The 71,582-nt window shown below is 38.2% G+C and overlaps 3 protein-coding genes across 4 annotated transcripts; all 3 read left to right on the top strand.

The window, feature by feature from the left end:
* Window positions 1–2,933: 2,933 nt before the first annotated feature.
* On the top strand, window positions 2,934–6,300 carry LOC308317423 (uncharacterized protein). The gene is made up of 3 exons (XM_080766406.1): window positions 2,934–3,121; window positions 4,117–4,863; window positions 5,875–6,300. The coding sequence occupies exons 1-3, from the start codon at window positions 2,953–2,955 to the stop codon at window positions 6,162–6,164; spliced, it is 1,206 nt and encodes a 401-aa protein (XP_080622532.1). The 5' UTR covers window positions 2,934–2,952; the 3' UTR covers window positions 6,165–6,300.
* A 2,507-nt stretch (window positions 6,301–8,807) lies between these two features.
* Window positions 8,808–25,302, top strand: ppm1g (protein phosphatase, Mg2+/Mn2+ dependent, 1G). Of its 2 annotated transcripts, none has more exons than XM_080781018.1 (14): window positions 8,808–8,921; window positions 9,448–9,590; window positions 10,332–10,401; window positions 10,852–10,937; window positions 11,686–11,815; window positions 13,220–13,331; window positions 13,659–13,858; window positions 15,299–15,480; window positions 16,171–16,290; window positions 17,716–17,818; window positions 20,673–20,804; window positions 21,804–21,933; window positions 22,258–22,357; window positions 22,932–25,302. In XM_080781018.1, exons 2-14 carry the CDS (start codon window positions 9,480–9,482, stop codon window positions 23,130–23,132), a joined length of 1,677 nt encoding a protein of 558 aa, XP_080637144.1. In that variant the 5' UTR covers window positions 8,808–8,921; window positions 9,448–9,479; the 3' UTR covers window positions 23,133–25,302. The 2 variants fall into 2 exon arrangements, with proteins under 2 accessions (XP_080637144.1, XP_080637145.1); XM_080781019.1 differs by lacking the exon at window positions 8,808–8,921 and adding an exon at window positions 9,040–9,279.
* A 1,878-nt stretch (window positions 25,303–27,180) lies between these two features.
* mis12 (MIS12 kinetochore complex component) lies at window positions 27,181–30,674 on the top strand. Its single transcript, XM_080772770.1, has 2 exons — window positions 27,181–27,641; window positions 30,295–30,674. Exons 1-2 carry the CDS (start codon window positions 27,207–27,209, stop codon window positions 30,583–30,585), a joined length of 726 nt encoding a protein of 241 aa, XP_080628896.1. The 5' UTR covers window positions 27,181–27,206; the 3' UTR covers window positions 30,586–30,674.
* The last annotated feature ends 40,908 nt before the right edge of the window (window positions 30,675–71,582 follow it).

Below are 71,582 nucleotides of genomic sequence, written 5' to 3' on the forward strand. Positions count from 1 at the left end.
TTTGTCAATCTAGCTCAGTTTGTTGATATGATCAACAAACATACAAATAAGATCAACATATGGAATGGCAGAACAGGTCAGCTCCATATACGGATATCTAAGGGTATCAGCGGGGGCAGTGTCTTGAGTGTACAGGGTTTGATGAGGGCCCAGGTAGGGCCGGGCCTTAATCTTCTGGCCTGTTGAGAACTCTAGTTTTCGCCGGCTGCCGGTCACGGCTGCACAAATAACTCTAGAGTCTAGAGTTTGAATGGACAGTCAAAAGGGAAACAACAAAGAGGAAGTACGGGTGGGGGGGGATCACTATATGAATTGAAATGTCAGAACAGGTCAGCTCCATCCATATATGGGGTTCTAAGGGTTTGAGGTTTGAGGCCAGATCTAGTGTTGCTGGCCGGCTCCATATATGCAGTTGAAAGTACAAATATTTAGGACGACCGTCGAGCCGATTCTACTCTATGGCTCCGAGACATGGACACTTTCAAAGAAATTAGAGAAACGGCTGGATGGCACTTACACCCACCTTCTAATGACTGAGAGCACAAAATCTCTCTTGGAAGAGCCACCCACCGACTTCTCTAATATACAGAAACCTTCCCTGTGTTTCTTCACTGACTAGTCCGATCTAGAAGAACACAGTTTGCCGGCCACTGCTACAGAGCTGATCAAGAGGTTATATCTTCCCTTCTTCTCTGGAATCCTGCCTCAAAGCAGACCAGAGGTAGACAACTGTCGTTCCCTGATGTCATCGCTAGGGAGTCGGGACACATCGATCAGTATGCAGGAACTGGGGATGGCAATGAAGGACCGGAAAGTCTGGTGTCAGTGGTGTGGCATTGCGAAATCCATGATCTCAAAATGATGATGATGCAGATCTAGGTGATGATCGATGTCTTCTCCATGTATGGTTATCCAGGGTTAGATGAGGTCAGTGTCGATCTTCATATATGGAGACAGCCATATATGGTGGCGTGACGTGTCACGAGGTGTGATGTCACGAGGTGTGACCATATATGGAGTGATGTCACAAGGCGTGACCATATATGGAGGTGTGACCGACGAACCGACTGACAGGTTTTGCAGGTTGTCATAGTAACCTTCGGTCGCAATAAACAGAACAGTGTCATCCAACACCTTTATAACTTTCAACAAATTATACACTGTATTGTTTTAATAACCTTTATTTACAATGGCAGCAGCCTGGTAAAAAGGAAAAGCCTCTAGACTGGGCCTTAAATAAATCAAACATCTGCTGCCATCTTCTGGCCAAGAAGTGTCAGACTCATAACACCAGATTAGTATATGCCCAAGCCAAAAAACACTCACTCACTCACTCACTCACTCACTCACTCACTCACTCACTCACTCACTCACTCAATTCAATTCAACAGGCTTTATTGGCATGAGAAAACATATGTAAAAAACATATGAAAATGTGCACATTGTTGTACTTCACCCAACAGATATGGGAGTTTTTTGTCATTAGTCATGTTTTCAAGCTCTCCTTGGGTGATTGTAATTTGTGGGAAGTATGTGCCTCTGATGTCTTGGTACAGTGGACACAGGCGTTTAGGAAATGTAGCTCAGTTTCCTCTTCATTGTGTGTGCAGTGGGTGCATAGTCTGTCTTCTCTAGGGAGACAGGTCTGCCTGACGGCCTTTCTCAATCGCAAGACTGTGCCTCACTGAGTCTGTACCGTTTACCTAGTCAAGATTTGTCTTTGTTTTGGGTCGGTCATGGTGCTTAGGTATTCTCCTACAGACAGTGTATTCTCTGTTAAGGGCCAGCTATCATTCTAGTTTACTCAGGTTGATCTTTCCAATGTAATGTGTCAGATAGCTTTCGTTTTGCTGTTTTATAATTTGGTGTAGTCCAATTTTTTGGAGTTTTCCATCTGGTGTTCCAGGAGCAGCTGGCTGAGGGGGCATATCTCTCTAGTTTCGCTGTGTGTGAATGCCTTGTTATGGAATGCATCTGGGCCACTTTCTTTTTGGTGGTTGTAGAATTTATTGAATTTAAGTGCTCTCTTTTTTATTTCGATTATGAGTGGGTTATTTTGATGTTTGCATTAGTCCGGAGAATGGATTTGCAGAATTTAATATAGGGTCTCGGTTTTGTGTTTATCCCTGATTTTTCGAGGTCTTGCTTTGCTAATGGTCCCCAGATCTAAGTCAAGATTTAATTGGGATATCTATATTTTTATGTTTCTTTACTTTTGATGGCATAGAAGACCCTTCTTGCCTTCTCTGTGCTGCTGATGTTTAGTCCGAGAGGTCATAGGCGGATCTAGAAATGATGGGCCCCTGGGCCACCGCCATGCAAAAGGGCCCCCACCACCCCGGAGCTTTTTTCCCCTTCTTCCCGACGTGGCGCATTCTGTCTGTACACGTGTACGCATAACAATTATGACATATAGGCCTGCGATATTCAGATTTACAGCAAGGGATTGCTTAAAAATAATAAACAGCCAAAAACTAAGGCAAATAAATGCAAACTGAGGGTGCACCTGCAGTAATGTATCATGATGGTTTAGGACTTTTGGTGTTTTATTGACACAAATGAATAAGCCCATTGTTAATAACAGTGACAAGGACTGTGTGTGTCACTGTTACCCCTTTTTGGGGGCCCCTGAGCTTGAGCCTCTTCGGAGCCTGGGCCCAACAAGCTTGTTGGATAATCCTCCCCTGCAAGAGGTAGGTATCGTTTTTTTGTTTTGTTTGTTCTAATGGGATTGTATTTAGGCTACTATACTCACTCACTCACTCACTCACTCACAAACCAGACCAGAAGATGGCAGCAAAACCCCTCTAGCCCGTTAATAGAGTTTGAGAAGAAGTCCTCCCCCGTGCATTATTATTGTTTTATTCTTTATTTCCCCATGGCTGACGGTCCTACTGTGGAGTGTGGACATCTTATTTTACCTACTGTATACTAGTACAGTACAGTACAGTGATGATGATGTCCATGTCCAAAATGGACCTCAAAGCGTTGGTCAACGAGCGGTTGATGGTGGCTGCTGAGGAGATATTTGGTCTCTTTGAAAGAGTGCTAGTCGACTATGAGGAAGAACGGGAGATTGAACGCCAACACAATAAGCTGCTGCTGGCTGCTGGAGGGAGAGGTACAAGAAAAGTGTATTCTGTAGTTTTAAAGTTTTTGTGTCATCACTTAAATTTGGATGTGTTCTGATTCTGAACGATAGCGTCGACGTACTAAACTACTAAAGCATAGCGTTATGTTTAGCTTCAAAGTCAATGGTCACTTTGTTCCATGTCATTCGACAGTCAGCATCCCTTAAAATGCGCCATTTTGCATCCCTCAAAATAACTGTACAGTTATTAAATAGGCCTACGTAGGCCTATCTATTTGGGAGGGTCAACCCTAACCCTAATTATCTATTTGGGAGGGTCAAGGTCAATGTCAACCTTAACCCTAATTATCTATTTGGGATTTGGGAGAGTCAGTTACCCTAACCCTAATGATCTGGGAGGGTCAAGGTCAACCCTAACCCTAATTATCTATTTGGGATTTGGGAGAGTCAATTACCCTTACCCTAATGATCTATTTGGGAGGGTCAAGGTCAACCCTAACCCTAATGATCTATTTGGGAGGGTCACGGTCAACCCTAACCCTAATGATCTATTTGGGAGGGTCAAGCGGCTCAAGCCTGATATCAAGCCTGAGCTTGATCTACAGATCTACATGCTCATTTGAAGCATAGCCTAATAAGCTTCAAAGCTGTTGTTTGGAGCACTGGGCTAGACCATAATGACAGGCAATCACCAGGGATGCCAAATGAATGGCTGCACAGCAATGTAGCTGTAGCGTAATCTCTCTAACCATACATGTGAACCTCTAAATATAATAATATAATAATAATAGTATATTTGATTCACAATCAAAATCTGATCTCCTTTAAAAAAAAATATATATATATAGTTTAGATAGATAGATACACATACTTTATTAATCCAGATGGAAATATCTTCTGTCTCTTGAATAACTGCAGCGTAATAACTGCTTTCTAGCCTACCTGTTGTGTATTTGGCCAGTAAATTATATTGTGTATAATTTAAGGCTACATTTCTGTTTTGGTTTGTTATACTTTCCTTCCAGCCCCTCCTCTGCTTCCTGTTAGTGATGAGGATGTTGTCCCCGAGCAGCAGCTTTGCATGCAGGAGAGGACATCCTGTGTGTACCAGAAGGATCCAGGACCTCCACAGATCAAAGAGGAACAGGAGGAACTTTGGACCAGTCGGGCAGCAGAGCAGCTTCAAGAGTCAGGGAATGTTGATGCCCAAGACTCCATGTTCAATATAATTTATGCTCAAAGTCTAAAAAGTGACCTTGATGAAGATGGAAGACAGTGCCCACCTCTATGTCAAAGTGAAGAAAATGCAGAATGTGACCCTGCACCTAGCACTTCAACTGACAAGATCAAAACAGAGCCTGATGAAGAAGGCTGCAAAGAAACAGAACCAATCAGTGACTGTTCGTCCTTTTCTTCACGTCGTTCTGTTGTAGAGAGTGAAGACAGTGGCAGTGATGAAGATTGGAGCAATAATAAGACATGTTTGAAAACAAAGAAACCACAGCAACTGGGAGATTTGGTAGAGAAACTATACAGTTGTAGTGTCTGCAACAAAGACTTTGGGCATAAATACATACTGTCACGTCACATGAAGACTCACACTGGAGAGAAACCATACAGTTGCAACATTTGTGGGAAACATTTTATTCAGCAGTCCTATTTGCAGACTCATATTATTTCGCACTCAGATCATAAACCCTATACATGTAGTTTGTGTGGCAGAGGATTCACACAAGTTGGAAATCTGAATGCCCATATGAGGATCCACACAGGTGAAAAACCACACAGTTGCACTGATTGTGGTAAAGGTTTCAGGCTGAAGTCAGATCTCTTCAAGCACACTATTATTCACACTGGAGAGAAACCATACGGTTGCACTGTTTGTTGTATGAAATTCAGTGCTCAGTCTAATCTGTCACGCCACATGAAAACTCACTCGGGAGAGAGACCATACAGTTGCAGTGTTTGTCATAAGAAATTCACTCGACGTTCACATCTAAATATTCACATGAAGACCCATGCTGCCATGCTGGAGAGAAACTTTAGTGTTGCTTGATTTAAAAATCACACCTGTGTGAACTGATCGGTGCAACACTATACTTTTATTGTGATAGTTACTGTACTGTACGGTTTTGTTAGTTATATTTTTATTGTTATTGCGACCACAGGTTGCAGTTAACTATGAAATCGTGCATTTCACGCCCCATATATGGTCATGCCTCGTGACATCACGTGATTAATCCCATATATGGAGATCCCTGATGTCATCAATATTGGCCAGATACTCTACATCTCGCATACCGGCAGCAGAAGAACCCTGCCTCTCATAAGATGCAATGGAAAAGTTCTAGCTGCACTGATGTGTAAAAAATGCCCCATCAAACTTTCAGATTTCACCCAGCGGTATTGCAGATGTTCATATGTCAAACAGACACGTAGTGTGTACATAGACACACTCAAAGCCAGTCATTGGAGTGGTGTGCACCGCTAAAAAATCGGAACATATTGAATGATACATTTTTGATCAGTGGACATACAGTACCATTGTGCATCGTGATTTTCACAGGAAGAGTGTAATTGCAATATACAACACAAAGACTTGCTTCTTGTATGGTCATTGGTCAATGTATGTATTATGAAAATAGAAGTCATAAGAGTGTTGATAAACGGATAAGGAGTTTTGATAAGAGTAGTAGTATCAACAAAATCCTAATGATACCCATCCCAATTTCTGTTAAATTATGAAGAGGCACTAGGTCATTTGTTTTGTTTTTTGCTTTAAGGTATGCAATATCTGCAGAAGAACGCTGACACAGCTGTCCTGGAACGTGGCCTAAAGAACAAGTGGAGGTGGCAGTGGCTAGAAGAGACCGATTCACAAGGGCAGAGATATGATGTGTGGTTAGCAAAGGTAGACATCCCAGGTATGGCCTGGTGTAAGATTTGTAATAAGAACATTGTGTATGCACAGAACGGCAAGAAGGTCTTTGCCAGGCATACTGCAGACCACCACCACAAAGGGATGCTCCACCAAACACTACAGCACACAGAAACTCTGCCAAATGTTCAATAACTAAATGGATTCTGCTATAGCCTGGGTTCCAGCCTGAATCGCTGCATTCTATGAGTCTTTTTTTGTCACTCACTACTCACAAAACAGATTGACGGAACGATTCAGGCTGGAACCAACCCAGGCTATGATTCTGCATCCAAAGCAACAGAAACCTTGTACACCAATAAAAGTTTGGTCAAAGATTGATATTTGGAGGTGTGTATAATATACCTGCTGCATAGACACCTGACTATGTGAAATCTCAAATTATTGCACCAATCTTTTATTTCAAACTGATCTCAGGTTCATTTGGTTGCATTTTCACACACACACACACACACACACACACACACACACACACACACACACTAGAGTTACAATTACAAATGTATAAATTAATAATTGAGCAATGAGGATTTTACTATCGTTTTACTGACGACCTTGATACATTCTTTAGATTGTAGGTAAGTCAAACAAACATTATTCATGCAATGTTTTCAGAAGTAGCACATAGACTGTGTCAAAGGCTTTGGAAAGATCCACAAACAGGGCAGCACAATGTTTTTCTCATGTAAGGCGGAGATGATATTGTTGGTTACGAGAGTGACAGCGGTAACTACTGTGATCAGCCAGACTGATTTAAATTTCAACAGAGAAACTGGAAAGAAATGCTTTTAATTGTGAGTTTATGAGTGTTTCCAGGATTTTAGCAAGACATGTATCCAGACATGGACTGGATTTACAGTAGTAGGGGCCCCCGGGCTAGACTAATTTTTCAGGGCCCCTGTGTATTTTGGTTTAATTTTGGGGTACCCAGCCCCCCAAAAGAGGGAGAGAGAGACAGACAGTGACAGAAACTATAGCCGCTGTGCATGGCGGGCTTTAGATTTGATAAGGCTTTCCACAGCTACCCCACAACAGAGCTTTAAAAACAAACAAGAATTTCTGTCCCATCGAACAGAGTTGGATGCATCATGACAGAAGGCCATGTGATGATAAAAAGAAAAAGGGCCAAGGCCTACAGTTAGAGGTCAGGTCAAACATATTTGCAGAGAGTGAGAGAGACGCGGTTTATGGTGCACTAACAGGCAGGCTGAGCCACCAGGTGTAACACTTATGCAATATAATTTATTTTATATGAGCACACAAAATGTATCACTACATGGTTATTACTCGACTACAGGGTATACACTAGCGTTAAAGGGTATAATATATGGGCATTATAGGCTACAACTCCTTGATCCCATGCAACTTCATCTGTCCTTAAAATTCACAAACCACCTCTTCCTTTTGTACTTACTCAGAGGAGAGTAACAAAAATCACATTGTCAATCACAAATCATTGTCAATGCGTTTACAAAAACAAACTTTGAACTAAAGACAAACATTAAACCTGTGTATAGGAGGGACTAGTGCCCCTTTACAGAAGGCTCATGGGTATCTCCTACACCCAGCCCATGTCACAAACGAGGAAGTATGGCAAAAGATCAGCCAAGCCATCGGCCCACATGACATACTCTCATAAAGCGTAAACTGAGATGGTATGGACACATCACCAGATCCTCAGGCCTTGCAAAGACCATCCTGCAAGGCACCGTACGAGATGGCAGGAGAAGAGGGAGACAAAAGAAAAGATGGGAAGATCAGAGAATGGACACACTTGAAACTCTGCAGTGAGGCAATGAGAGCTGCCGAGGACAGAGAGGGATGGAGAGAGCTGGTCAACAGATCGTCTGTGGTGCCCCAACAACCCTCCGGGGTTACGGGATAGGTGAGGTGAGCGCCCCTCAAAAATAAAGGGAGCTGACATCATGGACCCTATCTTGCCTTTACCAATACCGCTAAACTTTTTAGGTATTTTACTACTATTTAGATTTTCTTTTATAGAGTTCATAGAGCCGGTTGCTTGATTCACACAATCTGGCAACACTGGGCTTAAGTTCACACTTCCTCCTCTAGGGGCTCCTGTCCAGTGCTCTCCTCTGTGCTGCGTGTAGGCGTATATTCTTTCGTCCGAGCATTCTACGTCCGAGCATAGACATGGTAACGCCCCGGCTGCCTCTGATTGGTCTACCGACACAGCCACACCGGGAAGATACATGCTGGATAGTCTGCTGCGCGAGGTTACTTCGTGGTGGGAAATAAATAAATAATACAAGTCAAGTACGATATGTAATAGCTACAAGAGAATGACAGCTTGGCACGCGCGACAGCAACTTTTATTTTTGTAGAAGAGGTAAACTAATATTGTTTATGCCGTTGGCCTGTTTTTTGTATAGGTAAACTTTAAACTTTAAACATTATTGTACTGTAAAAAAAAAAGTCTCTTTTCCCTTGATCTTTATTAGTAGAGAGTAGTATTAGTTTAGTGTTTAGTTTAGATTAATACACAATAATCAACACTAACACTTTAATTTAGAACACAGTCAAATCAAATCATACTAGGCCTACATAGGCACAAACAATATTAGTTTGCCTCTTCTACTTTCTACAAAAATTAAAGTTACAAATTACTGTCGCGTGTTGCCATTCTCTTGTAGGCCTACTTGTATTATTTCCCACCACGGAGTAGCATTGCATCTCGGAGGACAGGCAAGAGCGGCAATGTCGGTAGGCCAATCAGAGGCAGGCGGGGCGTTACCATGTCTATGCTCGGACGTAGAAAGAATATACGCTGCGTGCGTGCGTACGTTGCGTGCAGGGTTGTCTCTTGAGTCTTTAGTGGAAGCTCTGTGTTGATCGCTGCTGCTGCTTTCACACGTGCACAATCGTTTCTAGGTAATAATAACCCACTCAGGAACTAGGAACTATATATGAACTGCGGGGCTGGGTTCGCAACGGCCTGGGTTATCGACATATTTTTGTTGTATTTATTTATTTAATAATAACATTGTGATCCATTGTGATATGAGCGGAGGGAGGGAGGCAGGCATACAAGGAACGACTTGGAACTTTAGCCTTGCCGGGTTAGCTTTTTCAAGCTAGCTTGGTAGTTAGCTAGTGACTGTCTGCCTGCTGCTGCCTGCTTCCACTTTGTTGATGTATCGCTAACGCCATTTAGCAGCAGCAACACTGCTAAAGCAAGCGGGGCTAACGAAACGCAGTCCATTGTCAAACAATACTGAGCTTATAAAAGGTGATTTTTGTACTTCGTCCGGTGTCGCGCAAACTAAGTATATACCGGGGTTTTTTTTTATAGCGTGGAAGAAAGAAATGTGCTGCTGGTGTTGTTGTGCCTCTGTTGAAATACGAGTAAAAGTCCAGCGGTTTTCCCCCCCTTTCTTGTCGCCTCCCTCCTCGCCAGGTTGAAAGCCATAGAAGCCGACCACCACCACCATGGGGGCATATCTGTCGCAACCCAACACGGCCAAAACATCTGCCGATGGCGGCAGCAGCATCATGAGTTACGGCTTCTCTGCTATGCAGGGCTGGAGGGTCTCCATGGAGGTGAATGAATGAGCTGTGGTTTTCAACCAGTAGTCCTTGAGGGGGTTCCAGGTGGTCCCCTTGTGAGCTAAATGGTGGAGAGTTGGTAACCAAATGAACCCTTAAGCCCAAACCACACCAAAGGGTCGGGTTGGGTAGACCACACCAATGCAACTCATTGTGTTTTACCCTAAAACGGTTTTGTCCTAATCCGACCCTTTGGTGTGGTTTGTTATATATCTTTAACTCTTGAGAACGTAAGATTAAACCATTTGATTGATTTATTTTATGTTCTCTAGAGTAAAATTATGAATGTACAAGTGTACACAATTAGAGAATGTTAAATAATTGTTATTTTGTTCAACATTTGCCTGTCTCTCCTAATGGTAGATGATGTTGGCATCAATACAGCATGGAATTATGGAGAAAATCTTATCCAACGATAACAAGTTTTGGGTCTGAGATCTAGGTACTTAAATGTCATCAAATGGTGGTCTGTGGCTCAAATGCAGAATAAATAATGAAAAGGGTAACTCATGAACATGGCTGCAGTTGACATGTGTTTGTTCATTTAATACTCTTAACGGTTTAACAACCGTTTGGTTACAGCAGGTGATTTCCGAAAATGCAAAGGCATTTTTTAGTCTGTAGTAACACAATTGAGGTTCATGAACAGTTATTTAACATAATACTGTTATACAACATGTTTACAGCTAACTTGACTGTATGTTAAAGTCAACAGATTTGTTTGTGTCCCAACAGGATGCTCATAACTGTATCCCAGAGCTTGACGAGGAGACGGCCATGTTTTCTGTCTATGATGGCCATGGAGGTAAAATAGCCACACATGCACTCGTTTTCTGTACTGTACTTCAAAAATGTCCCATAAACTGCATTCTAAAAGTTGTTCAAATGGTATCTGGAATACTCTCCTTAAACCACGGTCCGCTGACCTCACACCGAAATTTGTTTTACTGAGAATAAGGGTAGAAATAAGTTTAGCGTTGGGCATAGCATTACTCAGGTTAAGTTTGTTATAGCATTAGGTTTTGGCACCATTTTACTTGGCTTAAGGTTAGGAATAAGGTTAGCTAGGTTTAACCTTTTAAGTATAGTTACGTTTAGGAATACCAGGCTGAGCAGTTCCACCGGTTGTATGATGGTGACTGTGTTTTGAGGCGAGCTTTCCAGTATGTGTTCAACTAAACCTAACGGGTCCACACACATCAGAGAAATACAAGTTCAGTTGACTCCTACTACTTTGTTTCTCTGTCCTCTAAAGGCGAGGAGGTGGCTTTGTACTGTTCTAAGTACCTTCCTGATGTCATCAAGGAGCAGAAGACCTACAAGGATGGCAAATTGCAAAAGGTGAAAAAAATGTGGCCATAGCCACATGGGCTGACCCCATTACATTTGTGATGACAGCTATGACTGTTTTTAGCCCAAGGAGTGTTATTTTGTGCAAAACAAATGGTAAATGGTGCATTTATATAGCGCCTTTATCCAAGGCGCTTTACATAGATTGTGCATTACATTCACCCATTCACACACTCATTCATACACCGATGGCGGCAGAAACCATGCAAGGTACCATCCAGCACATCAGGAGCAATTAGGGGTTCAGTGTCTTGCTCAAGGACACTTCGACACTAACTCTGGGGGAGCCCGGGTTCGAACTGGCAACCTTGCGGTTACCATCCAGCCACTCTACCCCTGAGCAGCTGCCCCCAAATGCTTGGAATGGGTTCAGAATCATGAAAACCCCCTAGTTTGGCTATAGACTCCCTAGTTTGAACACAGCCACTTGCCAAAATGTGCCTAAATGTGCACATTTGTGATGACGGCTATGGCCGTTTTTAGCCCAAGGAGTATTTTTCGTGCAAAACTAATGCTTGGAATGGATTCAGAATCATGAAACCCCCTTAGTTTGACATGTCACATGCTACTTGAAGCATAATGAAATTTAGAACATTTTGCCAAACTTTCAGCAGCTGTCAAAAGGTGAATTGAGCATGCCATGGTGCCATGCCATGTGTCTGTATTTCTGAATGGTTGTGTGGTCCCTGGTCTGCTGTCTGTATATATGTATGTTTATCTCCGTTTATTTTATTTTCAGGCTCTGGAGGAAGCCTTCCTTGCCATCGATAAAATAATTACAACCGAGGAAGTGATCAAAGAGCTGGTCTTGATTGCTGGACGACCCACTGAAGAGCCAGCCAATGAGAAGGTGGCAGAGGAGGACGACGGTGAGTGGACCCATACAGTTGGCCTGACATGGCCAGACTAATAGCACTGTGATATCAGTCTGGAACCTGCATCTCCAAGGGGCGAAGTAAAGATTTCTATGGTTTCCAGTCAGGACGAAGAAAGGCGCAACAGTTTTCTCAGTGCTTCTATGGTTACCAGTCTACCATACTGTGTCGCTGAGTGTAGACAATGATGATGGTCTTATTGGTCCGTTGTTTATAAGGTGACAGAAAACGTTGAAATGCTCATCTCATCCAGTGAGAGAGGAAACGCTTGTACATTCAAAACTTCTGCATTTTAGTAGTGATCAACTACTGGTAGTCAGGGTAATTGCAGGATATATCATATTTTCATCATTGATCAAGAACATGTTCACATGGTATTGAGTACAGATTCATATACAGACGTCAGACGGTATACAATAAGTTGGTCGTAAATAACGTGCGTAATGTCTAAGCTATAACAGACATGCAATTCAACTAAATCCCTTACCGATGATATTAATTAAGGCTCTCTTCCATAGTGTTTGTTTGTCATGTTTATTTCGAATATGCCAATAAAACAGTATACATATAAACATATATGTACACCCTAATACTATCCCATATACTTACACACATACATCCATATTATACATATAAAAATGTGTCTATTTTAATTTATAGACAATTAAATACCAATATAACATAACATTATACATAAATATAATATATTTTGAGTACTCGTGAATTAATGATTTGTGTACAGTGGTTCTCAAACTTTTTGAGTGGTGCAACCTCTCCCTTACGAAGCTAAGGGAGTGATCTCATTGGACTAAACTCCCAACTAGCTTGTCTCGAGCTGGTGATGTGGTTTGACTGAGCGACTGCTTTCGTGCAGTGATGGCGGGATTCTTTCTTTCTGCATTTCTTGCTTCACCGTCAGCGCTCCACACTGTTAACATTGCGCATGATAACTATAACTCAAATGTCAACAACTTCCCCAGCTGCAAATCTGCTGTATATGCAAGGCCACTGCTTTAGTACTGCACTGTGCTGATGAAACCACAGGAAACCATTACTTGGGTTTGTCAACACTGATGTGTCACCTTGTGGATGTGACAGTCGACAATTATGTGACACCTCTACCACCAACAGCCATACGATATCAAGTTGGGACAGAAGCAATCATTCATTAGGACTTTGGCACACCTTTTTGTTTGTTGGCAACAGGAGAACAGACAGCCTAAACACATTATCTTGTGATTCAATTAAAAAAAAAGATTAATGAGGCTTAAACTTTCATTGTTTGTTCATCTTCAGGAGTAACTAAAATAGTAATAATCATACAACCCTAACATGTCTAAGTTCTAACATTCCATGTTTCTGACTCAACCCTCCTTCCCCTCTTCTTTCCCTGTGCAGTGGACACGGAGGAGGCGGCTTTGCTTCACGAGGAGGCCACCATGTCAATCGAGGATCTGTTGGTGCGCTACGGCCAGAACCTCAACGCTGTCAAACACGCTGCTGCAGCCAGGTAATTCAGAGCCTGTCTCAATAAAACTGCTGTGACGAGTGATGGTTATTTTTGGCAAACGTAACATGTAGTCTGTCCCTGTACTGTTCTATATTTACAGTGGGGTGTCATCTGTTGGAAAACTGTTGCCTCGTTACTGCCTTTGTTTACAGGATTTATGGGATCTAATAGTTAAAGGTTTATGTCTATCTGGAGGGCAGACATTTTGAGAATTTGTAATATGGTTATTATGTTTAATCCAAGAAGGTTTTGGACACTAATCACATCCCTGCTGCTGTTGACCAGGCTCTGTTAGTTCTGCTAAGTCTCATTGCTTTCTGCTCCTAGTGCGGCTGCCAAGAAGGCCTCCTGCCCTCACCCGGAAGCCACAGGGGAAGGAGGAGGAGCGAAGAAGCCAGGTCTGAATGGGGAAGTGGAGGAAGAGAGCAACGGGAAGGTGAAGGAAGGAGAGAAAGCATTCTCAAAGTTGCGAGCCTGCCGCAGAGCTGCGCTTGGAGGGGGTTCTGGCAGTGCAGACTCCTCCTCAGGTAGGCTGTCCAAAGGAAACCTTGAGTCTGTAAAACCGAAAGACAGCCCTGCTTTCGTCTTCATACAAGCTGCTTTCTTATTTGAACACTGGGAAATGTCTGTGGGATCAGTTCGGGACATTGTCCGGTGTTTGCCTTTTCACACATGGAGAATGTCTGTTTAACTCCTCCCCCCGACGTTAGGTGGCATAATTTCCCATCATTTCCCAAGTCTTGAAAGGAGGATTTTCAAACCGCCATAAGTCCTTGGTGGATTTTCTGCCATCCACATTTAGGATTTAATTTGTACAGAGACGCTGCCGCCATCTAAACGCTTCTGAGGAGAGGTAAAGAGTGTGTGCGTGTTCCAATGATACTAGAGTGTGTGTGGGGGGCGGAGGGGCGGGCAAACTCCGACTTTTTAAAGTGAACGTGTATGCTGGCACCTGGAACTGATGCATTCACACATGAAGGTAAATGGTGTGTTAAGGTGAGTGGTGGGGTCTCGGTAGTAGACACGCACATTAGCTACTACCACTTAAATGTAACGGCCTTAGCGAGATGCGCGAGGATCAAATGCAATCTTTTTGATTTCCACAGTCCATGACGGATACATTGAATTGCCTAGAAAAGTCTAAAGTTTGGACCTTAGTCGTCTGGAGACATGGAACTCCAATGAACGGGCTACACCAGTGTGTTTTGGGACGGTCTGAATGTAGATTTCCCCAGACATATCGGTAGGCTTTGATATTTTACATTCATGTGTGTGTTTTTTTATTTTTTGTGCTGTTTTTCAGACGGGTATATACAAGTGCTCCGATCGATCTGCCACCGATTGGTGATATTTTCATTCCAAATGACTAGATCGGTGATCAGCAATTTACCTGATCTAGAGAAACTGATCTTACCAATGGTACCAAATACCATTTTTAAGTGGTATAAAAGTCATTGAATCAAATGTATAGCATATTGTTTTGCATCTTTGTGCAGGCCTAAACATTCTTACCTTCCTGCCCACACACAGGAACAGTTTTGATGTGGGTTTTGACATATAATTATATTCGAAATATTCAAAATTTCCCCTTACGCACAAGATCGGTCAATCGTGAGAAAAACATGATCGGTCCCAAAAACCTTAGCCTGGCCCAGTCAGCCTGCTTTCTGGTATAGTGGGGCAGGTAGCGCATGGAGCAAGAGCTGTATGAAATTGATTCACCAATCTGAGCCCCTACCCATCTCCCTGGTAGAAGGCAGCAGAGAAAACTGATGTCACCGTTTTGAGCGACGCCCCCTCTGCACAGTTGTTCACTCCCACTCCTAGACCAGGAAATGTGTCTTGTTCCCCCAGGTTTTTTGGCCGAAATGAAAATAGATTTCTGTGTACAGAGGCTACAAATTCCCTGATCGGAGCACCTCTAGTTGTATAGTGTTAACAACACCTTTCCCTCTCATGTTCTCTAGGTGGAGCCGCTGGTCCAGAGAGCAGCAGCAGTGCAGGAGGGGCGAAGGCCGGCAAGGCGGGGGGGGACGCAGGTCCCTCCTGCTCATCTTCCTCCAAGGCTCCAGCAGACGACAAGTCTGTGTTCTTTGATGATAGTGATGAGTCAGAGGAAGGAGAGGAGGAGGGCAGTGATGATGAAGAGGTGAGGGGTAGCAGTACTACTTAAAACTAGGATAAAAAGGTACGTCGACCGATACCGCCCTCATGTACTCTTACTCTGTACTCTGAACCGGCTCCCGGTACTTTGACCTGAGTAACAACACATCCAATTGACACTAGGCTGAATGAATGCGTTTCTCTCAAACGGGAGCAAGTCTGACCCGACACTGCAGCAAATCGCCAAATGCAGCCGATCTACAAGCATAAATGACAACCGACAAGGTTATATCGGAGATCCATCTGCATCTATGAGAAAAGGGGGGTAAAATGTGTGGTTACTCAGCAAAAATAAAAAGTACTGATATCGTTACTCGGTATCGGCAAGTATTAAAAATTAAGTACTTGGTCTGAAAAAATTGTATGGGGACAACTCTAGGTAGGAGTCTAGGAAAGGGAAGGGATAGCAGCATTTCTGTGCTTGTTTAGATATTTAGCTAATGGTTCAGGTAGAGCATTTGGACCCCCCCCACACACAGACACACACACCCACACTCCCTGTGCTGTCTGGTGATTGAAGCAGAATAATATCTTATATAATATCTTTAACCCATTTCGTTCCCCATTCACATAATCTAAATAAATGTCTCAATGTTGACGAGACTTCATTTTGCTCAACATCACCAACCATCCTGTCTGGAGCAGGACACCAAGCTAAGTGTGTTCTTGTCATCAGGATGGCAGTGAAGAGGGGGGTGATAGCAGTGACTTAGAGGAAGAGGATACAGAAGAGGGCGAGGAAGACTCTGAGGATGAAGAAGAAATGTGCCTACCCGGGATGGACGGCAAGGAGGAGGTATGTATGAGATGGAGCAGTTCCATGATGAACGATCTCTGTGTAGGAGTGTAGATGGGTGAAATCCATGAAACAGTCTGCCATTCCTAACTGAAGTGTAGATGGGTGAAATCCATGAAACGGTCTGCCATTCCTAACTGAAGTGTAGATGGGTGAAATCGATGAATGGTCATTACTTTCACCAAGAGGTCCTGTGGTCATTTGTGTCCAGTAGACGTCATTGGCGTTTAACTGATCTACCGTAAATCCTCCAATAAACTCCTCCTTTCTATTTATTACCGGGCCCCTATTAATCACCGGGAATGGCGTTGAATTAAGTAATAAATTCCGGCCTCCTTTTATGAGCCGGGGTTTTTTGTGTTGTTTTTTCCCCAAGTGCCGTATCTGTTACTTTCGCTGCTCTGGCTGGCTGTGCCTGTCACGGTCAGCGCCCACTGTCCAGATCCCGTGGCCGCGGTGCTCGGCTCGCACACAATACAACAACAAAGTTAACTTCGGGAGAGAGCCCCTACAGATCTGCCCTTCATGCAACGAACGTTATAAACGGCAGATCGATGAGCGCATGGGGCTGCGCCAGGCTGCAAAACCCCCCATGCGCTCATCCATCTGCCGTTTATAACGTTGTGGATCTCTCATTTTATGGAACGAACGTACCACCGGTATGCTGTTAGCTTGTTGCTAACGGGACCCCGTTGGCAAGTCTGTAGGCCTTTACCACAGTATCTCAGTTGAAGTTATATACCGGTATATTTGTGAATGTGACCAGATTTGACTGAGGGACTGCCTGTATTTTTATTTTTTTCATGTCGTATGAAAGCAGGGAATCATATAGCTTCAAATGACGATGACATTGGTTATTCAAGTTAAATTGATGTGTTGATGTTATTATGGTATTTACCATAGGCAATATGCCAATAATGGAAAAACAGTTAAAATGACCATTGAGCACCTGCAACTGCACTGTTCAATATTTCATTAGGACTTGGTTTCAATAGGCTACATGAGCCCAATACATTTTACTGTGTTCTAACTGACCCAAAATGTGATTTGTTCATTATGATCAGTTTGAAAAATACAGGCCTCCTTCTTATAGCTGCCTCCTTCCAATAAAAGCCCGGTATCAAGATCGGTTGAGACAAATAATAGCCCTAATAGGTTCCTAAAAGAGGATTTAGGTTCCTAAAAGAGGATTTACGGTAATCTCTACTTGACTACTCTAGCGTCCCTATTCTGGGCATGTCATGACAGTCGAACATTCAGTGCAAATAGGCAAACTATCAAGAGAAATTTAAATTGGCTATTTTCGGTGAAGAGATTTGGTATAGAGGGGAAAAAAGGTACAACAAATGATGGTATATTTGGGTTTATAAGTGGTTAACCGCTCTTTGTTTGTGTGTTTGTGTTTGTGTGTGTGTGTGCGCACAGCCTGGTTCAGACAGTGGCACCACAGCAGTAGTTGCCCTTATCCGAGGGAAGCAGCTGATTGTGGCGAACGCTGGGGACTCTCGCTGCGTGGTGTCTGAGCGAGGTAAGACCACTATCAGTTAACCTTCCAAAAAACGGTCCCCGTGGACTTTACTTTCAGTCAACAAGTCGTGGCATTTAAACATACTAATAGTAAGTGCTCATACCGCTAATGGTGGCATGAGTGAGCATGAACAAACAATCTTAAAGATGGAGTGCCGTGATTTTTGTATGTGTCTATGGAGTTAAAGGCGTAGTGAAATGAAAAATATGTTTTTTACACTTTTAGACCACATCCGTGGTCATCATATGAGCATACCATGAGCATACCTAACAATGGATGCCAAAAGAATGAGTAAATTCTAATTTTTGTGTATTTTTATATCAAAAGTCCATACAAATCGAATTTTAATTACTTCCTGAAAACAAAAACGTACTGCGTGATGACGTGTCGAGGCCCACATTGATAAAAACCAATAAAAATGAAGCTCGCCCGTTTAATTCCCCATATCTGCGCATCCGTCCAACACAGCTGCTACTGATGACAGAAATCCTCAGTTTTTATTCCCATTCATAAACGTCCAGAAAGTGTATTACTCTGTTTCAACTTAATCATCACGCTAAAATATGTATGAAACATTATAGGGTAGAAATAAGCCACATAACAGTAAACTGGTAGAGCTGGCCGACTATCTGACTTGTAAACAAACCGATCCATGCGCCCTACGTATAGCATAACTACCGTCCCATCGCCTGAAGGCGATTGGTTCAGAAACTTCAGAGTGGTGTTTCAAGCTGAAACAGTCTGAAACTTCAAAATAAAATGCCCACCATTTCCATTTCACTACGCCTTTAACATTACTCTAATAGTTGTGGTTATAATATTCAAATGATGTCTTCCCTGTGTATTTTTGGTTTCTTCCTGAAAGTAGAAAGCCTTTGAGTCAAAAGGTCGAATCGAAAATACCGCTTTACATCATAACCCTAACCTCTCTCCCATTATCATACAACACCGTTGGGGGTGAGCCTTAAGTTCAGGTGGGTGGTGCTAAGGTGAAAACCAGGTATACAGAAAAACATAGTTTTAACACTTGTTTCTGTTTTTCTGCGGTAACTCCGGAGGAAAATCTGCGGGATTCTGAGTGTTTCTTTTTTCTTTCAAGGTTTTAGACCGTTAACCAGGACTATAATCAATGTGTTTAGAGCAGAAATAACTCTAAATATGCTAAATAAACCTTAAAGTACCACAACAAAGTAATTAAGATCTATTAGTCAAATCTTCGACTTCATCCATTTTTATTCAATAATAATTCACTCCTTCATGAACATTCTTTAGTACAATTCAAATAACAAATGTGAAATGAAAGTACAACGGGTCCAACATGAACATATACGCCAGCCAGTCAGCCAGCCAGCCAGTCAGTCAGCCAGCCACTCAGTCCGTTAACCAGCCAGCCAGCCACTCAGTCATAGCCAGTCAGTCAGTCAGTCAGCCTGCCTGCCAGCCAGATAGCCAGGGGCCAGCTTGGGGGCTTCCTCAAGAGGAATATCTGCCTCAACCAGAGCCTTTGTAAAATCCAACACAAAGGTCTTCCTTTCAGCAGTACATGGTCTTGGAGAGGCAGGCAGTCAGGGTTTCAGTCCTAGATCGTACTGCAAAACAAAGACAATGTGTTAAAACCCTAGCATCCCTATTCTGAGGGTAACATTAGTCAAAAATAGCAGATCTACAAGTTCCCAAACGATGCCTCACCTAAGTGGGTGTCTAAAATTACTGAACATGAATCCAACACAACACTGCACTGTTTGACATGGTGCTGTCAAACAAATCTATGAAGGCACTAGGGAGGGCACCAAAACAGAGTGGGCACTAGGGAACGGTGGGCAGACTGGGCACCAGGGATAGGTGGGCACCAAAACAGAGTGGGCACTAGGGAAAGGTGGGCAGACTGGGCACCAGGGAAAGCTAGGCACCAAAACAGAGTGGGCAAGCTATCTATGAAATCTATTAAAAAGTTGAATCTGCAACACAATTTGATATGGTCCCTCACCCTGGCTCCTACTTCATCTCTCTCAGCTAAAGGTTTTCTCTCAATTCAATTCAATAAATAAAAAATATAAAAAATATTTCATATTCTCTCACACACGCATGCATGCACGCATGGTCGCACGCACGCTCTCTCCAAACACACACAAGCGAGCACACACACACACACACACACACACACACACACACACTTTCGCTCTCTCTCACACGCACTTCGCATGCAGTCTCTCCAAACACACACACTTTCTCACTCCCATATTTTTTTAAATTGAGTTCAGCATGTTAACCAAACCAGCTAAGCTACAATAGTAGCCTAAATGTAAATGCTAGTAGCCTACTTACCCAAATCACTCGCACTGCTGTTGCTTCAGACGCTCGACATTTCTGTTAGGTATAATCCATGAGTGTTGGCAAACGAGAAACAACACCCCCCGGCCCCCATCCGAATAAAAGTTATTGAATGACGACGAAGTCAGCTCCTCTGCAGTAAATCCGACAGGACTTCCAACAGCTTTTGAAGTTTTGATAAAGTTATATTAAATATTCTGGTCCAGAACCTCCAACATATTAGTCAGCAGTAGAGAATGAGGGGAGGAGGGGCGGGATGCATCCACAGATCCACTGGTTAATATTATGCTGGCCTGGGTAAAGTAAACTACAACATGAACGTGTTAAATTTCTGCAGAAATTCCGCAGCGTTTTCATCAGAACACCGCGGCCGCGTATTCCGTTCGGGCCTGCTGATGATGCATTTTACAGTGGCATTGAAGGGCAAAATGTATAATGTGCCCTAATACTAACCTAGGTCATGAGATGAGAGTTGGAACGTATGAAATGTGATGATAAACCCATTTTGTGACTGTTCCTGTAGGCAAGGCAGTTGACATGTCATATGACCACAAGCCTGAGGACGAGCTGGAACTGGCTCGCATCAAGAATGCTGGAGGGAAGGTTACAATGGATGGACGTGTCAATGGAGGACTCAACCTCTCCAGGGCTATTGGTATGACTGCATATTTGGGTGTAGAGTAGTGGTCTGGTGGGTTCAATTAATTGATATATACTATTACTCCAGACGATATGTGAATCGATAGAGGCTGCTGTATCGATTGTGTGTTTGTACTGTATGTCAGTTTTGACATATAAACACAGGGTGAAGGTGAAATGCACAATAAAGCCGTGTATTGTATTTGTGCAATACTTAAAGTAGCTATAAGCAATAATATGTTAATGTTTAAATGTTTTTCTTCTCTTTTTTTTGGGGTATTCAGACAGCCAGCAATAAGTAAAACGCTCTGTGTCTCTGTGACACATCTAGGGGCCACAATCTGCATTCAAAGATGTTCCTAGAAACTTACTGATAGTCGAAATGACTATCAGTAAGGAAGTAGACAGGCAAATCGACCAAGCTTCTAGGAGAATCTTCGAATGCAGATTGCGGCCCCTAGATGCGTCACAGAGACTATTTCTTGGGAGCGTTTACCCATTGCTGGCTGTCTGAATACCAAAAAAAGAAAGAGCTATTGTAGTAAATACATGGTCATTATTTGGAATCACGTATAATATTGTATATTGTTATATAGCGTTGTATCGTGGCCTCTGGATCATGATACGTATCCGTCGTGAGGTTGCAGCCAATTACCCACCACTAGTAGTGGTTCTCAAAGTGGATTCCAGGGACTCTCACAGTGCAACTACCGGCGAACGCCGGCGATAGTGGGAGATTAGGCGTTAGCCAATTCAATTCATGTGGCGCTCGCGTTCTCCCACTGTTGACAAGCATTGTCAGTGTTCCTTTAGGGGAGTCTGGGGGGGGTCTAAATTAACCCATACAAATCTGTAACGTTTGGTTACATTTGTATACTGTCAGAGTTAAGGAAAGACCTTGTGTAGAGAGACGGGACTGATATGTGGTTTACCTCAGCGTTTTACCTCGGCGGTTTACCTCAGTGTCGGCGTAAAAAAAAGGTTGAGCATTTCTCTTTTTATGTCCGTCATGCAGGTGACCACTTTTATAAGAGAAACAAGGCACTGCCCCCAGAGGAGCAGATGATCTCATCGATGCCCGATGTCAAAGTACTGACGCTCCACGAGGACCATGACTTCATGGTCATTGCCTGCGATGGCATCTGGTGAGTAGTGCAGTAAGTGCATGGCCACACAGCTGGCGGTGGATAATAATTTGAACTGCTAATGGTTAAGGTTTCAATTCAGGTTAAAGCTCTTGAGCCTAGGGCTTGAACCTGAGCTCAGAAATTATTTTCAAATGTCTGCTTAAAAATTGGATGATTTGCTGCTTTTGTTTTAGCAACTTGAGCATCACGCTTGCGAGCATGGACACTGTAAGCTAGTTGAAAAGGCTGGAATTAAAATACAATGGTTATGATGAAGTGTTTTTAGACTTATTTTTTTAATCTGAAACTCTAAATGGTCACCCTGTCTCTGTCTGGTTACAGGAATGTGTTAAGTAGCCAGGAGGTGGTGGATTTCATCAGTGAGAGGATCAAACCAGACCACACTGGCATAGCCAGACCCCTCTCGTCCATAGTGGAAGAGGTAAGGCATCCCATGTTATAGCCAGACCCCTCTCGTCCATAGTGGAAGAGGTAAGGCATCCCATGTTATAGCCAGACCCCTCTCGTCCATAGTGGAAGAGGTAAGGCATCCCATGTTATAGAGCAGGCATGGGACTGGGCCATTTCCATGGTCCGGTTATTCAGGCTTATCCTGGTGGCTTATAACATTGTCTCTAGGTGAGTTTCCATGAAGCTGATATTTTTGTGCATTAAGGCTCTTGCGCAAAATCTCCTGGATGAAAACACCTCAAAATGTGAATACCGGTAAGTCCATTTTTCGCAAAAACACTTTTTCGCTTCCATACACAAATAGTGTATGGAAACACTTGCGGAAAAGGTTTTTAATTAGAATGCATTGTGTCCACATCTCAAATTCAACTATACTCGTGGGGATGTATGGCCCTCGATAGTTGTGGGGATGTTTGGCCCCCAAGTATCGTAATAAAAGTGTGTATACACACACACACGATGTTGGGATATTTTTAATAGATACAGTTTACGCAAGGCTGCATCTATGCGTTGCTCTCTAATATTGTCTTTCCTTCCCCCAACAGCTCCTGGACCACTGTTTAGCCCCTGACACGTCAGGAGATGGGACGGGATGTGACAACATGACCTCCATGATCGTCACCTTCCGGCCACACCCCTCTGCAGTTCCGAGCCAATCAGACGACAACAGGAAGAGGAAGCAGGAGGACGCGGCGATAGAGCCAGAGGCAAATGGAAATGACAACAAAAAGGCTAAATGTGACTAAAAGAAACTGTTCTAGATGGAGCTGCTTTAGCCTCACGTTGCCCAAGAAACGCCACACGTGTTCTGTTCATATTAAATCTACGCCTCTTCAGGATAAATCCACCTTAAAATCTATATAATTATCACTTATGCTGTTCCTATGAGTACCTAATCAATTGAGGTTATAGAAATGAATTTGAGTTAATTTCTCTTTTAGGGTGCATTTTCACTTAAGAGGCCTCATCTTTTTTTTTTCTTTTTTTTTGTAGTTTTGTTCTCTTCTTTTTGGTGTTATTGGGAAGAAGCAGCATTGTAAAGAGAGACCAAAAAAGAGAGAGACCAGGTAGACCTGCCACTTATTGGCTAGTATTGAATAGGCCCACTACTCAGTGGCCGGTTCAATATACCAAATTGGAATGACAAACAAATCGTGTGTATGTAAGCACATAAAAGAAAACGCTAAGAAAACTAGTGTTACCTGCATGCTTGTAAACACATTGTGGAGACTGCTGTAAATGCATGTCTCCAGTTTCTGTTTACATTTCACATGCATTTCTTTTGGATACTTGTCTTGGGTTATGGCGTGCACAGTGGGTGCAGGTTAGTGACATCTTGCCAATTATAAAACTGCACATGTTGGAGTAACCCTCGCTGTGCATATACCGCTTCCTCTTTTCTCTATTTTGTATTTGGGTGCTCATTTAGTCGGAGACTGAGGCACAAATGGACACCATCTACCTTTTAACCCATTTCTTAGTTTATTTTTTCCCTCCCTTGTGCCTGCCACTTTGCATCCCCCAAATGAATGTTTAACACATGGAACACAAGATGTGTGAAGATGGAAGCTGTGACATGAGCTAAAGGTAGTAGGTAGACAGATCTGTGTCATTACAGGGAAAGAGCAGAGTATTTGTGTACATTCTTGTGGACCAAGACATTGCACTCTGATTTTGTTAGAATTTAAAATGTATACCCAGCTATCGGACGCTGTGTCCTACACATTTTATGAAACTAAGCTGAAGGATTTTGTGCACTAGCCCTGCAGGTATAGTTTGTTGCCATTTCTTTGGTTGGTTTTCATTTAAATCCTAAAAATGTGCGAGTAGGGGACGTCAAACTCATAGTTACACATCCCATCCACTTCACAAGAGATTACTATTAATATGCTTCTTATTTTCCGCTTTGTGCTGTCCTGATATTTCTTCCTATAGCCAAAGGCTACTATGATTTTCCTCCCTCCAAATCGGAAAACTTGACATCAAGGAAACGAGATATAGGCCTGTAAACTTGATCCCCAGTCTTGTGTGGTCTTGTAAACATGTTATGTCATGAAACCACTGCCTCACAGCTATAGCTAGCCTGTCACCTTTGGCCGGTACCCTCTGCATGTCTCATTTTCCTCTCATCTCTGTTGTAAAGATTCATTAAGAAAAAATAGATGTAAAGGGAATTCCACTCAAAAAATATATTTGTACGTGCGCTACTGTTGAGTCAGTGCTTTAGACTCGTTTGAATAAATCCCCTTTTTTGTAAACGTGTGGAACATGGTAATATAGCTTCTGATGTGTAAGAATCATAAGATTTGTGATGCTATCTGAACAGTGGAGAAGGTATACAAAATGTATGTTTGAGTGGAACTGCTCTAAAAGTCAACCGATAATCACTGGTAGGTTATTTATCACTCTAATGCAATCGATTAGGAAACGCGGAAGTTAAATTACTGCTGCCGAAGCGATAACTTGTGAAACTGATTTACGTGGCCGTAGATTTAGGGTTAGTAATTGTCAGACAACACGACCCAACAGACGTCTCCACGTTTCCTAATCACAGCCAGTCAGGCGATTCTGCTGGCTTGATTGCATTGGAGTGATAAGTAACCTACTGGTGATTATCGGTTGATTTCCATTCGGATCTGCAAAAAAGTAGCGCAACTGATAACACTTAACAGCTGCCCCCCCAAACCCCATTTAAAAGATCTTGTGTGACTGTGAGTCTGTTTCTAATGTACCGTCTCATTGCCATGCCATTCTTTCTGTACATATATATTTTTTTCTTTTTCTTAGTACTTGTAGTTGAAGAAAAAGTAAATGCATTTTCTTTGTAATTGTGACATTTTTGGTGCATACACTTTTGACACCAGTATGTAAGTACATACAAATAACATTTTTTTTAAAATAATGAAACACCCCAAATCTCGTGTGCTTCTTTAAAGATGACAATCCGAGTAAGATGACCAAGCTACTACAGAGACGAGATTGTGCTGGCAAGCGACTGTTGAATGTTGACTACAAAGCTAGAGGTATCCTAAGGCAGCCGCAGACAAAAACCCTGGCTTTTCCATCACCAGTTATCTGTTAGTTAAAAATGTTTGACTTAAAACTGTAGGAAATACATGCCATTCATATATTGTGGTTGCAAAGGTATTAATTGTTAATTAGTTAATTGATTGCTTGAGTCCTGTGGTGGGAGTTCTGGTCTGGTTTTGGTAAATATAATTAAAGGACCACTTTTCAACCTATCTTCATATAATAGGTCCTCACTAATAATGCTAAAATTGCACAATTCTTTTCTACTTAGTCTGTGTCTCATAGGAGGGCTGTGGGCAGTTCAGAAACTGTACCAGTGCCATCGTTAAGCAGATGTTTTTTAAACAAGATTTCTTTACAAATTTACCATTTTCGCATTTCAACTTCAGTATTAGAAAGCCTGCCGTTTCTATTAGTTTGAATTCCCTATCGATGTCACTGGTGGACAGGTTTCTGAACTGCCCACAGCCCTCATGAGACGGTTACCATTTTATCATGATTATTAGTAAGGAGAGGACCTACTATATATGAAGATAGGTTGAAAAGTGGTGAAGTGGTCCTTTAAGTAGTGAAAAGGGTGGGATATATTCCTCAACCTAGTAGGAAAGTGTGTGAAAGATTTCACGTAAATTGCACGCTGTGTTCATGATTTGAGTCTTTTTGTTCAAAACGTGCCAGTCCTGCAAACTTTGAAAGCCAATGTTAGCCAATTAAGATGGAATATGAAATATCGGACAGATCCGTCTTGAGCACATGACTGATACGGTGTAGCGATTTGCGGGATTTTTTGACAAAATCTGGAGGAGTAATCGTTGTGTGTTTTACAAAAGTCGGCCTCCTGGTAGTGCTATAACAGGTCGGAAACTTTGGGGCAGCCGCAGAGCCGAGTTCATCATTTGCATAGGGAGTGTTTGTGCAAAGTTTGGCATGGATCAGGCCAACGGTGCCGGAGATTAGCTGGTAACGGACACACGGAAGGACACGCACACACGGACGGGAGTGCAAAACATACTCTCCCCATGCCTTCGGCCTGGTGGAGACAAAAATCTGAACTAACCCTTTAATGAGTTACTTTTAAGCTGGTAGATCTGCTATTTTTGCTTAATGTTCCCCTAATTCTGCGGAATGTTGGGACTGTCACTGACTGACTCACTACTAGGGTTTAATAATGTGTATCCAGTCGGCTCGTAGGTCGTAGCCTATGTGTTGTATCGTTTTTGGGTAACATTGAACAACATTTTGGGTATTCAATCATATCAATTTAAGGTCCATTATTTATTCTGCATTTGAAATTGAGCCATGCCATAGACCACCATTTGATGCGATTTAGCCTCTCAGACACAAAACGTAGAATATTTTGTTGTTGGTTAAGGATTTGTCTACAATTCCTGCATGCTGTATTGGTACAATCAAGAGAGAACAGGCAAACGATCAAAATAACAGTTCTTCTACATTCTCTAATTATGTAGACTACTTGTAAATTAGTAATGCAGATGTTTAGCAATAATGTAACTCTTGAGGGTTAAATTAAACCAAATGGACCCGTAGCGGGGTTTTTACCATTTGGTTACCATGCAACTCTCCATCATTTAGCTGGGGACCACCTGGAATCCCCTCAAGGACCACTGGTGGTCCCCGGACCACTGGTTGAAAACGTAGAAGAAGGGAGGGCCGTTAATGCGACGTCATGACGTTACTATGCGTAAATTTGTGCGCGCTGGCTGCTGAGCCAGTGAACTTAGTGAAGATTCAACATGGAGCGGGAAACACAGGAGTGTGCTGCTGCTGAAATGGCTGAAACTGGCCGTCAAGTCGGAGGAGACGAGGAGAGGGCTGCTGTTTGTCCTCCCGCGGATCACGACACGACGCAACTGCATGACTACGAGGCTCAGTTCTTCCACTTCACACCGGAGACGTGCATGGTGCGGATTACTCATGCCTTCCAGGAGAGTCTGTACGGGATCTTACTGGCCGTGGAGGGTGTGTTCGTGAGACAGAAGTTGAACAACAACAACACTGAGCTGCGGGCGGCGGACGGCAGCGAGGAGGAGCGTCTGCGGAGGGCGAAGGAGTGCAGCCAGCATCTCCAGAAGTTCCTCGATAAACGGTTCCAGCGCCTGGAGGCCAAGATAAAGACGCTGCTGACCAACAACTGCTTTACGATACCGACCAACGTCCAGTTGACTGAAGACGAGCAACACAGAAAGTACCCCCAAGACCTGCAGGTAGGTTGACCAGATCCAAACTGTTCATGGGAGACTTGTTTGTGTCTTTGTGGGACAAGTCGGACGGAGTGTTAGCGACTTATATTTAGTGTGCAATTAAATGCCTAGTCCTGAAACAGACCCACTGCACACAAAATGTGGTAGAAACAGAGCTACACTTTCACCACCTGCCGTCCTGCCCACTACACCAACTACCAAGACATCAGACATACTTCCCACAGATCACACACTATGACCAATGACTCCCATACCTATTGGCAGGAATACAACAATGTGCAAAAGATTCCTATTTCCTAGACAGAGTGGATTGTACTTGTACTGTAGCCTAGGCCCTATAGGGAACATTTCTCATGATATTGTAATAGGCTTAAAAACACATTTTGCAGGAAAAGAGAATGAGAGAGCTTTACAACAGAAAGCCAACTATCAGGGGACTAACTATGATGGCATTTGAACACTGCCTGCCAGTCGGTCACAATTGTGGGACCAGGGTCTCAATTTGTGGGACGTCTGGTCACCCTTAGCCGCAATTTGCAACTCTAGATTTTTTTACAATGGGCTGAATCCAGAGTTGCAATAACCTCCATCAACTTCCTATGCATGTTTTTTGGTTTGTGATCTCCTGGTCTTAAATGACGTTAAACTCACCAACTTTGCAGCTGCAGTCCAAGCTTGAATTATCCTCTTTCAATCTGGTGTCGCTTGTTTATCATAAAAGTCCCCCGTAGACATGTTATGAGCTACTTTCTGTCCAAAATATTCCAAGAGTGACAATATCGAGCCGCCATTTAGATTTTTGCAACGTGCTGTAAAACAAGATGTGAGGGGGAGTGCTTGTTTAATAGCGTCCCTCCCTCCCTAGGGCGTCGGCCTCTTCTTTGGGTGTCTTACCTGCGCAGGTAAGATTCTATTAAACAAGCGCTCCCCCTCACATCTTGTTTTACGGCACGTTGCAAAAATCAAAATGGCGGCTCGATATTGTCACTCTTGGAATATTTTGGACAGAAAGTAGCTCATAACATGTCTACGGGGGACTTTTATGATAAACAAGCGACACCAGATTGAAAGAGGATAATTCAAGCTTGGACTGCAGCTGCAAAGTTGGTGAGTTTAACGTCATTTAAGACCAGGAGATCACAAACCAAAAAACATGCATAGGAAGTTGATGGAGGTTATTGCAACTCTGGATTCAGCCCATTGTAAAAAAATCTAGAGTTGCAAATTGCGGCTAGGTCACCCTATACCTACAGCCAGGTAAAGGTTGACAAACACTGATATAAGGGAATGATGAAACCAATGCCATAGGCTGATTTTGAATTAGTTTCCCAGTTAAAAGCTACAGCGGGTGTAAAAACATGGCATTCTGCATTCATATGACTGACCTTACAGTACACTTAGCCCTGAAACATGACTGCCATGATGATTATCATGACAGTCATGCAGTAACTGCACCCTGTTTTTTGCGATCGCTACATTTACACGAAATCCGTATATATAAACATTCGGATTACAAATATAAAGTACTCACTTTTTATCCCACGGGTGTTAGTTAGTTGCTGCTCTAGCGATTAGAATTGCTGCATACCGCGTTGTTTAATAAAAAGCATTTTTATCCGAGCACCCCGGCTACTTTTTTCAAACGGGGTTCGTTTGGGAAATCCACAGTTGCACACAGGGAGTGCACTCGCCTATTAGTCTATATTGGCACATTTGGCAGGGCAGTCGGCGTACCTATATCGAACACACCGAGTGCCACCCTCCTCCCGACCGATAGGGGCGCGTAGTTGAAAGCCAATGGCAAAATAACAGCTCGGATAAAAATGCTTTTTATTAAACAACGCGGGATGCAGCAATTCTAATCGCTAGAGCAGCAACTAACTAACACCCGTGGGATAAAAAGTGAGTACTTTATATTTGTAATCCGAATGTTTATATATACGGATTTCGTGTAAATGTAGCAATCGCAAAAAACAGGGTGCAGTTACTGCATGACTCTCGTATGAATACGAGAGTCATGTATCAGGGCTACAGTACACTAAACTCTAAAGGATGAAATGTCATTTATACAAAATGATAATGGCCTGTTTTGTCTTGGAGCAAACTGACAAACTCACTTGGATGGTCATGGTATTTATTTGGTAGAAGAAGCTGCAATTTCTGCAGTGCTGAATGACAGGTCTGCTATATGGCCCACACAGTCCATGTCACCTTCTCACTTAAATCCACGGTCTTCAAGTTAGTTCAAAAGGGTCTGAGAGGCTAAATCTCTTCAAATGATCCGTGGCTCATATGCCAAATAAATAATGAACCTTGACATGAAAAGCGTTGAACACCACTGCTCTAGAGTCTACCACAGACGATGAACGTACCCCAGGCCATCAACAATAATTGATTGGTGTAAATAATATTTACATGATCTAACAAATATTTCATTTGTTTCTTAAAATGGACTGTCATTTGGAAATTGGAATAACAGACATGAACAAGTTTATGCAAAAGAACGCTCTTACTTACTTATACCTACTGAATGACATGACTATTGTACCGTGAAAACACATGCCATGATTTTGTAAGTGTAACTAATGCACCTATAATATTTGTGTGTGTGTGTGTGTGTGTGTGTGTGTGTGTGTGTGTGTGTGTGTGTACACAGGAGGTGCTGAGGCTGGAGTCCTCTATTGCAGAGCTGCACAGGGCCTACGAGGCAGAGGTGTGCGGCAGACAGGCCCTCCTGGCGGAGCTGGAGGAGCAGAAGGAGACGCAGGAGCTCCTTGATGGGATTCTGAAGTGGATGGAGGAGACGACCGAGATGACCAAGGAGGATGGAACGACGGGAAGGTTCCAGGGCAGCATCCAACAGGTGAAGGAAGCCATTAAAAAACTCGAGGACTGTGTAGCGGAGATCTACCACAAGGCTCCGCATAGTGTGTTTCAAGAGGTGTAAAATAAAATGAGTCATAAGAAGATTAATGGGGTTGATTGATGTGGCTATTCTGTTCTATTCCATCCGGAGGTGGGGGGTTTTCTTTTTAGTGCACAATTTATGTAAAATGTACATACAGTTCATCATTCAATGATTGCTTAATTTAGTTGTTTATGGGAAACTGAAAATTAACAACTGCTTAAAATTGAATAAAGAGTTGTTTTTCAAAAAGTTTTTCTTCTTCAAATAGCCACATACCACAGATTTTGATGCTATTGTATATTACTATATATAGCTATAGCAATTCAAGAACCACTGCTGTACATGACTTGTGACTGGGATTACATCCCTGCTGGAGCAGTCCATCAGTTGTGTTCTGAGGTAGACGGATAACCACTGGATTGATTATGAGACTGGATTTGCATCCACTTCATGCTTTGCTCAGATCCACTGTCTACTATGCAAGTGTGCATTCAAGAAAGTGTGCCTACCGTTGCTGTTAGGCAACATCTCTCCATGTGTCAACTTGTCATGATTTTGTGTTTTTGTAAGATTTTGTAAAAATTGGAACAGTTTACTTTCTCCCCATTTTCTGAAAAGTCCACCTAACTGATGTGGTATAATGCAGGAGGTAGTTGTGGGTGGCCTGGTTTTCTCATGAGACAGCGCTCAATTTCTCCAAACTCCTTAATATAAAACAGGTTTACCTCTGGATGGCTGGGTGTGAAATGTGCACAGTTCCGCACACATAAAACAGCTGTAATTAAAATGCTGCATAGAAATGCATATTCAGAGTTCATAATGGTAATGTATTTCTCTGGCCATCTTGATGGGCTGGCAGACATGCATGAACCACCATACTCCATTTCTTTAGGACACTATGCTTTCAGTGATGCCAAAGCAGCGTGCATGTTTTGGAATTACTGCAAATCTCCATGGAATCGCTGCTGTTTCTGTTTGTCAGTTTGTCAAAGGGAGAGAATGTTTCCGTGCCAATAAATAATGAATCCCACTCAACATACCGATACTTATTTATTAAGTGGCGTGAAAAAATAATTGATTCAACAATGCATTGGAATTCGGCCATGCATTGATACACCAACATGCCATAATCGGTTATAGCCTAAATATAATTTTGCTGTTTTTATTACTGTCTTGTGAGCATTTTTCAGCACTAACCCACTTGTTGAGATATACTGCAAGACATTTCTGACAGCAAATATTCTCCAGCAGAGGGCCCTCTCTGCATATTGAATGTTGATATACACTATACAGTAACTGGTCTACTACTATTTTCGTGTGTGTAATTGGTTTTCTAGTTAAGAGAACTATTTTTGTCAGGGCCATGAGAGAACAATGTGATGGACAGACTACTTACGCTTACCGGTACTCACTTACTTGCCGGTTATGATGCTATATATGTCGTCATGTTGTGACTTAATTCTGCCTGTCTGTCACTCCTATATGGTGTCTCTGTTGGACCAGACCAGAGTTATTTTCCCTCCGACACTTGGAGTGACCGTACAGCCTGGTCTACAGTAAGTACAGAAGTTCCATGGGTTTAAGAAGGGTTGTGGCCCATGCTGGCCTACTAACTATCAATGGCAGAAAACCCACACATTTATGACATCGTAAGGTTTATGACATGCATGCACACAAGGCAATTCAGCCCCCCTCCCCCCCCCCCCCACACACACACACACACACACACCAACTGGGAGCTATACTGTGACTGACAGAAGTTCAAGGCCATCTTAACCACTTTTTTTACTTGAAAATTACATTTTTCTGTGGTTGGGTGCAGTTGTTTAGCTTTGATTGTTAGGCTGTGGCTGTTTGGTTGTCAACGACAAAACATATGAAGATTGGGACACTAGTCAAGAGGTTGTAGCACATATTTGGAGATTTGTACAATATACTGTCCTTTCAATTAATTTGTACATTTGAACCCCAAATTTAACTGATGACAGTATATTAACTCTGTAACTCTAATTGCTGTGCTGCTGCGTAATGGAGACTGATTTCCCCCTGTGGTATCAATAAATGTCTATATTTAGAACATATCGTTTTATGATAGCTAAATTGCATAAAGATAGGAATTCTCTCCTTGTATTGTGGAATGGATAAATGAGACATAGTCATTGAATAGACTGTTGAGCATCACTGAAACCGCATTGTGAGTTATCTTTCTAAACATTTTAATAGTTTTGTAATCTGTTGTATTTCAGGATATGGATGCAATGCTCTAGTTTCATATATGGTGATTTTTTTTTATTGGTTTGAACCTTTTATCTAACAAGTCTCATTTAGACAAATGTATTTTACAAGAGAGACCTGGCTAATGTAGACATGATAATACAGAGTTCCTTACAAACACAATAGCAACATAGACATATGATATGATTAATACAGAGTTTCTTACAAATGCAATAGCTTGTTGCATTTCAATTTGTTCTCTTCTAAATTGTCCCACTACAGTATATGTACATTTATCACGTAAGTTACGCAACACTATTCGCAAATTCTGACAACCAATAATTTGTTTTATATAATCTTAGGCAACAGTTAAAAATGAAGTTGTTGACCTATAAGACTCATATGTTTCAGTTTAAGTGATTAAGGTAAACCATATACAGCATGGTTTGTTTTAGGACCCAGGCTCCATCAAAAACATACTGAGTTGTCATGTAGGACCAACCAAAAGTAGGCCTGCAACTCATTTTGTAGTCCAAGTAATAGTTTGAGGAGTCAAAATGTATAGTGTACAATCCACAGGGAAAACCACAGAATATTTAAATCCCAGAAACGTCTGGAAAACGACTTTGATGTAGTTGGCAATGGCTGCTCTCATTTGAACACACATTGATGAAGCAATCGCTATATTGATTTTGTAATGCAGACCTGAAACTAAGCAACCGACACTGTCGTCAATCAGATTATTGAATTAATTTATTTTTGAATACCGTATCCTCAGATTATTGATCAAGATTTCATTGAGAGGAAAAATGAGAGCTATGAAAGATGTAGCCGTCTAAGCTCCAGGACAGTGTGTCTGTCTGAAGCTAATCTCATAAACCACTGAACAAATCGCTGCCAAATTTCTTGTGCACACTTACACTATAGGCTAACATAGAATCCCACACGTCTTTGTTCACATTACATTGTTCACATAATACTTCTTGAAAAATGTGTGTATATATATAGTTTTTTTTATTTTTTTTTATTTTCTTTAGAACTCAAAGGGAGTTGAATTTTCCAAGATTGGGCATGGATGGCATCATTGGCCAGCCACTTTCAGAGCATTCACTTAAGAATGGTAGTACTTCTATAAGAGGAAGTAGATGCTAGTCGAATCAGGCCGAAACCGTGCCCAAATATGGAGTCCTACATCAGGTGTATGTGTATAGACAACTAACCGTATAACCACCACACCAAGTCTGAGATCTAATATTAAGCCATGCCGATATTGGACACAGTCTTGTTTATATTCTTAATTTCTTACTAAGAACTTCTTAGGGTTTGGGTTGATAATCAGTCAGTGCTCCAGCTACACACCCAGTCACATTATTCCACCCTGTGTTTAAAGAGAAACAATACATAATGAGTGTCTCAGGTATCTTCTTACAATAAATGCACTAGTCCCCGTCACCATGCACGTCTCTGCAGTCACTTTAGTGTTTCTGAAAAAGTTGGCAACATATTTTGCCTTAATTCTTAAAACATCCCTTACAAAAATATTAAACAAGATTAAGCAAAAACATGTTAATCTTATTTATTAAGGATACACCACATCTCATGTGGTGAAATGTCTCAACAACACTATCTGGCTGATGTCCTTATTGCTGCTGTAAGTGGGTGTTATTCTACACAGAATATCTGGCTGTGCAAGTGTAACAATGTTTGTCTTGTTTTATTATTGTGTAGCAGTGATGTGTTCAAACCTGAGACACAGGCTCCCACTAATGGGCTCTGTGCATAACTGTAGTCCCAGTTTTTATTCATCCCAAGAGAAATGCAGTTGTCATTAATTGCAGCACATGTAGGAATGAAACAATATAGTCAGTTTCGTGTGCTTAAATGTAGGAATCTACCCAGATGCCTTTTAGATGTGTTGTTATCATTCCTAATTGATGGCATGGTTAGTGTTGCAAGTCTTTCTCATTGTAACCAGTAGGGGGCAGCATCTGCGTGTCTGAACTAAAACCTGCCTCTGGGAAACCACACCATTCACAGGATTCACTAGGCTGTGGCAAACTGGAAACTTTATTCAGCATACCTGAATGGTGAACATTGTATTTGTAAAATGTTTTGACAACAGAGTCAAATGACATTTGTAATATGTTTTTTATAATTAATACTAATAGTAAACCAGTGGTTCTCAACCAGTCTGGGGACCACCAGTGGTCCTTGAGGGGGTTCCAGGCAGTCCCCAGTTAAACTTAAAATGTATAGGGTTAGGGTAAGTGGTATATTTTGGTTAAAACAAAAGGTTTTTTGTTAAAAGGTTAAATCACTGTATTGTGATAGTGTTTGTTCAGCAACAGGAGTCTCTCTAGCTCTTTAATTTTCAGTTAGGTGACAAAATGCCAATCAGGAGAGAGTAGATATTTATCAGTTTAATGTTTAGGTGCTCCATTTCCAACTTTGTCTGCTCATTTATTTGTGTCATCACTTACTACAATTCCAATTGTTTAATCTGTATCCTGACTGTTCTCCTGATTTGATAAAATTGCTATACCGACCTGAAAATGCATTTTAATTTTATTATTTTTTCAGTTTAATGAGCAGGGGTGAATATTTCTTATAACTGTCAGGGGTGCCCCCCGCCTCTACCTGGCAGATTAAAACAAAAGCTACAATATTAACATTTTAATACCTGTTCTGAGAACAGGGAACAGGTTCCTATTTTCTTCAGGGGTGCTCCAGCTCCCAGGCACCCCCATAGTCGTTGCCGCTGAATGAGAGACTTGACATGAAAAGGATTGAAAATCACTGCCCTAGAAAGTAGCCTACACGGCCAGTATATTACACAAGAATGCACGCCTGCTATGCTGCCCAGTTCCGCAGGAGTGCATTAATGACGTTAAACCACCCCCTCGAGTGTAATATTGCAATTATGCAACAGTTACCCTTACCCTTAAAACTAAGAAAATTACCACGCCCCTCCCCCGAGTCCCCCCACAGGCCTCCACACACACCTGCTGCAATTATGTTTGGAACTTTGGTAGTAAAAATGTAGTAGTCTTGGTTGTTATAGGAAGTTAAAAAGGGGGGGGAAAGCTCAGTCACTCACAACTAAAACTAAGTGTGTGACAGTTTGAAGGAGAAGTTAATTAATCTTCAGAACTAACTGCTTGGTCATTGTTTTTATTCTGCAGGTGAGTTAGCTACCTATGCTAAGCAAAGGTGCTTTAAGTGGTGTGTACATTTAGTTTGGGGTGTCACAGCATTGAAGTGTTAATAGGCTATTAGCTCTGTGTAGCTCTGGTCCATAACATTATTAATGACTTCTCCTTAAGGGATAGTTCAGATTTCTCTAACTTAAGGCTATGTTATACTCTCGACTTCCTGCACTCACATGAAATGCTCACAGCCGGTTGACTTCTGCAAAAAAAGAATTGTCTGCAAATAATAAGTTTGTCTGCTGTTGCTACTGAGTTGTGACAGGGTACAGTGTACACTACTGTGTGTGGCTCTTGGTCAGCTACATGTCTTTCTTTCTACCTTCCTTACTTATTATACTCAAAGCTTATGGCGTCTCTTTCAACCTGCTCCACAGGTACACGAGCCATGGTGACGACCCCAGACACCCAAGCTGAGCCTCTTTTCAGCCCTGAGTCCATTCTCCTGGGACATGCTGTGAATGATGGATCCTAGAGCCTACCCTAAATCCCTGACCAGTGACCACTGCACTAGTACAGCAGAATGCTATGGGAAGTACTAAACATCCAAGGCTGAGTGAGAAGATGGCAGCCAGGAGAAGGAGGCTGGTCAGTGCCATTGAGAAGGAAAGTACTGGTCAGCTAGCCTGTTGTATGGAGGATGGAGATGACTGGAGACGCCGTTGGAGGGCTCATCATGAACTAGAGAAAGAGCTGGAGGATCTATCTCTCTATCCATGGGTTCCAAAGTTTGACCCCTGGCATCACTTACACAACAGATGAAGTCAAGTAGAAGACTGCTCAAGGTAGGAACGTTTTTTGCCTCTTTACTGCTGCTGCTTACATGTGTTGTATGCTAGTGCGTTTCAAGCTGGTGTACTGTTACTGTAATTTTGGGACCAAATGTGTCTGAGTAACTCAGCCTTTTCGACCGCAAGGTCAATGGTTCGATCCTGGGCACCGCCAACACTGCAAAAAAACCCAGTCTCAATATTAGGGAAAAAAATGAATTTGAGAGGAAATGGACAGTGTATGAGGAGCACGGCTTGATGCCGTGCGGCAAGTACTGGGAGCTGATGGTAGATGTTGTGTTCCACCTCAGCATTCCATCACCCAGAGGTCTAGTGCATTGAAACAGGGATAGACTCCCCCACCCTGGCTGATACCGACAATTAGCCTCTCTGACTTACTTACTTTGGGACCCAATGACTTACTTACCCAATGGTTACTACTGTCGACCGCTACAAACTTTCAAATCTCAGCCTCTCTGTGAAAGAACGTTTGCAATATTGAATTATTAGGTTTAGCTATTTGCTACGTACCTAGTTTTTGGAGGTAAAAAAGTAGTACCGGACCAGGCTTCCGTAGGCATCAACCATTATATAGACGGAGTCTACGTTGGGGTACGTATATGTAAGGACTTGGGGATATGACGCCACCTAGCGTTTAGCAGTGTCTGCTAAATGCCTAAATTGTAATTTTTTCTAAATTCTTTAAAGAAACAAGAACTGATCAATTATCAGTTAATTACCAGCCTCTGCCTATATGTATTTATGTGTGTGTGGAAACAACAACAGGATCTGTCCAGGTGACTGTTACTGTGACAGTGTAGACTTAGCCTACTACAGATGGAACCAAAGGACACTTTTATAACAATAAACTCTGAGACTGTACAAATGGACTGTTATGGGTCCATTTGGTTGTATTTGTACACTCAGGTAGCACATTCTCGAGACCATTATATGTCGCACCTCACGAACAGCTGTCTGTTGTAGTGTTGACATTGGCTTGGCAGGTATTAAAGAACATCTCTCATATGTGTCAAAATCACGGGGATCCGCAGATCGGCTGGTCCAACGGGGGTCCCCGCGGAGGTCGGCGCGGGGGTCCACGGTAGTCTGCGTGGGGGTCCACGGTAGTCTGCGTGGGGGTCTGCTAGTCTGCTCTCATGCAGGTCTACGCACTGTTTTGCTGCGCTGTACTGTTATGCTGAAATTAGTGGCATTAAAAGTGTCTGGTTGCGTAGAGACGAGGCAGTCAATCATAACTACTCGTCAGACTAGCATGTCGATCTGTCGTCTAGTTTTCATGGGCTTTCATTGACCAGCAGCTTTACAAGCCGCTGGTAAAAATGAAGTCCTTCTTTGAAACTATAAATGTTGTAGTTGTGACATAACAGTGAAGTGAGAAGGGTTTATGTAGCTGGAGACAGATCAGTCACTGCTGCTGATGTCAGCAATGTCAGATTTACAACATTAACAACAACACAGTAAGACAGCATAAACAGCAACAATTGTGTGTGTGTGTGTGTGTGTGTGTGTGTGTGTGTGTGTGTGTGTGTGAGATAGTTTGGCTACTTGGACACGTGAGCTTGCAGATCTGCTATTTGTATACATTTCAATGATTTCATACAAATCTTCCCCCTGGGTCCACAGTTGATATTGCTAAATGTGCAACATTGTGATTTGGGACAGACTATAGGCTAATTGACATCACCAGCTAGATTGGAAGTGACTGTTGTGTTGTATATTTTAGTGTCCTTGTGTACAACATATAGATCAATGTTTAACCCATTTTGACCTGGAAACGATTCTACAAATGTCTTCTGAAAAACCATTTGTTTCTATGTCAGTCCTTCTCAAACATTTTCACGTCAACGACCCCCAAGATTATCTGTAATTGGCCGCCGACCCCCATCTGAAAATATGTTGTTCCTTCCTGCAGTGACCTCCCAGAAGCAAAGATATGAGTTAAAAAAAACGTTCGCTTTGAAAGAATATAACATTCAAAGATTTGCACTACAATTTCACGATTAAAAACAAAAATAGCAGACCTACAAGCTCATAGCGCGGCACTCGGTGCAATTTAGTTCAAATTGACAGGCGTTACGTCATGATTATGTACGATGACAAGACAAGAGCACCGCTCACTTCACACGAGTGTGATTTTTTATTTATACTCGTCTCAATATTTGCAATTTGCAATATATTGACAATGAAAGGAGGTACAGTACAGTACAGTACAGTACAGTACAGTACAGTACAGTACAGTACAGTACAGTACAGTACAGTACAGTACAGCACAGCACCACTCACTAAAGACGGTTCTGATGTTTTTTTGTGTTTATTTTTATAGGAGAACGATGCCTGGTGCTCTTGTCTGGAACCCTCCTCAGAACGGCGTGGGGGAGAGGTACAGATTTGGCTCCCTGCCTGTGGACCCGGCAGACCGGTGAGTTGTAATTTATTACAGTGTTACAATGATAGTACAATATTACAATGTCAATGTCATTAGCGCTATACACTGTTATCGCAAGGTTACTACAAATGTTGTTAAAATGTTACAATATTAAAAAACGTTTTCGAGGGAATTTGAGTAGGTTTTGGTAATTCGTTAAAATGTTGAGGCATTTGGACTAGTTTTTCCCCAATATTTTAAAATTCTACTACTACCACTACATCTCGGATCCAGATATTATACTTTTACCTCCACTGCATGTATTTGAAAACATTAGTTACTAGTCACTTTGCAGATCTTTTTAAATATTTATTACAAAACATACCTGAGCACTATTCTACAAATATTCTAAATCCTGACAGTTTGTGCCACATTTTCAGGATTTTTCAAAAATACCAGCTCACATTTGAAAACTTGTAAAGGGACATTTAGCAGAATGACTACTTTCTACTTTTGGTACTTTATGTACATTTTTTAAACCAATACTTTTATACTTTTGCGGAAGTATACATTTTAAATTCTGGACTTTTACAGAAACAGTATTTCTATACAGCACTATTGATACTTTTACTTAAAGGAAAACGTTAGATGTCTTTCGACCAAGGTTCATGTTTTAGGTTATTAGAGAAAGTAACAGATAAGTACATTTTCTTTCATTTACTGCTTTCTTTCGTTTTAGCGATTTTAACCATTTCTGACAGGGGGCTGGGGGCATTCCAACATTTACAAAATGTTATAGCGATTTTTTTTTACTATAGTCCTACTAGACCCCAGGAAATTACATTTGGCCACAAAAGATCACGGGATCTGTTGAATGTGACAAACTGACATCCCCCCAGTATCCTCCTTCACATTCAGTTGATCCCGTGATCTTCTGTGGCCAGATGTAATTCCCTGGGGTCTAGTAGGACTATAGTAAATAATATTAAAGAAATTGCCATAACATTTTGTAAAATAAATATATATATGTATTTAGCCCCATGTTCGAATGCCCCCGCCCCATGTCAAAAATAGCTAAAATTGTTGAAACGAATTAAAGCAGCAAATGACAATAAACCAATAAACACTCATCTTTTGCTTTCTCTAATAACAACCTAAAACATGAACCTTGGTTGAAAAAAACTAAAGTTGTCCTTCAAGTCAGAAATGAGAATTCCAACACTGCTTATACTTTTTCATAGTATTCATCATTGCTGTTAGAAATATTGTATTTGTCGTAGCAACAACATTACAGTGGCAATACCTTGCACTGCGAGCTGTTGTGAGCTTGTAGATCGGCTATTTACAACATCTTTGCCTTTCTGATGTAATTACCAATTTGGCTAATGTTTGATACTTTTTGGGGTTGCTTTAGACGCAGCAATGGTCTTATTGGTTTATTTTTATTTGTCATTTCAGAGATTTAAAAAAAAAAAAAAAGCATAATATTTGCCTCTGAGATGTAGTGGAGTAGCAATTAGGGGGCGGGGATATTTCATTATGCCCAATTGTGGTCCCAAATCCTACTTTAAATGTGCCACGTCTCTGCGTGCGTGTGTGTGTGTGCGTGCGGTTGTAATGCATGTAACTCAAGAACCGTTTTCCCCACCGACTTCAAACTTGACACACGCGTTCCACACCCCTACAGGGAGGTCAGTGCCCGGCCTTGAGTCGGTGGCAAACACCGTTGTCCAGAAACGCCACAAAAGGCTCTGGTCAGGCTCTGCCAGTGGACCTAATGAGCCCAAGTCCATCACCTGTGCAATTTCCAGTCTCTGCCTCAGCCAATTCATTGCCACGGCAACCCCACACCTGTTAATTGATTACTTAACCAGTCCACTTGTCACAGTCAGTTTGCACTCTTCAGGCACAGACAGATACAGAGACCTCCATATACAGTATGGGCACAAAAGGGACCCGTTAAAACGGGTGCTATGACAAGTTATTGTCGGGTATTATTAGGTTCCCTAGTTGAATCGTTCTCAAGTAGGCCGGTGGCCGATGGGCACGTGCAGGTGTATTAATTTCTAACACTTGTTTTTAACACCTTTTGTTTTTGTTTATTTATTTATAGGCATTATTCATGCCTATAAAAATCATGCCGGCTGCCCTTGATGTCTGGAATGCTCCTTGGGAACGCCAGGGGAGTGACCTCCGAACACCGGGGATAGGGTCGAGATGCCTGGGGGTCTCCACGCCCGGTCAACGATAGTGGGCGCGCTATCCCCATGGATATGTACCGCTCAAGCTGGTACATTGAGGTACATTAGGCCCGTCACAAGTACTAATACATTATTCAAATTACAATATAAAATGCATGAATAGTGAAAGTAGCAGATCTACGAGATCAAAACAGTTTTGAGCTCCTACATCTGCTTCTTCCACTACTTTCTAACATGGGAACGATTATGACTATTATCCCAAAAGTATTGCGATTTTCACAATTACTTATGTAGTAATTGTGATGGGCCTAAGGGTGTGTGTGTGTGTGGGGGGGGGCACACAGGGGCGGGGGGCGCTTAAGGACTTCAGCCAAAATTATTTGCCAAAAATGTTTGCCCCCCAAAATTATTTGCCAAAATAATTTGCCTCCCAAAATAATTTGCCAAAATAATTTGCCTCCCAAAATAATTTGCCTCCCAAAATAATTTGCCTCCCAAAATAATTTGCCTCCCAAAATAATTTGCCTGCCAAAATAATTTGCCTCCCAAAATAATTTGCCAAAATAATTTGCCTCCCAAAATAATTTGCCAAAATAATTTGCCTCCCAAAATAATTTGCCAAAATAATTTGCCTCCCAAAATAATTTGCCAAAATAATTTGCCTCCCAAAATAATTTGCCAAAATAATTTGCCTCCCAAAATAATTTGCCAAAATAATTTGCCTCCCAAAATAATTTGCCTGCCAAAATAATTTGCCTCCCAAAATAATTTGCCTCCCAAAATAATTTGCCTCCCAAAATAATTTGCCAAAATAATTTGCCTCCCAAAATAATTTGCCAAAATAATTTGCCTCCCAAAATAAATTGCCTGCCAAAATAATTTGCCTCCCAAAATAATTTGCCTGCCAAAATAATTTGCCTCCCAAAATAATTTGCCTCCCAAAATAATTTGCCTCCCAAAATAATTTGCCTCCCAAAATAATTTGCCAAAATAATTTGCCTCCCAAAATAATTTGCCAAAATAATTTGCCTCCCAAAATAATTTGCCAAAATAATTTGCCTCCCAAAATAATTTGCCAAAATAATTTGCCTCCCAAAATAATTTGCCTGCCAAAATAATTTGCCTCCCAAAATAATTTGCCTCCCAAAATAATTTGCCTCCCAAAATAATTTGCCAAAATAATTTGCCTCCCAAAATAATTTGCCAAAATAATTTGCCTCCCAAAATAATTTGCCAAAATAATTTGCCTCCCAAAATAAATTGCCTGCCAAAATAATTTGCCTCCCAAAATAATTTGCCTGCCAAAATAATTTGCCTCCCAAAATAATTTGCCTCCCAAAATAATTTGCCTCCCAAAATAATTTGCCTCCCAAAATAATTTGCCAAAATAATGTTTTAGGAGCTGTTTCTCAACAACCAAAGTGTCAAATAATGGTTAGAAGCTGTTTTTCAACAACCAAAAGTGTCAAATAATGTTTTAGGAGCTGTTTCTCAATAACCAAAAGTGTAAAATAATGTTTTAGGAGCTGTTTCTCAACAACCAAAGTGTCAAATAATGGTTAGAAGCTGTTTTTCAACAACCAAAAGTGTCAAATAATGTTTTAGGAGCTGTTTCTCAACAACCAAAAGTGTAAAATAATGTTTTAGGAGCTGTTTCTCAACAACCAAAGTGTCAAATAATGGTTAGAAGCTGTTTTTCAACAACCAAAAGTGTCAAATAATGTTTTAGGAGCTGTTTCTTAATAACCAAAAGTGTAAAATATTTTTTTAGGAGCGGTTTCTCAACAACCAAAGTGTCAAATAATGGTTAGAAGCTGTTTTTCAACAACCAAAAGTGTCAAATAATGTTTTAGGAGCTGTTTCTCAATAACCAAAAGTGTAAAATAATGTTTTAGGAGCTGTTTCTCAACAACCAAAGTGTCAAATAATGGTTAGAAGCTGTTTTTCAACAACCAAAAGTGTCAAATAATGTTTTAGGAGCTGTTTCTCAATAACCAAAAGTGTAAAATAATGTTTTAGGAGCTGTTTCTTAACAACCAAAGTGTCAAATAATGGTTAGAAGCTGTTTTTCAACAACCAAAAGTGTCAAATAATGTTTTAGGAGCTGTTTCTCAATAACCAAAAGTGTAAAATAATGTTTTAGGAGCTGTTTCTCAACAACCAAAGTGTCAAATAATGGTTAGAAGCTGTTTTTCAACAACCAAAAGTGTCAAATAATGTTTTAGGAGCTGTTTCTCAATAACCAAAAGTGTAAAATAATGTTTTAGGAGCTGTTTCTCAACAACCAAAGTGTCAAATAATGGTTAGAAGCTGTTTTTCAACAACCAAAAGTGTCAAATAATGTTTTAGGAGCTGTTTCTCAATAACCAAAAGTGTAAAATAATGTTTTAGGAGCTGTTTCTCAACAACCAAAGTGTCAAATAATGGTTAGAAGCTGTTTTTCAACAACCAAAAGTGTCAAATAATGTTTTAGGAGCTGTTTCTCAATAACCAAAAGTGTAAAATAATGTTTTAGGAGCTGTTTCTCAACAACCAAAGTGTCAAATAATGGTTAGAAGCTGTTTTTCAACAACCAAAAGTGTCAAATAATGTTTTAGGAGCTGTTTCTCAATAACCAAAAGTGTAAAATAATGTTTTAGGAGCTGTTTCTCAACAACCAAAGTGTCAAATAATGGTTAGAAGCTGTTTTTCAACAACCAAAAGTGTCAAATAATGTTTTAGGAGCTGTTTCTCAACAACCAAAAGTGTAAAATAATGTTTTAGGAGCTGTTTCTCAACAACCAAAGTGTCAAATAATGGTTAGAAGCTGTTTTTCAACAACCAAAAGTGTCAAATAATGTTTTAGGAGCTGTTTCTCAACAACCAAAAGTGTAAAATAATGTTTTAGGAGCTGTTTCTCAACAACCAAAGTGTCAAATAATGGTTAGAAGCTGTTTTTCAACAACCAAAAGTGTCAAATAATGTTTTAGGAGCTGTTTCTCAATAACCAAAAGTGTAAAATAATGTTTTAGGAGCTGTTTCTCAACAACCAAAGTGTCAAATAATGGTTAGAAGCTGTTTTTCAACAACCAAAAGTGTCAAATAATGTTTTAGGAGCTGTTTCTCAATAACCAAAAGTGTAAAATAATGTTTTAGGAGCTGTTTCTCAACAACCAAAGTGTCAAATAATGGTTAGAAGCTGTTTTTCAACAACCAAAAGTGTCAAATAATGTTTTAGGAGCTGTTTCTCAATAACCAAAAAGTGTAAAATAATGTTTTAGGAGCTGTTTCTCAACAACCAAAGTGTCAAATAATGGTTAGAAGCTGTTTTTCAACAACCAAAAGTGTCAAATAATGTTTTAGGAGCTGTTTCTCAATAACCAAAAGTGTAAAATAATGTTTTAGGAGCTGTTTCTCAACAACCAAAGTGTCAAATAATGGTTAGAAGCTGTTTTTCAACAACCAAAAGTGTCAAATAATGTTTTATGAGCTGTTTCTCAACAACCAAAAGTGTAAAATAATGTTTTAGGAGCTGTTTCTCAACAACCAAAGTGTCAAATAATGGTTAGAAGCAGTTTTTCAACAACCAAAAGTGTAAAATAATGTTTTAGGAGCTGTTTCTCAATAACCAAAAGTGTAAAATAATGTTTTAGGAGCTGTTTCTCAACAACCAAAGTGTCAAATAATGGTTAGAAGCTGTTTTTCAACAACCAAAAGTGTCAAATAATGTTTTAGGAGCTGTTTCTCAATAACCAAAAGTGTAAAATAATGTTTTAGGAGCTGTTTCTCAACAACCAAAGTGTCAAATAATGGTTAGAAGCTGTTTTTCAACAACCAAAAGTGTAAAATAATGTTTTAGGAGCTGTTTCTCAATAACCAAAAGTGTAAAATAATGTTTTAGGAGCTGTTTCTCAACAACCAAAGTGTCAAATAATGGTTAGAAGCTGTTTTTCAACAACCAAAAGTGTCAAATAATGTTTTAGGAGCTGTTTCTCAACAACCAAAAGTGTAAAATAATGTTTTAGGAGCTGTTTCTCAACAACCAAAGTGTCAAATAATGGTTAGAAGCTGTTTTTCAACAACCAAAAGTGTCAAATAATGTTTTAGGAGCTGTTTCTCAATAACCAAAAGTGTAAAATAATGTTTTAGGAGCTGTTTCTCAACAACCAAAGTGTCAAATAATGGTTAGAAGCTGTTTTTCAACAACCAAAAGTGTCAAATAATGTTTTAGGAGCTGTTTCTCAATAACCAAAAGTGTAAAATAATGTTTTAGGAGCTGTTTCTCAACAACCAAAGTGTCAAATAATGGTTAGAAGCTGTTTTTCAACAACCAAAAGTGTCAAATAATGTTTTAGGAGCTGTTTCTCAATAACCAAAAGTGTAAAATAATGTTTTAGGAGCTGTTTCTCAACAACCAAAGTGTCAAATAATGGTTAGAAGCTGTTTTTCAACAACCAAAAGTGTAAAATAATGTTTTAGGAGCTGTTTCTCAATAACCAAAAGTGTAAAATAATGTTTTAGGAGCTGTTTCTCAACAACCAAAGTGTCAAATAATGGTTAGAAGCTGTTTTTCAACAACCAAAAGTGTCAAATAATGTTTTATGAGCTGTTTCTCAACAACCAAAAGTGTAAAATAATGTTTTAGGAGCTGTTTCTCAACAACCAAAGTGTCAAATAATGGTTAGAAGCAGTTTTTCAACAACCAAAAGTGTAAAATAATGTTTTAGGAGCTGTTTCTCAATAACCAAAAGTGTAAAATAATGTTTTAGGAGCTGTTTCTCAACAACCAAAGTGTCAAATAATGGTTAGAAGCTGTTTTTCAACAACCAAAAGTGTCAAATAATGTTTTAGGAGCTGTTTCTCAATAACCAAAAGTGTAAAATAATGTTTTAGGAGCTGTTTCTCAACAACCAAAGTGTCAAATAATGGTTAGAAGCTGTTTTTCAACAACCAAAAGTGTCAAATAATGTTTTAGGAGCTGTTTCTCAATAACCAAAAGTGTAAAATAATGTTTTAGGAGCTGTTTCTCAACAACCAAAGTGTGGGCACAAAAGGGACCCGTTAAAACGGGTGCTATGACAAGTTATTGTCGGGTATTATTAGGTTCCCTAGTTGCATCGTTCTCAAGTAGGCCGGTGGCCGATGGGCACGTGCAGGTGTATTAATTTCTAACACTTGTTTTTAACACCTTTTTTTTTGTTTTTTTATTTATAGGCATTATTCATGCCTATAAAAATCATGCCGGCTGCCCTTGATGTCTGGAATGCTCCTTGGGAACGCCAGGGGAGTGACCTCCGAACACCGGGGATAGGGTCGAGATGCCTGGGGGGTCTCCACGCCCGGTCAACGATAGTGGGCGCGCTATGTTGTCTGGAATCCCCATGGATATGTACCGCTCAAGCTGGTACATTGAGGTACATTAGGCCCGTCACAAGTACTAATACATTATTCAAATTACAATATAAAATGCATGAATAGTGAAAGTAGCAGATCTACGAGATCAAAACAGTTTTGAGCTCCTAGATCTGCTTCTTCCACTACTTTCTAACATGGGAACGATTATGACTATTATCCCAAAAGTATTGCGATTTTCACAATTACTTATGTAGTAATTGTGATGGGCCTAAGGGTGTGTGTGTGGGGGGGGCACACAGGGGCGGGGGGCGCTTAAGGACTTCAGCCAAAATTATTTGCCAAAAATGTTTGCCCCCCAAAATTATTTGCCAAAATTATTTGCCAAAATAATTTGCCTCCCAAAATAATTTGCCAAAATAATTTGCCAAAATAATTTGCCTCCCAAAATAATTTGCCAAAATAATTTGCCTCCCAAAATAATTTGCCAAAATAATTTGCCTCCCAAAATAATTTGCCAAAATAATTTGCCTCCCAAAATAATTTGCCTCCCAAAATAATTTGCCAAAATAATTTGCCTCCCAAAATAATTTGCCTCCCAAAATAATTTGCCAAAATAATTTGCCTCCCAAAATAATTTGCCTCCGAAAATAATTTGCCTCCCAAAATAATTTGCCTCCCAAAAAAATTTGCCAAAATAATTTGCCTCCCAAAATAATTTGCCAAATTAATTTGCCTCCCAAAATAATTTGCCAAAATAATTTGCCTCCCAAAATAATTTGCCTGCCAAAATAATTTGCCTCCCAAAATAATTTGCCTCCCAAAATAATTTGCCTCCCAAAATAATTTGCCTGCCAAAATAATTTGCCTCCCAAAATAATTTGCCAAAATAATTTGCCTCCCAAAATAATTTGCCTCCCAAAATAATTTGCCTCCCAAAATAATTTGCCAAAATAATTTGCCTCCCAAAATAATTTGCCTCCCAAAATAATTTGCCAAAATAATTTGCCTCCCAAAATAATTTGCCAAAATAATTTGCCTCCCAAAATAATTTGCCAAAATAATTTGCCTCCCAAAATAATTTGCCAACATAATTTGCCTCCCAAAATAATTTGCCTCCCAAAATAATTTGCCTCCCAAAATAATTTGCCAAAATAATTTGCCTCCCAAAATAATTTGCCTCCCAAAATAATTTGCCTCCCAAAATAATTTGCCTCCCAAAATAATTTGCCTCCCAAAATAATTAGCCAAAATAATGTTTTAGGAGCTGTTTCTCAACAACCAAAGTGTCAAATAATGGTTAGAAGCTGTTTTTCAACAACCAAAAGTGTCAAATAATGTTTTAGGAGCTGTTTCTCAATAACCAAAAGTGTAAAATAATGTTTTAGGAGCTGTTTCTCAACAACCAAAGTGTCAAATAATGGTTAGAAGCTGTTTTTCAACAACCAAAAGTGTCAAATAATGTTTTAGGAGCTGTTTCTCAATAACCAAAAGTGTAAAATAATGTTTTAGGAGCTGTTTCTCAACAACCAAAGTGTCAAATAATGGTTAGAAGCTGTTTTTCAACCACCAAAAGTGTCAAATAATGTTTTAGGAGCTGTTTCTCAATAACCAAAAGTGTAAAATAATGTTTTAGGAGCTGTTTCTCAACAACCAAAGTGTCAAATAATGGTTAGAAGCTGTTTTTCAACAACCAAAAGTGTCAAATAATGTTTTAGGAGCTGTTTCTCAACAACCAAAAGTGTAAAATAATGTTTTAGGAGCTGTTTCTCAACAACCAAAAGTGTAAAATAATGTTTTAGGAGCTGTTTCTCAACAACCAAAGTGTCAAATAATGGTTAGAAGCTGTTTTTCAACAACCAAAAGTGTCAAATAATGTTTTAGGAGCTGTTTCTCAATAACCAAAAGTGTAAAATAATGTTTTAGGATCTGTTTCTCAACAACCAAAGTGTCAAATAATGGTTAGAAGCTGTTTCTCAACAACCAAAAGTGTAAAATAATGTTTTAGGAGCTGTTTCTCAATAACCAAAAGTGTAAAATAATGTTTTAGGAGCTGTTTCTCAACAACCAAAGTGTCAAATAATGGTTAGAAGCTGTTTTTCAACAACCAAAAGTGTCAAATAATGTTTTAGGAGCTGTTTCTCAATAACCAAAAGTGTAAAATAATGTTTTAGGAGCTGTTTCTCAACAACCAAAGTGTGGGCACAAAAGGGACCCGTTAAAACGGGTGCTATGACAAGTTATTGTCGGGTATTATTAGGTTCCCTAGTTGCATCGTTCTCAAGTAGGCCGGTGGCCGATGGGCACGTGCAGGTGTATTAATTTCTAACACTTGTTTTTAACACCTTTTTTTTTGTTTATTTATTTATAGGCATTATTCATGCCTATAAAAATCATGCCGGCTGCCCTTGATGTCTGGAATGCTCCTTGGGAACGCCAGGGGAGTGACCTCCGAACACCGGGGATAGGGTCGAGATGCCTGGGGGTCTCCACGCCCGGTCAACGATAGTGGGCGCGCTATGTTGTCTGGAATCCCCATGGATATGTACCGCTCAAGCTGGTACATTGAGGTACATTAGGCCCGTCACAAGTACTAATACATTATTCAAATTACAATATAAAATACATGAATAGTGAAAGTAGCAGATCTACGAGATCAAAACAGTTTTGAGCTCCTAGATCTGCTTCTTCCACTACTTTCTAACATGGGAACGATTATGACTATTATCCCAAAAGTATTGCGATTTTCACAATTACTTATGTAGTAATTGTGATGGGCCTAAGGGTGTGTGTGTGTGGGGGGGGGGCACACAGGGGCGGGGGGCGCTTAAGGACTTCAGCCAAAATTATTTGCCAAAAATGTTTGCCCCCCAAAATTATTTGCCAAAATTATTTGCCAAAATTATTTGCCAAAATTATTTGCCTCCCAAAATAATTAGCCAAAATAATGTTTTAGGAGCTGTTTCTCAACAACCAAAGTGTCAAATAATGGTTAGAAGCTGTTTTTCAACAACCAAAAGTGTCAAATAATGTTTTAGGAGCTGTTTCTCAATAACCAAAAGTGTAAAATAATGTTTTAGGAGCTGTTTCTCAACAACCAAAGTGTCAAATAATGGTTAGAAGCTGTTTTTCAACAACCAAAAGTGTCAAATAATGTTTTAGGAGCTGTTTCTCAACAACCAAAAGTGTAAAATAATGTTTTAGGAGCTGTTTCTCAACAACCAAAGTGTCAAATAATGGTTAGAAGCTGTTTTTCAACAACCAAAAGTGTCAAATAATGTTTTAGGAGCTGTTTCTCAATAACCAAAAGTGTAAAATAATGTTTTAGGAGCTGTTTCTCAACAACCAAAGTGTCAAATAATGGTTAGAAGCTGTTTTTCAACAACCAAAAGTGTCAAATAATGTTTTAGGAGCTGTTTCTCAATAACCAAAAGTGTAAAATAATGTTTTAGGAGCTGTTTCTCAACAACCAAAGTGTCAAATAATGGTTAGAAGCTGTTTTTCAACAACCAAAAGTGTCAAATAATGTTTTAGGAGCTGTTTCTCAACAACCAAAAGTGTAAAATAATGTTTTAGGAGCTGTTTCTCAACAACCAAAGTGTCAAATAATGGTTAGAAGCTGTTTTTCAACAACCAAAAGTGTCAAATAATGTTTTAGGAGCTGTGTCTCAATAACCAAAATTGTGAAATAATGTTTTAGGAGCTGTTTCTCAACAACCAAAGTGTCAAATAATGGTTAGAAGCTGTTTTTCAACAACCAAAAGTGTCAAATAATGTTTTAGGAGCTGTTTCTCAATAACCAAAAGTGTAAAATAATGTTTTAGGAGCTGTTTCTCAACAACCAAAGTGTCAAATAATGGTTAGAAGCTGTTTTTCAACAACCAAAAGTGTCAAATAATGTTTTAGGAGCTGTTTCTCAATAACCAAAAGTGTAAAATAATGTTTTAGGAGCTGTTTCTCAACAACCAAAGTGTCAAATAATGGTTAGAAGCTGTTTTTCAACAACCAAAAGTGTCAAATAATGTTTTAGGAGCTGTTTCTCAATAACCAAAAGTGTAAAATAATGTTTTAGGAGCTGTTTCTCAACAACCAAAGTGTCAAATAATGGTTAGAAGCTGTTTTTCAACAACCAAAAGTGTCAAATAATGTTTTAGGAGCTGTTTCTCAATAACCAAAAGTGTAAAATAATGTTTTAGGAGCTGTTTCTCAACAACCAAAGTGTCAAATAATGGTTAGAAGCTGTTTTTCAACAACCAAAAGTGTCAAATAATGTTTTAGGAGCTGTTTCTCAACAACCAAAAGTGTAAAATAATGTTTTAGGAGCTGTTTCTCAACAACCAAAGTGTCAAATAATGGTTAGAAGCTGTTTTTCAACAACCAAAAGTGTCAAATAATGTTTTAGGAGCTGTTTCTCAATAACCAAAAGTGTAAAATAATGTTTTAGGAGCTGTTTCTCAACAACCAAAGTGTCAAATAATGGTTAGAAGCTGTTTTTCAACAACCAAAAGTGTCATAATGTTTTAGGAGCTGTTTCTCAATAACCAAAAGTGTAAAATAATGTTTTAGGAGCTGTTTCTCAACAACCAAAGTGTCAAATAATGGTTAGAAGCTGTTTTTCAACAACCAAAAGTGTCAAATAATGTTTTAGGAGCTGTTTCTCAACAACCAAAAGTGTAAAATAATGTTTTAGGAGCTGTTTCTCAACAACCAAAGTGTCAAATAATGGTTAGAAGCTGTTTTTCAACAACCAAAAGTGTCAAATAATGTTTTAGGAGCTGTTTCTCAATAACCAAAAGTGTAAAATAATGTTTTAGGATCTGTTTCTCAACAACCAAAGTGTCAAATAATGGTTAGAAGCTGTTTTTCAACAACCAAAAGTGTCAAATAATGTTTTAGGAGCTGTTTCTCAATAACCAAAAGTGTAAAATAATGTTTTAGGAGCTGTTTCTCAACAACCAAAGTGTCAAATAATGGTTAGAAGCTGTTTTTCAACAACCAAAAGTGTCAAATAATGTTTTAGGAGCTGTTTCTCAATAACCAAAAGTGTAAAATAATGTTTTAGGAGCTGTTTCTCAACAACCAAAGTGTGGGCACAAAAGGGACCCGTTAAAACGGGTGCTATGACAAGTTATTGTCGGGTATTATTAGGTTCCCTAGTTGCATCGTTCTCAAGTAGGCCGGTGGCCGATGGGCACGTGCAGGTGTATTAATTTCTAACACTTGTTTTTAACACCTTTTTTTTTGTTTATTTATTTATAGGCATTATTCATGCCTATAAAAATCATGCCGGCTGCCCTTGATGTCTGGAATGCTCCTTGGGAACGCCAGGGGAGTGACCTCCGAACACCGGGGATAGGGTCGAGATGCCTGGGGGGTCTCCACGCCCGGTCAACGATAGTGGGCGCGCTATGTTGTCTGGAATCCCCATGGATATGTACCGCTCAAGCTGGTACATTGAGGTACATTAGGCCCGTCACAAGTACTAATACATTATTCAAATTACAATATAAAATACATGAATAGTGAAAGTAGCAGATCTACGAGATCAAAACAGTTTTGAGCTCCTAGATCTGCTTCTTCCACTACTTTCTAACATGGGAACGATTATGACTATTATCCCAAAAGTATTGCGATTTTCACAATTACTTATGTAGTAATTGTGATGGGCCTAAGGGTGTGTGTGTGTGGGGGGGGGGCACACAGGGGCGGGGGGCGCTTAAGGACTTCAGCCAAAATTATTTGCCAAAAATGTTTGCCCCCCAAAATTATTTGCCAAAATTATTTGCCAAAATTATTTGCCAAAATTATTTGCCTCCCAAAATAATTAGCCAAAATAATGTTTTAGGAGCTGTTTCTCAACAACCAAAGTGTCAAATAATGGTTAGAAGCTGTTTTTCAACAACCAAAAGTGTCAAATAATGTTTTAGGAGCTGTTTCTCAATAACCAAAAGTGTAAAATAATGTTTTAGGAGCTGTTTCTCAACAACCAAAGTGTCAAATAATGGTTAGAAGCTGTTTTTCAACAACCAAAAGTGTCAAATAATGTTTTAGGAGCTGTTTCTCAACAACCAAAAGTGTAAAATAATGTTTTAGGAGCTGTTTCTCAACAACCAAAGTGTCAAATAATGGTTAGAAGCTGTTTTTCAACAACCAAAAGTGTCAAATAATGTTTTAGGAGCTGTTTCTCAATAACCAAAAGTGTAAAATAATGTTTTAGGAGCTGTTTCTCAACAACCAAAGTGTCAAATAATGGTTAGAAGCTGTTTTTCAACAACCAAAAGTGTCAAATAATGTTTTAGGAGCTGTTTCTCAATAACCAAAAGTGTAAAATAATGTTTTAGGAGCTGTTTCTCAACAACCAAAGTGTCAAATAATGGTTAGAAGCTGTTTTTCAACAACCAAAAGTGTCAAATAATGTTTTAGGAGCTGTTTCTCAACAACCAAAAGTGTAAAATAATGTTTTAGGAGCTGTTTCTCAACAACCAAAGTGTCAAATAATGGTTAGAAGCTGTTTTTCAACAACCAAAAGTGTCAAATAATGTTTTAGGAGCTGTGTCTCAATAACCAAAATTGTGAAATAATGTTTTAGGAGCTGTTTCTCAACAACCAAAGTGTCAAATAATGGTTAGAAGCTGTTTTTCAACAACCAAAAGTGTCAAATAATGTTTTAGGAGCTGTTTCTCAATAACCAAAAGTGTAAAATAATGTTTTAGGAGCTGTTTCTCAACAACCAAAGTGTCAAATAATGGTTAGAAGCTGTTTTTCAACAACCAAAAGTGTCAAATAATGTTTTAGGAGCTGTTTCTCAATAACCAAAAGTGTAAAATAATGTTTTAGGAGCTGTTTCTCAACAACCAAAGTGTCAAATAATGGTTAGAAGCTGTTTTTCAACAACCAAAAGTGTCAAATAATGTTTTAGGAGCTGTTTCTCAATAACCAAAAGTGTAAAATAATGTTTTAGGAGCTGTTTCTCAACAACCAAAGTGTCAAATAATGGTTAGAAGCTGTTTTTCAACAACCAAAAGTGTCAAATAATGTTTTAGGAGCTGTTTCTCAATAACCAAAAGTGTAAAATAATGTTTTAGGAGCTGTTTCTCAACAACCAAAGTGTCAAATAATGGTTAGAAGCTGTTTTTCAACAACCAAAAGTGTCAAATAATGTTTTAGGAGCTGTTTCTCAACAACCAAAAGTGTAAAATAATGTTTTAGGAGCTGTTTCTCAACAACCAAAGTGTCAAATAATGGTTAGAAGCTGTTTTTCAACAACCAAAAGTGTCAAATAATGTTTTAGGAGCTGTTTCTCAATAACCAAAAGTGTAAAATAATGTTTTAGGAGCTGTTTCTCAACAACCAAAGTGTCAAATAATGGTTAGAAGCTGTTTTTCAACAACCAAAAGTGTCATAATGTTTTAGGAGCTGTTTCTCAATAACCAAAAGTGTAAAATAATGTTTTAGGAGCTGTTTCTCAACAACCAAAGTGTCAAATAATGGTTAGAAGCTGTTTTTCAACAACCAAAAGTGTCAAATAATGTTTTAGGAGCTGTTTCTCAATAACCAAAAGTGTAAAATAATGTTTTAGGAGCTGTTTCTCAACAACCAAAGTGTCAAATAATGGTTAGAAGCTGTTTTTCAACAACCAAAAGTGTCAAATAATGTTTTAGGAGCTGTTTCTCAATAACCAAAAGTGTAAAATAATGTTTTAGGAGCTGTTTCTCAACAACCAAAGTGTCAAATAATGGTTAGAAGCTGTTTTTCAACAACCAAAAGTGTCAAATAATGTTTTAGGAGCTGTTTCTCAATAACCAAAAGTGTAAAATAATGTTTTAGGAGCTGTTTCTCAACAACCAAAGTGTCAAATAATGGTTAGAAGCTGTTTTTCAACAACCAAAAGTGTCAAATAATGTTTTAGGAGCTGTTTCTCAACAACCAAAAGTGTAAAATAATGTTTTAGGAGCTGTTTCTCAACAACCAAAGTGTCAAATAATGGTTAGAAGCTGTTTTTCAACAACCAAAAGTGTCAAATAATGTTTTAGGAGCTGTTTCTCAATAACCAAAAGTGTAAAATAATGTTTTAGGAGCTGTTTCTCAACAACCAAAGTGTCAAATAATGGTTAGAAGCTGTTTTTCAACAACCAAAAGTGTCATAATGTTTTAGGAGCTGTTTCTCAATAACCAAAAGTGTAAAATAATGTTTTAGGAGCTGTTTCTCAACAACCAAAGTGTCAAATAATGGTTAGAAGCTGTTTTTCAACAACCAAAAGTGTCAAATAATGTTTTAGGAGCTGTTTCTCAACAACCAAAAGTGTAAAATAATGTTTTAGGAGCTGTTTCTCAACAACCAAAGTGTCAAATAATGGTTAGAAGCTGTTTTTCAACAACCAAAAGTGTCAAATAATGTTTTAGGAGCTGTTTCTCAATAACCAAAAGTGTAAAATAATGTTTTAGGATCTGTTTCTCAACAACCAAAGTGTCAAATAATGGTTAGAAGCTGTTTTTCAACAACCAAAAGTGTCAAATAATGTTTTAGGAGCTGTTTCTCAATAACCAAAAGTGTAAAATAATGTTTTAGGAGCTGTTTCTCAACAACCAAAGTGTCAAATAATGGTTAGAAGCTGTTTTTCAACAACCAAAAGTGTCAAATAATGTTTTAGGAGCTGTTTCTCAATAACCAAAAGTGTAAAATAATGTTTTAGGAGCTGTTTCTCAACAACCAAAGTGTGGGCACAAAAGGGACCCGTTAAAACGGGTGCTATGACAAGTTATTGTCGGGTATTATTAGGTTCCCTAGTTGCATCGTTCTCAAGTAGGCCGGTGGCCGATGGGCACGTGCAGGTGTATTAATTTCTAACACTTGTTTTTAACACCTTTTTTTTTGTTTATTTATTTATAGGCATTATTCATGCCTATAAAAATCATGCCGGCTGCCCTTGATGTCTGGAATGCTCCTTGGGAACGCCAGGGGAGTGACCTCCGAACACCGGGGATAGGGTCGAGATGCCTGGGGGGTCTCCACGCCCGGTCAACGATAGTGGGCGCGCTATGTTGTCTGGAATCCCCATGGATATGTACCGCTCAAGCTGGTACATTGAGGTACATTAGGCCCGTCACAAGTACTAATACATTATTCAAATTACAATATAAAATACATGAATAGTGAAAGTAGCAGATCTACGAGATCAAAACAGTTTTGAGCTCCTAGATCTGCTTCTTCCACTACTTTCTAACATGGGAACGATTATGACTATTATCCCAAAAGTATTGCGATTTTCACAATTACTTATGTAGTAATTGTGATGGGCCTAAGGGTGTGTGTGTGTGGGGGGGGGGCACACAGGGGCGGGGGGCGCTTAAGGACTTCAGCCAAAATTATTTGCCAAAAATGTTTGCCCCCCAAAATTATTTGCCAAAATTATTTGCCAAAATTATTTGCCAAAATTATTTGCCAAAATTATTTGCCTCCCAAAATAATTAGCCAAAATAATGTTTTAGGAGCTGTTTCTCAACAACCAAAGTGTCAAATAATGGTTAGAAGCTGTTTTTCAACAACCAAAAGTGTCAAATAATGTTTTAGGAGCTGTTTCTCAATAACCAAAAGTGTAAAATAATGTTTTAGGAGCTGTTTCTCAACAACCAAAGTGTCAAATAATGGTTAGAAGCTGTTTTTCAACAACCAAAAGTGTCAAATAATGTTTTAGGAGCTGTTTCTCAACAACCAAAAGTGTAAAATAATGTTTTAGGAGCTGTTTCTCAACAACCAAAGTGTCAAATAATGGTTAGAAGCTGTTTTTCAACAACCAAAAGTGTCAAATAATGTTTTAGGAGCTGTTTCTCAATAACCAAAAGTGTAAAATAATGTTTTAGGAGCTGTTTCTCAACAACCAAAGTGTCAAATAATGGTTAGAAGCTGTTTTTCAACAACCAAAAGTGTCAAATAATGTTTTAGGAGCTGTTTCTCAATAACCAAAAGTGTAAAATAATGTTTTAGGAGCTGTTTCTCAACAACCAAAGTGTCAAATAATGGTTAGAAGCTGTTTTTCAACAACCAAAAGTGTCAAATAATGTTTTAGGAGCTGTTTCTCAACAACTAAAAGTGTAAAATAATGTTTTAGGAGCTGTTTCTCAACAACCAAAGTGTCAAATAATGGTTAGAAGCTGTTTTTCAACAACCAAAAGTGTCAAATAATGTTTTAGGAGCTGTGTCTCAATAACCAAAATTGTGAAATAATGTTTTAGGAGCTGTTTCTCAACAACCAAAGTGTCAAATAATGGTTAGAAGCTGTTTTTCAACAACCAAAAGTGTCAAATAATGTTTTAGGAGCTGTTTCTCAATAACCAAAAGTGTAAAATAATGTTTTAGGAGCTGTTTCTCAACAACCAAAGTGTCAAATAATGGTTAGAAGCTGTTTTTCAACAACCAAAAGTGTCAAATAATGTTTTAGGAGCTGTTTCTCAATAACCAAAAGTGTAAAATAATGTTTTAGGAGCTGTTTCTCAACAACCAAAGTGTCAAATAATGGTTAGAAGCTGTTTTTCAACAACCAAAAGTGTCAAATAATGTTTTAGGAGCTGTTTCTCAATAACCAAAAGTGTAAAATAATGTTTTAGGAGCTGTTTCTCAACAACCAAAGTGTCAAATAATGGTTAGAAGCTGTTTTTCAACAACCAAAAGTGTCAAATAATGTTTTAGGAGCTGTTTCTCAATAACCAAAAGTGTAAAATAATGTTTTAGGAGCTGTTTCTCAACAACCAAAGTGTCAAATAATGGTTAGAAGCTGTTTTTCAACAACCAAAAGTGTCAAATAATGTTTTAGGAGCTGTTTCTCAACAACCAAAAGTGTAAAATAATGTTTTAGGAGCTGTTTCTCAACAACCAAAGTGTCAAATAATGGTTAGAAGCTGTTTTTCAACAACCAAAAGTGTCAAATAATGTTTTAGGAGCTGTTTCTCAATAACCAAAAGTGTAAAATAATGTTTTAGGAGCTGTTTCTCAACAACCAAAGTGTCAAATAATGGTTAGAAGCTGTTTTTCAACAACCAAAAGTGTCATAATGTTTTAGGAGCTGTTTCTCAATAACCAAAAGTGTAAAATAATGTTTTAGGAGCTGTTTCTCAACAACCAAAGTGTCAAATAATGGTTAGAAGCTGTTTTTCAACAACCAAAAGTGTCAAATAATGTTTTAGGAGCTGTTTCTCAACAACCAAAAGTGTAAAATAATGTTTTAGGAGCTGTTTCTCAACAACCAAAGTGTCAAATAATGGTTAGAAGCTGTTTTTCAACAACCAAAAGTGTCAAATAATGTTTTAGGAGCTGTTTCTCAATAACCAAAAGTGTAAAATAATGTTTTAGGAGCTGTTTCTCAACAACCAAAGTGTCAAATAATGGTTAGAAGCTGTTTTTCAACAACCAAAAGTGTCAAATAATGTTTTAGGAGCTGTTTCTCAATAACCAAAAGTGTAAAATAATGTTTTAGGAGCTGTTTCTCAACAACCAAAGTGTCAAATAATGGTTAGAAGCTGTTTTTCAACAACCAAAAGTGTAAAATAATGTTTTAGGAGCTGTTTCTCAATAACCAAAAGTGTAAAATAATGTTTTAGGAGCTGTTTCTCAACAACCAAAGTGTCAAATAATGGTTAGAAGCTGTTTTTCAACAACCAAAAGTGTCAAATAATGTTTTAGGAGCTGTTTCTCAATAACCAAAAGTGTAAAATAATGTTTTAGGAGCTGTTTCTCAACAACCAAAGTGTCAAATAATGGTTAGAAGCTGTTTTTCAACAACCAAAAGTGTCAAATAATGTTTTAGGAGCTGTTTCTCAATAACCAAAAGTGTAAAATAATGTTTTAGGAGCTGTTTCTCAACAACCAAAGTGTCAAATAATGGTTAGAAGCTGTTTTTCAACAACCAAAAGTGTCAAATAATGTTTTAGGAGCTGTTTCTCAACAACCAAAAGTGTAAAATAATGTTTTAGGGGCTGTTTCTCAACAACCAAAGTGTCAAATAATGGTTAGAAGCTGTTTTTCAACAACCAAAAGTGTCAAATAATGTTTTAGGAGCTGTTTCTCAATAACCAAAAGTGTAAAATAATGTTTTAGGAGCTGTTTCTCAACAACCAAAGTGTAAAATAATGGTTAGAAGCTGTTTTTCAACAACCAAAAGTGTCAAATAATGTTTTAGGAGCTGTTTCTCAATAACCAAAAGTGTAAAATAATGTTTTAGGAGCTGTTTCTCAACAACCAAAGTGTCAAATAATGGTTAGAAGCTGTTTTTCAACAACCAAAAGTGTCAAATAATGTTTTAGGAGCTGTTTCTCAATAACCAAAAGTGTAAAATAATGTTTTAGGAGCTGTTTCTCAACAACCAAAGTGTCAAATAATGGTTAGAAGCTGTTTTTCAACAACCAAAAGTGTCAAATAATGTTTTAGGAGCTGTTTCTCAATAACCAAAAGTGTAAAATAATGTTTTAGGAGCTGTTTCTCAACAACCAAAGTGTCAAATAATGGTTAGAAGCTGTTTTTCAACAACCAAAAGTGTCAAATAATGTTTTAGGAGCTGTTTCTCAATAACCAAAAGTGTAAAATAATGTTTTAGGAGCTGTTTCTCAACAACCAAAGTGTCAAATAATGGTTAGAAGCTGTTTTTCAACAACCAAAAGTGTCAAATAATGTTTTAGGAGCTGTTTCTCAATAACCAAAAGTGTAAAATAATGTTTTAGGAGCTGTTTCTCAACAACCAAAGTGTCAAATAATGGTTAGAAGCTGTTTTTCAACAACCAAAAGTGTCAAATAATGTTTTAGGAGCTGTTTCTCAACAACCAAAAGTGTAAAATAATGTTTTAGGAGCTGTTTCTCAACAACCAAAGTGTCAAATAATGGTTAGCAGCTGTTTTTCAACAACCAAAAGTGTCAAATAATGTTTTAGGAGCTGTTTCTCAATAACCAAAAGTGTAAAATAATGTTTTAGGAGCTGTTTCTCAACAACCAAAGTGTCAAATAATGGTTAGAAGCTGTTTTTCAACAACCAAAAGTGTCAAATAATGTTTTAGGAGCTGTTTCTCAACAACCAAAAGTGTAAAATAATGTTTTAGGAGCTGTTTCTCAACAACCAAAGTGTCAAATAATGGTTAGAAGCTGTTTTTCAACAACCAAAAGTGTCAAATAATGTTTTAGGAGCTGTTTCTCAATAACCAAAAGTGTAAAATAATGTTTTAGGAGCTGTTTCTCAACAACCAAAGTGTCAAATAATGGTTAGAAGCTGTTTTTCAACAACCAAAAGTGTCAAATAATGTTTTAGGAGCTGTTTCTCAATAACCAAAAGTGTAAAATAATGTTTTAGGAGCTGTTTCTCAACAACCAAAGTGTCAAATAATGGTTAGAAGCTGTTTTTCAACAACCAAAAGTGTCAAATAATGTTTTAGGAGCTGTTTCTCAATAACCAAAAGTGTAAAATAATGTTTTAGGAGCTGTTTCTCAACAACCAAAGTGTCAAATAATGGTTAGAAGCTGTTTTTCAACAACCAAAAGTGTCAAATAATGTTTTAGGAGCTGTTTCTCAATAACCAAAAGTGTAAAATAATGTTTTAGGAGCTGTTTCTCAACAACCAAAGTGTCAAATAATGGTTAGAAGCTGTTTTTCAACAACCAAAAGTGTCAAATAATGTTTTAGGAGCTGTTTCTCAATAACCAAAAGTGTAAAATAATGTTTTAGGAGCTGTTTCTCAACAACCAAAGTGTCAAATAATGGTTAGAAGCTGTTTTTCAACAACCAAAAGTGTCAAATAATGTTTTAGGAGCTGTTTCTCAACAACCAAAAGTGTAAAATAATGTTTTAGGAGCTGTTTCTCAACAACCAAAGTGTCAAATAATGGTTAGAAGCTGTTTTTCAACAACCAAAAGTGTCAAATAATGTTTTAGGAGCTGTTTCTCAATAACCAAAAGTGTAAAATAATGTTTTAGGAGCTGTTTCTCAACAACCAAAGTGTCAAATAATGGTTAGAAGCTGTTTTTCAACAACCAAAAGTGTCATAATGTTTTAGGAGCTGTTTCTCAATAACCAAAAGTGTAAAATAATGTTTTAGGAGCTGTTTCTCAACAACCAAAGTGTCAAATAATGGTTAGAAGCTGTTTTTCAACAACCAAAAGTGTCAAATAATGTTTTAGGAGCTGTTTCTCAACAACCAAAAGTGTAAAATAATGTTTTAGGAGCTGTTTCTCAACAACCAAAGTGTCAAATAATGGTTAGAAGCTGTTTTTCAACAACCAAAAGTGTCAAATAATGTTTTAGGAGCTGTTTCTCAATAACCAAAAGTGTAAAATAATGTTTTAGGAGCTGTTTCTCAACAACCAAAGTGTCAAATAATGGTTAGAAGCTGTTTTTCAACAACCAAAAGTGTCAAATAATGTTTTAGGAGCTGTTTCTCAATAACCAAAAGTGTAAAATAATGTTTTAGGAGCTGTTTCTCAACAACCAAAGTGTCAAATAATGGTTAGAAGCTGTTTTTCAACAACCAAAAGTGTAAAATAATGTTTTAGGAGCTGTTTCTCAATAACCAAAAGTGTAAAATAATGTTTTAGGAGCTGTTTCTCAACAACCAAAGTGTCAAATAATGGTTAGAAGCTGTTTTTCAACAACCAAAAGTGTCAAATAATGTTTTAGGAGCTGTTTCTCAATAACCAAAAGTGTAAAATAATGTTTTAGGAGCTGTTTCTCAACAACCAAAGTGTCAAATAATGGTTAGAAGCTGTTTTTCAACAACCAAAAGTGTCAAATAATGTTTTAGGAGCTGTTTCTCAATAACCAAAAGTGTAAAATAATGTTTTAGGAGCTGTTTCTCAACAACCAAAGTGTCAAATAATGGTTAGAAGCTGTTTTTCAACAACCAAAAGTGTCAAATAATGTTTTAGGAGCTGTTTCTCAACAACCAAAAGTGTAAAATAATGTTTTAGGGGCTGTTTCTCAACAACCAAAGTGTCAAATAATGGTTAGAAGCTGTTTTTCAACAACCAAAAGTGTCAAATAATGTTTTAGGAGCTGTTTCTCAATAACCAAAAGTGTAAAATAATGTTTTAGGAGCTGTTTCTCAACAACCAAAGTGTAAAATAATGGTTAGAAGCTGTTTTTCAACAACCAAAAGTGTCAAATAATGTTTTAGGAGCTGTTTCTCAATAACCAAAAGTGTAAAATAATGTTTTAGGAGCTGTTTCTCAACAACCAAAGTGTCAAATAATGGTTAGAAGCTGTTTTTCAACAACCAAAAGTGTCAAATAATGTTTTAGGAGCTGTTTCTCAATAACCAAAAGTGTAAAATAATGTTTTAGGAGCTGTTTCTCAACAACCAAAGTGTCAAATAATGGTTAGAAGCTGTTTTTCAACAACCAAAAGTGTCAAATAATGTTTTAGGAGCTGTTTCTCAATAACCAAAAGTGTAAAATAATGTTTTAGGAGCTGTTTCTCAACAACCAAAGTGTCAAATAATGGTTAGAAGCTGTTTTTCAACAACCAAAAGTGTCAAATAATGTTTTAGGAGCTGTTTCTCAATAACCAAAAGTGTAAAATAATGTTTTAGGAGCTGTTTCTCAACAACCAAAGTGTCAAATAATGGTTAGAAGCTGTTTTTCAACAACCAAAAGTGTCAAATAATGTTTTAGGAGCTGTTTCTCAATAACCAAAAGTGTAAAATAATGTTTTAGGAGCTGTTTCTCAACAACCAAAGTGTCAAATAATGGTTAGAAGCTGTTTTTCAACAACCAAAAGTGTCAAATAATGTTTTAGGAGCTGTTTCTCAACAACCAAAAGTGTAAAATAATGTTTTAGGAGCTGTTTCTCAACAACCAAAGTGTCAAATAATGGTTAGCAGCTGTTTTTCAACAACCAAAAGTGTCAAATAATGTTTTAGGAGCTGTTTCTCAATAACCAAAAGTGTAAAATAATGTTTTAGGAGCTGTTTCTCAACAACCAAAGTGTCAAATAATGGTTAGAAGCTGTTTTTCAACAACCAAAAGTGTCAAATAATGTTTTAGGAGCTGTTTCTCAACAACCAAAAGTGTAAAATAATGTTTTAGGAGCTGTTTCTCAACAACCAAAGTGTCAAATAATGGTTAGAAGCTGTTTTTCAACAACCAAAAGTGTCAAATAATGTTTTAGGAGCTGTTTCTCAATAACCAAAAGTGTAAAATAATGTTTTAGGAGCTGTTTCTCAACAACCAAAGTGTCAAATAATGGTTAGAAGCTGTTTTTCAACAACCAAAAGTGTCAAATAATGTTTTAGGAGCTGTTTCTCAATAACCAAAAGTGTAAAATAATGTTTTAGGAGCTGTTTCTCAACAACCAAAGTGTCAAATAATGGTTAGAAGCTGTTTTTCAACAACCAAAAGTGTCAAATAATGTTTTAGGAGCTGTTTCTCAACAACCAAAAGTGTAAAATAATGTTTTAGGAGCTGTTTCTCAACAACCAAAGTGTCAAATAATGGTTAGAAGCTGTTTTTCAACAACCAAAAGTGTCAAATAATGTTTTAGGAGCTGTTTCTCAATAACCAAAAGTGTAAAATAATGTTTTAGGAGCTGTTTCTCAACAACCAAAGTGTCAAATAATGGTTAGAAGCTGTTTTTCAACAACCAAAAGTGTCAAATAATGTTTTAGGAGCTGTTTCTCAATAACCAAAAGTGTAAAATAATGTTTTAGGAGCTGTTTCTCAACAACCAAAGTGTCAAATAATGGTTAGAAGCTGTTTTTCAACAACCAAAAGTGTCAAATAATGTTTTAGGAGCTGTTTCTCAATAACCAAAAGTGTAAAATAATGTTTTAGGAGCTGTTTCTCAACAACCAAAGTGTCAAATAATGGTTAGAAGCTGTTTTTCAACAACCAAAAGTGTCAAATAATGTTTTAGGAGCTGTTTCTCAACAACCAAAGTGTCAAATAATGGTTAGAAGCTGTTTTTCAACAACCAAAAGTGTCAAATAATGTTTTAGGAGCTGTTTCTCAATAACCAAAAGTGTAAAATAATGTTTTAGGAGCTGTTTCTCAACAACCAAAGTGTCAAATAATGGTTAGAAGCTGTTTTTCAACAACCAAAAGTGTCAAATAATGTTTTAGGAGCTGTTTCTCAACAACCAAAGTGTCAAATAATGGTTAGAAGCTGTTTTTCAACAACCAAAAGTGTCAAATAATGTTTTAGGAGCTGTTTCTCAATAACCAAAAGTGTAAAATAATGTTTTAGGAGCTGTTTCTCAACAACCAAAGTGTCAAATAATGGTTAGAAGCTGTTTTTCAACAACCAAAAGTGTCAAATAATGTTTTAGGAGCTGTTTCTCAATAACCAAAAGTGTAAAATAATGTTTTAGGAGCTGTTTCTCAACAACCAAAGTGTCAAATAATGGTTAGAAGCTGTTTTTCAACAACCAAAAGTGTCAAATAATGTTTTAGGAGCTGTTTCTCAACAACCAAAGTGTCAAATAATGGTTAGAAGCTGTTTTTCAACAACCAAAAGTGTCAAATAATGTTTTAGGAGCTGTTTCTCAATAACCAAAAGTGTAAAATAATGTTTTAGGAGCTGTTTCTCAACAACCAAAGTGTCAAATAATGGTTAGAAGCTGTTTTTCAACAACCAAAAGTGTCAAATAATGTTTTAGGAGCTGTTTCTCAATAACCAAAAGTGTAAAATAATGTTTTAGGAGCTGTTTCTCAACAACCAAAGTGTCAAATAATGGTTAGAAGCTGTTTTTCAACAACCAAAAGTGTCAAATAATGTTTTAGGAGCCGTTTCTCAATAACCAAAAGTGTAAAATAATGTTTTAGGAGCTGTTTCTCAACAACCAAAAGTGTAAAATAATGTTTTAGGAGCTGTTTCTCAACAACCAAAGTGTCAAATAATGGTTAGAAGCTGTTTCTCAATAACCAAAAGTGTAAAATAATGTTTTAGGAGCTGTTTCTCAACAACCAAAGTGTGGGCACAAAAGGCCAAATATAATTTGCCTCCCAAAATAATTTGCCTGCCAAAATAATTTGCCTCCCAAAATAATTTGCCTCCCAAAATATTTTGCCAAAATAATTTGCCTCCCAAAATAATTTGCCAAAATAATTTGCCTCCCAAAATAATTTGCCTCCCAAAATAATTTGCCAAAATAATTTGCCTCCCAAAATAATTTGCCTCCCAAAATAATTTACCTCCCATAATAATTTGCCTCCCAAAATAATTTGCCAAAATAATTTGCCTCCCAAAATAATTTGCCTCCCAAAATAATTTGCCAAAAGAATTTTCCTCCCAAAATAATTTGCCTCCCAAAATAATTTGCCAAAATAATTTGCCTCCCAAAATAATTTGCCAAAATAATTTGCCTCCCAAAATAATTTGCCTCCCAAAATAATTTGCCAAAATAATTTGCCTCCCAAAATAATTTGCCAAAATAATTTGCCTCCCAAAAAAATTTGCCAAAATAATTTGCCTCCCAAAATAATTTGCCTGCCAAAATAATTTTCCTCCCAAAATAATTTGCCTCCCAAAATAATTTGCCAAAATAATTTGCCTCCCAAAATAATTTGCCAAAATAATTTGCCTCCCAAAATAATTTGCCAAAATAATTTGCCTCCCAAAATAATTTGCCAAAATAATTTGCCTGCCAAAATAATTTTCCTCCCAAAATAATTTGCCAAAATAATTTGTCTCCCAAAATAATTTGCCAAAATAATTTGCCTCCCAAAATAATTTGCCTCCCAAAATAATTTGCCAAAATAATTTGCCTCCCAAAATAATTTGCCAAAATAATTTGCCAAAATAATTTGCCTCCCAAAATAATTTGCCTCCCAAAATAATTTGCCTGCCAAAATAATTTTCCTCCCAAAATAATTTGCCAAAATAATTTGCCTCCCAAAATAATTTGCCAAAATAATTTGCCAAAATAATTTGCCTCCCAAAATAATTTGCCAAAATAATTTGCCTGCCAAAATAATTTGCCTCCCAAAATAATTTGCCAAAATAATTTTCCTCCCAAAATAATTTGCCAAAATAATTTTCCTCCCAAAATAATTTGCCAAAATAATTTGCCTCCCAAAATAATTTGCCTCCCAAAATAATTTGCCTCCCAAAATAATTTGCCAAAATAATTTGCCTCCCAAAATAATTTGCCAAAATAATTTGCCTCCCAAAATAATTTGCCTCCCAAAATAATTTGCCTCCCAAAATAATTTGCCAAAATAATTTGCCTCCCAAAATAATTTGCCAAAATAATTTGCCTCCCAAAATAATTTTCCAAAATAATTTGCCTCCCAAAATAATTTGCCTCCCAAAATAATTTGCCAAAAGAATTTTCCTCCCAAAATAATTTGCCAAAATAATTTGCCTCCCAAAATAAATTGCCAAAATAATTTGCCTCCCAAAATAATTTGCCTCCCAAAATAATTTGCCAAAATAATTTGCCTCCCAAAATTGGCTGTTTCTCAACAACCAAAGTGTCAAATAATGGTTAGAAGCTGTTTTTCAACAACCAAAAGTGTCAAATAATGTTTTAGGAGCTGTTTCTCAATAACCAAAAGTGTAAAATAATGTTTTAGGAGCTGTTTCTCAACAACCAAAGTGTCAAATAATGGTTAGAAGCTGTTTTTCAACAACCAAAAGTGTCAAATAATGTTTTAGGAGCTGTTTCTCAATAACCAAAAGTGTAAAATAATGTTTTAGGAGCTGTTTCTCAACAACCAAAGTGTCAAATAATGGTTAGAAGCTGTTTTTCAACAACCAAAAGTGTCAAATAATGTTTTAGGAGCTGTTTCTCAATAACCAAAAGTGTAAAATAATGTTTTAGGAGCTGTTTCTCAACAACCAAAGTGTCAAATAATGGTTAGAAGCTGTTTTTCAACAACCAAAAGTGTCAAATAATGTTTTAGGAGCTGTTTCTCAACAACCAAAAGTGTAAAATAATGTTTTAGGAGCTGTTTCTCAACAACCAAAGTGTCAAATAATGGTTAGAAGCTGTTTTTCAACAACCAAAAGTGTCAAATAATGTTTTAGGAGCTGTTTCTCAATAACCAAAAGTGTAAAATAATGTTTTAGGAGCTGTTTCTCAACAACCAAAGTGTCAAATAATGGTTAGAAGCTGTTTTTCAACAACCAAAAGTGTCAAATAATGTTTTAGGAGCTGTTTCTCAATAACCAAAAGTGTAAAATAATGTTTTAGGAGCTGTTTCTCAACAACCAAAGTGTCAAATAATGGTTAGAAGCTGTTTTTCAACAACCAAAAGTGTCAAATAATGTTTTAGGAGCTGTTTCTCAACAACCAAAAGTGTAAAATAATGTTTTAGGAGCTGTTTCTCAACAACCAAAGTGTCAAATAATGGTTAGAAGCTGTTTTTCAACAACCAAAAGTGTCAAATAATGTTTTAGGAGCTGTTTCTCAATAACCAAAAGTGTAAAATAATGTTTTAGGAGCTGTTTCTCAACAACCAAAGTGTCAAATAATGGTTAGAAGCTGTTTTTCAACAACCAAAAGTGTCAAATAATGTTTTAGGAGCTGTTTCTCAATAACCAAAAGTGTAAAATAATGTTTTAGGAGCTGTTTCTCAACAACCAAAGTGTCAAATAATGGTTAGAAGCTGTTTTTCAACAACCAAAGTGTCAAATAATGTTTTAGGAGCTGTTTCTCAATAACCAAAAGTGTCAAATAATGTTTTAGGAGCTGTTTCTCAACAACCAAAGTGTCAAATAATGGTTAGAAGCTGTTTTTCAACAACCAAAAGTGTCAAATAATGTTTTAGGAGCTGTTTCTCAATAACCAAAAGTGTAAAATAATGTTTTAGGAGCTGTTTCTCAACAACCAAAGTGTCAAATAATGGTTAGAAGCTGTTTTTCAACAACCAAAAGTGTCAAATAATGTTTTAGGAGCTGTTTCTCAATAACCAAAAGTGTAAAATAATGTTTTAGGAGCTGTTTCTCAACAACAATAATTTGCCTCCCAAAATAATTTGCCAAAATAATTTGCCTCCCAAAATAATTTGCCAAAATAATTTGCCTCCCAAAATAATTTGCCTCCCAAAATAATTTGCCTCCCAAAATAATTTGCCTCCCAAAATAATTTGCCTCCCAAAATAATTTGCCAAAATAATTTGCCTCCCAAAATAATTTGCCAAAATAATTTGCCTCCCAAAATGATTTGCCTCCCAAAATAATTTGCCAAAATAATTTGCCTCCCAAAATAATTTGCCAAAAGAATTTGCCTCCCAAAATAATTTGCCAAAAGAATTTGCCTCCCAAAAGAATTTGCCAAAAGAATTTGCCTCCCAAAATAATTTGCCTCGCAAAATATTTTGCCTCCCAAAATAATTTGCCAAAATAATCTGCCTCCCAAAATAATTTGCCAAAATAATTTGCCTCCCAAAATAATTTGCCTCCCAAAATAATTTGCCAAAATAATTTGCCTCCCAAAATAATTTGCCTCCCAAAATAATTTTCCTCCCAAAATAATTTTCCTCCCAAAATAATTTGCCTCCCAAAATAATTTGCCAAAATAATTTGCCTCCCAAAATAATTTGCCAAAAGAATTTGCCTCCCAAAATAATTTGCCAAAAGAATTTGCCTCCCAAAATAATTTGCCAAAATAATTTGCCTCCCAAAATAATTTGCCTGCCAAAATAATTTGCCTCCCAAAATAATTTGCCTCCCAAAATAATTTGCCTCCCAAAATAATTTGCCTCCCAAAATAATTTGCCTCCCAAAATAATTTGCCAAAATAATTTGCCTCCCAAAATAATTTGCCAAAATAATTTGCCTCCCAAAATAATTTGCCAAAATAATTTGCCTCCCAAAATAATTTGCCTGCCAAAATAATTTTCCTCCCAAAATAATTTGCCAAAATAATTTGCCTCCCAAAATAATTTGCCAAAATAATTTGCCTCCCAAAATAATTTGCCAAAATAATTTGCCTCCCAAAATAATTTGCCAAAATACTTTGCCTCCCAAAATAATTTGCCAAAATAATTTGCCTCCCAAAATAATTTGCCAAAATAATTTTCCTCCCAAAATAATTTGCCAAAATAATTTTCCTCCCAAAATAATTTGCCAAAATAATTTGCCTCCCAAAATAATTTGCCAAAATAATTTGCCTCCCAAAATAATTTGCCAAAATAATTTGCCTCCCAAAATAATTTGCCTCCCAAAATAATTTGCCTCCCAAAATAATTTGCCAAAATAATTTGCCTCCCAAAATAATTTGCCTCCCAAAATAATTTGCCAAAATAATTTGCTTCCCAAAATAATTTGCTTCCCAAAATAATTTGCCAAAATAATTTGCCTCCCAAAATAATTTACCTCCCAAAATAATTTTCCAAAATAATTTGCCTCCCAAAATAATTTGCCTCCCAAAATAATTTGCCAAAAGAATTTTCCTCCCAAAATAATTTGCCAAAATAATTTGCCTCCCAAAATAAATTGCCAAAATAATTTGCCTCCCAAAATAATTTGCCAAAATAATTTGCCAAAATAATTTGCCTCCCAAAATAATTTGCCAAAATAATTTGCCTCCCAAAATAATTTGCCAAAATAATTTGCCTCCCAAAATAATTTGCCAAAATAATTTGCCTCCCAAAATAATTTGCCTAAATAATTTGCCTGCCAAAATAATTTGCCTGCCAAAATAATTTTCCTCCCAAAATAATTTGCCTCGCAAAATATTTTGCCAAAATAATTTGCCTCCCAAAATAATTTGCCAAAATAATCTGCCTCCCAAAATAATTTGCCAAAATAATTTGCCTCCCAAAATAATTTGCCTCCCAAAATAATTTGCCAAAATAATTTGCCTCCCAAAATAATTTGCCTCCCAAAATAAATTTCCTCCCAAAATAATTTGCCTCCCAAAATAATTTGCCAAAATAATTTGCCTCCCAAAATAATTTGCCAAAATAATTTGCCTCCCAAAATAATTTGCCAAAATAATTTGCCTCCCAAAATAATTTGCCAAAATAATTTGCCTCCCAAAATAATTTGCCAAAATAATTTGCCTCCCAAAATAATTTGCCTCCCAAAATAATTTGCCTCCCAAAATAATTTGCCTCCCAAAATAATTTGCCAAAATAATTTGCCTCCCAAAATAATTTGCCTCCCAAAATAATTTGCCTCCCAAAATAATTTGCCTCCCAAAATAATTTGCCAAAATAATTTGCCTCCCAAAAAAATTTGCCAAAATAATTTGCCTCCCAAAATAATTTGCCTGCCAAAATAATTTTCCTCCCAAAATAATTTGCCAAAATAATTTGCCTCCCAAAATAATTTGCCAAAATAATTTGCCTCCCAAAATAATTTGCCAAAATACTTTGCCTCCCAAAATAATTTGCCAAAATAATTTGCCTCCCAAAATAATTTGCCAAAATAATTTTCCTCCCAAAATAATTTGCCAAAATAATTTTCCTCCCAAAATAATTTGCCAAAATAATTTGCCTCCCAAAATAATTTGCCAAAATAATTTGCCTCCCAAAATAATTTGCCAAAATAATTTGCCTCCCAAAATAATTTGCCTCCCAAAATAATTTGCCTCCCAAAATAATTTGCCAAAATAATTTGCCTCCCAAAATAATTTGCCTCCCAAAATAATTTGCCAAAATAATTTGCTTCCCAAAATAATTTGCTTCCCAAAATAATTTGCCAAAATAATTTGCCTCCCAAAATAATTTACCTCCCAAAATAATTTTCCAAAATAATTTGCCTCCCAAAATAATTTGCCTCCCAAAATAATTTGCCAAAAGAATTTTCCTCCCAAAATAATTTGCCAAAATAATTTGCCTCCCAAAATAAATTGCCAAAATAATTTGCCTCCCAAAATAATTTGCCAAAATAATTTGCCAAAATAATTTGCCTCCCAAAATAATTTGCCAAAATAATTTGCCTCCCAAAATAATTTGCCAAAATAATTTGCCTCCCAAAATAATTTGCCAAAATAATTTGCCTCCCAAAATAATTTGCCTAAATAATTTGCCTGCCAAAATAATTTGCCTGCCAAAATAATTTTCCTCCCAAAATAATTTGCCTCGCAAAATATTTTGCCAAAATAATTTGCCTCCCAAAATAATTTGCCAAAATAATCTGCCTCCCAAAATAATTTGCCAAAATAATTTGCCTCCCAAAATAATTTGCCTCCCAAAATAATTTGCCAAAATAATTTGCCTCCCAAAATAATTTGCCTCCCAAAATAAATTTCCTCCCAAAATAATTTGCCTCCCAAAATAATTTGCCAAAATAATTTGCCTCCCAAAATAATTTGCCAAAATAATTTGCCTCCCAAAATAATTTGCCAAAATAATTTGCCTCCCAAAATAATTTGCCAAAATAATTTGCCTCCCAAAATAATTTGCCAAAATAATTTGCCTCCCAAAATAATTTGCCTCCCAAAATAATTTGCCTCCCAAAATAATTTGCCAAAATAATTTGCCTCCCAAAATAATTTGCCTCCCAAAATAATTTGCCTCCCAAAATAATTTGCCTCCCAAAATAATTTGCCAAAATAATTTGCCTCCCAAAAAAAATTGCCAAAATAATTTGCCTCCCAAAATAATTTGCCTGCCAAAATAATTTTCCTCCCAAAATAATTTGCCAAAATAATTTGCCTCCCAAAATAATTTGCCAAAATAATTTGCCTCCCAAAATAATTTGCCAAAATAATTTGCCTCCCAAAATAATTTGCCAAAATACTTTGCCTCCCAAAATAATTTGCCAAAATAATTTGCCTGCCAAAATAAATTTCCTCCCAAAATAATTTGCCTCCCAAAATAATTTGCCTCCCAAAATAATTTTCCAAAATAATTTGCCTCCCAAAATAATTTGCCTGCCAAAATAATTTGCCTGCCAAAATAATTTGCCTCCCAAAATAATTTGCCAAAATAATTTTCCTCCCAAAATAATTTGCCAAAATAATTTTCCTCCCAAAATAATTTGCCAAAATAATTTGCCTCCCAAAA

Source organism: Protomyctophum bolini, assembly GCF_963924005.1.
Source record: "Protomyctophum bolini genome assembly, chromosome: 1".
NCBI classification, from domain to species: domain Eukaryota; kingdom Metazoa; phylum Chordata; class Actinopteri; order Myctophiformes; family Myctophidae; genus Protomyctophum; species Protomyctophum bolini.

Excerpts from the sequence above, each read along its gene's own strand:
- ppm1g (XM_080781018.1), top strand. The coding sequence starts at position 9,480 with ATGGGGGCATATCTGTCGCAACCCAACACGGCCAAAACATCTGCCGAT. Across the intron at positions 10,402-10,851 it reads TGTCTATGATGGCCATGGAG|GCGAGGAGGTGGCTTTGTAC; the intron begins GTAAAATAGCCA and ends TGTCCTCTAAAG. Across the intron at positions 16,291-17,715 it reads GGATGGACGGCAAGGAGGAG|CCTGGTTCAGACAGTGGCAC; the intron begins GTATGTATGAGA and ends GTGTGCGCACAG.
- LOC308317423 (XM_080766406.1), top strand. The coding sequence starts at position 2,953 with ATGATGATGTCCATGTCCAAAATGGACCTCAAAGCGTTGGTCAACGAG. Across the intron at positions 3,122-4,116 it reads GCTGGCTGCTGGAGGGAGAG|CCCCTCCTCTGCTTCCTGTT; the intron begins GTACAAGAAAAG and ends CTTTCCTTCCAG. Across the intron at positions 4,864-5,874 it reads CCATATGAGGATCCACACAG|GTATGCAATATCTGCAGAAG; the intron begins GTGAAAAACCAC and ends TTTTGCTTTAAG.
- mis12 (XM_080772770.1), top strand. The coding sequence starts at position 27,207 with ATGGCTGAAACTGGCCGTCAAGTCGGAGGAGACGAGGAGAGGGCTGCT. Across the intron at positions 27,642-30,294 it reads AGTACCCCCAAGACCTGCAG|GAGGTGCTGAGGCTGGAGTC; the intron begins GTAGGTTGACCA and ends GTGTGTACACAG.